We start from the raw sequence: 64,352 nt of genomic DNA, 5'->3' as shown, positions 1-64,352 counted from the left end.
ATCCCCCCATCGCATGATATGTGGATCCGAGAAATCTTTTGCTGTATAAAACTTGAGAAGTTAAGATTCTCGCTTTCAGGATCTCTCAAATCTTTTCATAAGACCTGGAAACCTTTTTTAGATCACATCAAAGGCTTACTCTGTTCTCCTGATACCAGCACTAATACACATTAATTAATTCTATTGGAAAGAGGGAAGATTGATTCTTGAGAGAGAAATTGTCATTTATTTTTATGTATTTGTTTATCTTTATTGGTTTAATATATTATTTAGTTTTTTTTATTTATTATTAATTTATTTTATTTTTTTAAATTTATTTATTTTAAAATTATTTTTGTTTTCTTTTTCTTGGCTTTATATTCTAATGTATTTTGGGTGGGAGGGTTCTAAGTGGGTTTGTATTGAGACGATCTGTAATTTCTTATTTTTCACTGAATACATTGTATGGTCTTGTTAAAATACCAATAAAAAAATAAAATAAAAAAAATGATAGCTGAGAAGTTTTTCATCATACTAATGTTATTTTTTATTTTTCTATATTTGACTAATTATGTGTTTTCTATGATTGGTCCATATATAATCCTACAAACGCTTGTGTATTTATAGATTTTATACAATATAAAAATAGCCAGGTGTTAAAAGCCACTCTTCTCACCTGTCACTGTGTGTCGTCCTGATTCTGCTAACAAACCTAGGCTGACTGTTTGTTGTTCATTCTTGACAACACATAAAAACGTCAAATTAGTGCAATAATGACAGAGCACCCCTAAATGAAGATCGGTCCTGTATCAGATCAGTGCTTGCATACTTGATTGAAATACATCATGTAGAATTGGCAGAGTGTCACAATCAGGGCCTGAAATTAACACCCGAACACGCGCCAAATGCGGGTGAATTTTGCAATTGGTGGGTAAAACTGTCAATCTACCTGCCACATTGGCGGGTAGCCAATGAGAATTGAGTGATTCATTAGTTGTTGTTTTTTTGCGTCTGTTTTTTTTTTTTTTTAAGTCTGCCATTTCGTTGGATTTTAGCTCAACATGTGGCGGCACATTACTGGGGTAAAGAGGCCAGCTGAAACGAACAGCCAACAAAAAGATGAGGATGAGTCAAAGAGAAGTAAAAGACGACGTTTTAATACATTAAAGTGGACAATTGGCGACAACGGCGAGGTTCGTGAGTGGCTGATTTATGACCGCAGTAGGCTACAGATTAAATGCAGTGACTGCCGTATGTATGGCTCAGAGAAAGCGAAGTCAAATCCTTTTGTAATCGGGACTAAAAACTTAAAATTAGAAGCAATTAAGGACCACGAGTCATCAAAAAGCCACCTACACACAATAAGTTGCAAAATATCAAAGACTGCGCTTCCGGAGGAGACCGCTGCGGTCAAGGCACTGACGTCCATGAAAGCAGCGCAGTTTGAGAAGATGCGACTTCTGTTTCGGAACGATCACGCGATCGGCAAGAACATGAGGCCCTTCTCTGACTACGTTTGTGTGTCACAGATGTGTGTGCCTGTATAGGGAGTTGGGAACCAGTGAGAAAATGTCCGGTACCCGGTAACTTTACCAGTAATATTCATTTAGTTCTGCTTAACGGTTCCTGAAGGCTGTAATTAACAGACTAAATCAGCCATCAACACAGCCGTGTGTGATTTGTTTACATACGAGCTGCGGTAACTTAGGTCCAACTTATATCTGTTGTGTTAGCACGGTGTGTGTGTGTATATGTGATTTTCTATCCCGCTGTGACTATGACATATGACTATGTCTGTGACACAGCAAATCATTGAATAAAAATATTTAAAAATATATAGTCTAAGAGTTATTATTACTTATAATGATTTCGTTAATAACTTGACAGCACTTAAATGTGTATTCTTACAAGTTAAAGAATAATGTTTGTGGGATTTCTATTTTTCACCTTTTATGAGGCAAAAAAAAAAAAACTGGCTGGTAAAAAGTTACAGTGGCTGGTGGTCAAAAAAGTTAACTTCAGGCCCTGGTCACAATGCTGCAAACGCTGTAAAATATCAGTTCAACATTATCTTTATTCTTATTTGAAGGGTTCTGATAACATACATACGTGTTAAAATAAAAGGCGTTACAAAAGAGTTACAGAAAAATGCACTGAAAATAAATAAGTGCATGTTTGTCCAGGCAGCTTTTTTTCTCCATATAATGAACATTAAAACTTAATTATTCAACAAGAGCAATAGGCAGAGTCACTCAACATTGTGCAACACTATTCGGATCCCACATGACAACTTACGCTGCTTGACTTCTTCGTAAAAAAGGAGTGAAGAGTTTCTTGCCGCTTTGAACTCATCTCGACCGCTAATGAATGATGGGCCGCGGGCGCGAGCCTGGGCATGTCGTGACGTCTCAAACTGAGTGCCTGATTGCCATGGAAACGTAAACGTCATGTATAAATTATCTTGTCTCTTTTAATTTTAAATCGTTCTGCATTTATATACATTGCTCCATTAAAACCTCAACATGTCGAGAACACAACTGTCCAATGAAAAAGTGCGGGGGACGAATTTACTTTTTATAAAAAAGTGCGTAATCTACGCCCCTGAACATATACATTTGTCCAAAGATTTGTTCTTCTTTTGCCATCTATAGAGTCTGTTCCTTAGAGATAAAGCTTACATTTGACATAATCTTGCACAACCTTTGGGGTGTATGTAGTGTGGTATGTAAGGACAACTTTCAATAAAACCCTGAACTTTTCCTAAATATTTAATAGTAGCTTCAAAGCTCAAGTATGATATTACCTCTAATTCATTCAAATGTTACTGTCAGTTTCTTCCTCCTTGTCTACAGGTTTACTTGTCTAGGCGCTGAGAATATACAGATACTGCTCTCACTTTACAAGGCCATAATAACAGTAGCTTTATGGACTTGTTCTGCATAATTATAGATGATCTTCTATTGAGTTTTGATGCTAGACCTGGGCTGCGTCAGAACTCTGTAGTCATCTTTATGGCTGTCTAACAGACACCAAGTCTTCCTGACACAGTAGATTGAGAAATAATCTCTAGGTCATGAACTATTGTTTTTGAGTGCATGGACCTCCTAAAAATTAACCAGTTCATTATTCATAATTCATATCAAAGACAGCTGGTCTGTCGCAGTGTGTTCTCATCAAATAGGTCAGGGCTCTCCCAAGGTATTCCAATTACCAATCTTCCATGGTATATCAATTACTCAATTGGACTTTAATTTTGCAGCGGCCGTGTGGATTAAGTCAAGATAAATGAAAAACTTCCTTGTTCCTGAATTTGGACTTTTATCTATTTTTCGGTGACCAACTTATGGATTTTGACCTCCTTAAAAGGACAAAGTCCTTTCATTTTACATTATCATCTAATTTACACAAAGCAATGTGCTATTTTCTGAATTATAACTTCTGGCAGGACATCAAGTTATGGCCTTAAAGGAAATATCAAGGAACAAGAGTGATACGAGTTATCTGAGATTCCAGTTTACGCCAGTGCAAATGAGTAATTATTTATTGAAATGTCTAACAATTTACTTAATTGGAGTAGTAAATATTAACAATTAGATTCTTTTAAGCTACTTTAAGATATGTTTAAAGTCACATTTTTACAGACAAGGTAACATTTCAGTTTATAGCTAATAAAATCAAATAATAATGACTGGTTATTGTTGATCTTATCCTAGTTTATTTATAAGCCTGTCTATCAGTGTCACGGTGCACACAGCAGGGAGGAACGAGGAACACGCAGACGAGGATGTAACTTCAAAATAACAGTCTTTACTTCAGACATCAAGACAAGGCAAGGCTAACACAGACAGGAACACCGGGGAGTAACGAGTAGACCCAACTAAATCAAACTGAACAGACAGGACTATAAATACAGGTTAATCATAGATAATGAGACGAACACGGCTGGACAAGAATTAACTAATGATCACATAAAACAAGGACAGGAAACAAACCAAATATGGACACAAGAGGCGGGAACACATGACAGAGGACTGACAATCAGTCTGTGCTTTCTAGAATCTGGGCTGCGTTTAGCCCCGAAAAAGTGGTGCAAAACGTTTATTAAACAGAAACGGTGGTGCGTTGAACAACCTCTTCTGATGGCGCAAGTGTTGCAATTATGGAAGTTGGGAAGGCCGGTCTTTGTGTTCTTTTTGAAGAATTTTCAGAGCCTGATGAAATCGGTATAAATACGTGTTTAATACTGCAAAATACGCTCAATGTTACAGTCACTGCCCTTGCCGTCCAGAATAAAAGAGAACATCCCTATATCGAGTGAAGGGATTTGTGGAAACTGTGGTTAATTATTGTGATCCAACATTTGCCTCGCATTTCAGGATGAAAAGACAACAAATTCAGGTGAAGGAGAATCCACTTCTTACCTCCGAGACTGTGTTATGATCTATATGACCTTATTATTTTTATTGTGAGTATTAGGCTTATCATTATCGCTGATCACTGTTGTTGTGCTATGATATTGTAATATTTACCATTATATAATCAGAGGAGCATAGAAAAGTTTATGAAAGTGTCACTCCACAATACAATAGCAAAATATATAAATATGTATAGTATTTTTATGTTACATTAATCAGTGTCTAGCACACCTTCCTAAGGAAAGGATATGGACCAGAAGACATTGCAATTACTACATGATATTTAGACAGACTTAAAGAAGTTCCAGATCTATGCTTGTGCTCTTATTATTTCAGTTATTTTGCCTTTAATGTAAATAAACGTGGAAACAATATACTTGCTCTTGTGAATTTATTTTGATTACATTTACTTACAAATTCATTATCATCATGTTGATATGCTATGTTACTATAAAACTCTTACGACAAACATGTCTTCTAATATCTTCAGTTGTTGTGCATACCGCGCTGCAGCGGACACATATTAAATGACTTCACTTGGACCCATTGTGCGATCTGTCTCTTTAATACGTGTGGTTTATATGCATGTTGCTGCTGATTGGGCTGACTTTTTTGACACACCCACCAAACAAGAGAAAACGTATCTCAAACCCTGTTGCACACCATTTCCAGGAAACATGTCGTTCAACCCGGAAACCGGAGCAAAACATTGGGCACCGGCGTGAGCCTGAACCTGCCCCTGGTCTACAAAAATGCAACATATAAATACAACATTTAAAGAAAAAAAGATTTATATATGTATTTTCTGTCTGCTCTTTCTTTTTATGCAAGAGTATCAAAATACAAATATTACAATAAAATTCAGCAAAATAATCTTTAGTTCCAAGATGCATTAAATTGTGTTCTCCCAGCCACTTCTCTTTCTCCTAATCCATTATTTTTCAGTTCATATAATTTGGAAATAAATTTAAGAAAGAATACATGTCATCACTGTCAGTTATGTTTTTAAACTATTTTGATATACAGTACTGTGCAAAAGTCTTAGGCCACAAGTATTTTCACCAACAAAAAATGGTAGGAAATCAGTTATTTCTATCTTTTTCTGTATTGTGTCAACAGGAAATATCAGTTTACATTTCCAGACATTATTTTTGCCATTAATTGTAATAAAATAAAAAAGTGCTCTACACAGAGATCTGATCTGATCATCATGCTTTCAGAAATAATGCCATAAATAGATTTTATTTATCAATTAACTTCTATTAACTAAATTAAATCAACATTTGGTGTGAGCACACTATGCATTTAAAATAGCTTTTGCCCAACAATGCGTATAGTTTTTCAGGTAGCTTTGCAGGTAGGTCTCTTGAAGCATCTTGGAGATGTTACCACAGTTCTTCTGGATTCAGTCTCAGTTTGTTCTGTTTCTTCATGACATTCCAGACAGACTGGATGATGGTGAGATCAGATCTCTGTGTGGAGCACTGGCTGTTGTCAGACTCTTTGTGCAAACAAAAATCTTACTGGATTATTACAATTAATGGCAAAAAAAATGTGTAATGTAAAATGTTATTTCCTACTGACACACTCCAGCAAAAGATACGAATAACTGACTTAAAACCATTTTTTGTTGGTGAAAATACTAGTGGCCTAAGACTTTTGCACAGTTGTGTATATTAATGCAAGACATCACAGGTGAATATGGTAAATATTTGAACTAATAGATATTATCATGCTTCCTCTATTGATTAGTCACAGCAGATTTAGACAATTGTTTTGTATTACAGCATTTCTGTGATGTTTTGTCTAAATATGCAAATGAGGCGTTATCTAATTAAATCTGCACTAATTTCCAGAACAGAAATCTGAACATTGGATAAAGCCAGGTTTACAATTCTTGTTTCATTTTGATGATATATTAGAGGTTTTTGCAGACAAGATTTTTAATACAAAATCAGAAAATACTGTCAACAGACAGAAAAAAACATTGCCATATTTTTAGAAATTAAATGCTAGATAAATCAGGAGAATGATGTGAAAAGCATATTTAATATACAGTATAATAAACAATATACAGTAGATAGGAATAAAATAGGTGCATGTTAGGACTACTGAAGTGGATATTTCTGGCTCAGTTGTTGAGAAAAAGGCCTTTAAAGAGACAGTTAGGTCCATATATATTTGGACACTGACACAATTTTCATAATTTTGGCTCTGTATGCCACCAGAATAGAATTAAAATGAAACAATCAAGATGAAATTGAAGTGTAGACTTAAAGCTTTAATCCAAGGGGTTGAACAAAAATATAACATAAAATGCTTAGCAATTACAACGATTTTTTTTTTTATGCACAGTATAATATTCAAATATTTCACTTTTTTACCTTCAAAAACTCCTGGGTTACTTTTACTATATGTTTTGGGTCATCGTCCGTTTGTACTATAAAACGCCACCCAATCAACTGCAACTTTTTTTCTCAGAATGTAGCAAACTGTTGATTTGGCCCCTCCTAAAGTTGCCGCTGTCTCTCTGATGGATTTGTTTTGTTTTTGAAGCCTAAAAAATTGTCTGTTTCACTTGCATGGAGAGCTCTCTTGACCGCATGATGTGGGTTCACAGCAACTGCTTCCAAATGCAAATGGAACACTTAGAATCAACTCCAGAACATTTACCTGCTTGTAAAAATAACTAAGGAATAGCCCACGCCTGTCCTTGAAACAGCTTTTGAGTCAACTGTCCAATTACTTATGGTCCCCTGAAAAAGGAGGGAGGACATATTAAAGAGCTGTAATTCCTTAACGTTTCCCCCAGTTGTGATGAGAATAGAAATTAGAAATTAAAGTGTGCACTTTAAGCCCATATTAATTATTTATTATATAACTGTAACTTGAATGTGTTTTGGTCAGCAGCTAATAATAAAAATTGCGCCTGTATCCAAATATATATGGACCTAGCTGTATATATTTTAACTGAAATCTACAGACAAAAATAGATAATGTTTAATAACATTGAAAACATGTTTTCTTTCCACTAGTCTAAAAAAGCAAAATAGCCCAAAATCTCAAAATTGATCTTGTTAAAAGACGATTAACAGGAGATTTTCAAACAAATCTTACATTTGTGTTATATACAGTACATTTTAACATAGGAAGTATAAAATTATAGAAATAGTTATAAAATGTAAAAAAAAATAAAAATGCATAACACACCCAAGACTGACATCCCAAAATAGAAAGTTCAAATGGATTCTGTACATTAAGTGGCACAGGCTAAATGTATGCTTTCACTGCTAATTTCAAAATAAAAGTTGCAAATGCAAATAAGACTGTTATTAGTATTGGTATTAAATATCAGTACAGTAAAGCAGCGCAAGCACAGTAAAACAAAGAATTTAAAAAAAGACAAATTCAACAAAAGAAATGATTTTGATACTTTATAAGTTTATAGTGTAGAGCAGATAATGGAATTATAGTGCTATTACCTCAAAATGATTTCAGCACCTTGGTCAGCACACCTGTCATATGACTCTTTTCCCACATCTTTTGATGTAAATACCTCTGTAGTGGGCTTGAAGACTTTCCTCAAACCAAGATTATAATTCAAGGCTTTTATATATAGAAATGTTTTAATAATAATGTCTAATTTGTCTCATTACAATGTTAAAGACTGAACAGCAGTCATTTCTATACAAACTGAGTTGAGCTGCTCAGACAGTGAAATCAATAGTAGCTCAATAGTTTATATAGGCCACTGACACAGTCCCACTTATTACAATTATATACACGATTACCGTATATATTTCCAGATCTATTTGCTTACATCCTTGTTAAACTTTCTTAACTTTAATTCAAATAGAAGGCCTTAATTGTAACATGGAAGATCAATGGTAACAGAACAACTTTGTAGTAATCATTGATTATTATTTTTTTGTTCAGACTAAACAAACAGGGGGAGGTTGACTTTGGAGCCATCGATCGGCACAGATGTCTAAGCTGTCCTCTGTCATTCTTTCACACTGGTGATTCTAGAGCATTTTAGGCACTCGCTGTTGACAGATGTGCCATTAAAAATGAAATTTGTTATTTTATTGTGCCTTGTTTTGGCGACTTGTTTCGCTGCAGAGGGTAAGTGTCCCACAGACTGCTTCATTATAATTAGATTGCTGGTTTGTTTTTATTGAGCTTTCAAAAAAATGCACATTTTTTGCAATTTCCACAGAAACATGCGTGGGACGCTGTCAGAGTGGCTTTGATCCGGCAAAGAAATGCCAGTGTGATAAAATGTGCAAATACTATGAAAGCTGCTGTGTGGATTTTGACACTGCTTGTCGAACAAAAAGTAAGAACTTTGTGTATATTCAAATAGTAACACGTCAAACTTTTATTTATGCACTTTTATATACTGTACACTATGGTAAGATTTTGTAATTTTTTTAAAAGAAGTCTCTTATTCTCACCACACTGTAAAAAAAAGAAAAGTTGAGCCAACTTCAGCAGATTTTTGAGTTCTGTCAACTAAATTTTGTATTTTTGTTGTATGAACTTAAAACAAGTTGAGAAAACTAAAAAATCTGCTGAAGCTGGTTGCCTTCAAATTTTAAGTTGGCTCAACTTTTTTATTTAATTATTTATTTTTATATCGCATTTATTTGATTAAAAAAATGTAGCAACAACAATAATATTACAAAATATTATTTAAAATAAGTCTTTTAATATATTTTCATTATTGTTTAATGAGTAAAAATACTTTATTTTTATTTGAAATATTATTTTTTTAACATTGTACAAGCCTATACTGTCACTTTAAATCAGTTATTGTATCATATATAAAAAAAAAACACTCGCTGACACCAAACATTTGAATGGCAGTGTATATTTGTATTTGAATGTACTGACTGTTCTATTAGCTAAAAGGTTTATTATTTATGTGTGTGTGTGTACAGTATGTATTTATTTATTTTATATTTTACTACATATAGTACTTTCTAATATCCTAGCTTATTATACAGAGAGAACTGTAAGTATGGGATGATTTCCAAGTGTAAACAGTGGTGCTCTCAAAACATCATTGTGTTTGTTTGAGCAGCTGGAACAGTTCTACATGGCAACACTAGCTCATCCAATGGTGTATGTTTGGGGAGGGGCTTTCTGTTTTGTCTGACCAATTGCAGCTGGAGGGAGGGTTTGGGACACCTGTTTACAATTAAGTTTTGCAACAGCTTTGGGCACTTTTGGCCCTGTGGACTTTACCCTGACTTGACTTCACTGTGCAAATAACTCTTAAAACACTATTAACATTCAAATATATAACATGTACACATACATATTGCATAAAGAAAGAAAGAAAGAAAGAAAGAAAGAAAGAAAGAAAGAAAGAAAGAAAGAAAGAAAGAAAGAAAGAAAGAAAGAAAGAAAGAAAGAAAACAAATTAAACAAAAAACACTGAAAAAATGACATCAGCAAAAAAAAAAAATAATATTGGCCTGAAGAATCTTGACGTTCCACCTGCATTTCTTGAGGCATTTTTTGCTCATTTACAACTTGGGGACGGGAAACGACGCAAATAACAATAAAAATATCCTGGTGATATATATTTGGATTTTGCTTTGTTTTGTTCAAATATCACATTTCTTATCTAATGCTTGCACTTCAGTGACACTAATTTCCCTCTTGATAAACAAGTACACTCAACTTAATTGTTTGTTGTGGGGAAAATCACAACTGTGGTACACTGAAATATCTGCGACAAAGGTAAAAGAATCATATCTATACAATGCTACATAAAATGTTTTAAGTAACAAAAATAAATGAAGTTACTTTTCATTAAAATCAACCCATAGGACAAAAAAAATTGTCTGAAATTCAGTTTGGTGACAAAAAGTACACGTTTCACGCTTAAAGGAATAGTTCACCCAAAAATATCAATTTTCAGAAAATTTACTCACGCTAAGGATGTAGATGAGTTTGTTACTTTATCAGAACAAATTTGGAGAAATTTAGCACCACATCACTTGCCCAGTGGATGCTCTGCAGTGAATGGGTGCCATGTTACTTACAAACCTACTGCTTTTCACTTTACAAGACTTTAATTGATGGACTGGAGTGGATTACTTGCGGATTATTGTGATGTTTTCATCAGCTGTTTGGACTCTCATTCTGACGGCACCCATTCACTGCAGAGCATTCATTGGTGAGCAAGTGATGTAATGTTAAATTTCTCCAAATCTGCTCTGATGAACAAACAAACTCATCTACATCTTGAATAGCCTGAGGGTGAGAAGCAAAAGGTGAGTTTCAACAGGTTTTCATTTTTTTGTGAATTATTCCTTTAATGTCTTATTAATGGAAAGAGAACCAGACATTGTGAAAATTCTGCACTATTTGAATGTTTTCATTTCTTCCTCAGTTGCCCGTGGTGACATGTTTGATGTGCCTGAGGATGATCTGACCTCTTCGGTGTCACCGACAGAAGAATCAAATGTGACAGCCACCACAAGTTCCCCTACTATGTCTTCTACAGTTCCACCTGATCCAGAAGCCGTCACCTGTAGCGGCCGCACCTTTGACACCTTCATGCAGCTGAAGAATGGTTCAATCTATGCATTCAGAGGTGAGTTTAAAGGCTGAATGCAATTACTATGCCTTTTTCTCACTTCAAGTTTAGGCTGACTACACAATGCTTTCTTCATTTGTGTTCTAGGGGACTATTTATTTGAGTTAGATGACAAATCTGTCATGCCTGGGTATCCCAAACTCATCAAGGATGTGTGGGGCATCTCCGGTCCCATTGATGCTGCTTTCACACGCATCAACTGCCAGGGAAAAACATATATATTCAAGGTCTGTTTACGTCAGGTTAAATATTTAATGGATAGTTCACCCAAAAATGAAATAATTACTCACTCTCCTGTTTTTCTAAACCCATAAGACCTTTGGTCATCTTTGGAACACAAATTAAGATATGTTTGATGAAATCCGAGAGCTTTCTGACCCATGCAAATAAAAAAAACACCTGCAAATTAAGAAAACATTTAAATCAGTTTGACAAGACACATGCTGCAAATACTCCCAACACAACCAAATATAGAAGCGCACTACAAATACGCACAGACCACATCAGAAGTCACATTTGTTAAAGGGAACCGCAACAAGTGACGAACCTGTCTGGGACAGGCTTATCAATGTCTGTTCTGAAAGGTGAGATTTTTCTTTATTTTAATATCCTGATCATATGATTCCTTAGCTTTTTTGGATATTATTAGCCTAAATAAGCTGACAATATTTACTATCAATATTATTATTAGCCTAAATTAGCTTATGTTAGCTGGCTAACATTTACAACTTCCCTTACAAAAATTAACTATAACTATAAAAAAATAAAAAAAATATATATATATATATATATATATATACATATATATATACACATACATATACAGTATATAACCACAAATTAACCATGGTTTTGCTACACTAACCATAGTTTAACCATGGTAATGCTACTTGTATAACTGTGGTTATACAAACGGTAATAAGTGTACCCCCCCACCCAAAGGTTTACTACACTTCTACTGTAATAAAACCATGATTAATTTCGGTAAGCATTGTTGTCCCCCGTTGTGGTCTGTGCTGCTTGCAGTGCGTTTCTGTATTTGGTTGTGTCGCTTATTTTTAAATCCAGATCTATTAATAATAATAAAAAATTTTTTTAAAAAAAATTTAAAAAAACAACTTACAGTATATATGTTCATGACTTGAATACACCTCATATATGATGAGTGCGTCTATCATTAAAATAATATTTTTGGGGTCAATTGTGTAATGCAACCAACATGCATGGAAAAAACAAAGCAGGAAAAAATATCATAGACAGGACCCCTGCAGACTCTCATAACTTTCAAGGTTTCAAGGTCAATTCTATAAAAATAGCAGATAATTTGACATTTTTATGACAAGGCAAAGTTAGTTCAGGATGTAAAATTACATGTGGTGTGACTTTATAAAAATGTAATCATAATTTTGAGTTAATAACTCGTATGATATTTGTAAAAAAATATTTTGTACCTCGAAAAAAAGTTTTTAAAAACTTATTTTGAAAATAATTAGGTGTTTACACGTGTTCAAACTGTAAGAGAAATATGTGGTTACACCACATTACATTATAGAGTTATTAAATGTAAACTTTTATTAGAAATTGTAGGTTTTTCCTAACACATGCTTTTTACATAACAAATGCTTTTTAAACTAGATAAAAAATATATATTCTTTTTCAAACCATATTTATTTATCATGGAAAGACTGACTTGTGAACTGGTTTGAACAAAACTAAATATTTAGAACACACTACTGATATCTCACTGCATGCTGAATCGCAGGGTAACAAGTACTGGCGTTTTGATGGTGATGTCCTGGATGAAGATTATCCAAGAGACATATCCGTGGGCTTCGAGAAGATTCCAGATGATATTGATGCTGCATTTTCAATCCCGGCTCCAGGCCATCATGGGAAGGAAAAAGTGTATTTTTTTAAAGGTATGGGAAAATTAAATAAAGGTCATAATAGATTTCTGCAAGGATGATGTATTTTTGTAGACCAAAACCAGAAACAAGTTAGCATTTTAGAGCTTCCGGTTCCATTGTCCAGAAGTAAATAGGTTTTTTTGCAGGGGGTTTTGGTTAAACGGCCAAAATAATGGGAGTGGTTAACACGAGCTCAAGATTTGGGGCAGTAGTGGCCTAATGGTTAGAGAGTTGGACTTATAACCCAAAGGTCATGGGTTCGAGTCTCAGGTCCGGCAGGGATTGTAGGTGGGGGGAGTGAATATCCAGCATTCTCTCCACCCTCAATACCACGACTGAGGTGAGACCCTTGAGCAAGGATCCGAACCCCCAACTGCTCCCTGGGCACTGCAGCAGAAATGGCTGCACACTGCTCCGGGTGTGTGTGTGTGTGTGTGTGTGTGTGTTTGTTCACTACTCACTGCTGTGTGTGTGCACTTGGATGGGTTAAATGCAGAGCACAAATTCCGAGTATGGGTCAGACATCACGTTCTATCCTTTCCTTTCATGTTCAAAACATCCTTTCACGTTCAAAACATGAAGTAAAATACATCAGTAATACATTTTTACTAACAAGTGGCTAAATGGGAGTACAGAGGTTGTCTCGTTTTTAAAGCCTCATTCTGTTTATTATCACAATCATGCAAGCTATTCTAACTCAAACTTTCAGGGAAAATGTTTTTAGATAAAGTCTGAAAGAGCTGACAAATTCTTAATGTTGATGACGCTAAAGTCAAGCGACTGTGGTGTGGTTTATTTATATCCTATGTTTAGCTTTTTTACTTCTGGCGATTATATTTAGGCTTCAAAATTCATAAATTATGTTAATGGTGAAGATAATCATTAAAACATGCAAATAAATTAAAACTTTTGCTAGTTACAGAGCTTTTTTGTCAGTAATCCAAAAGCCAATTAAAATCCCATTGGGTTTTTTTGTTGATGGAACTGGGGTGATACTACTTTTTGGGTTGGCCTACAAAAATATGTCTACAGCACTCCATAGGTCAAAAATACGGTTATACACCTTATGAAATAGATTTATTCAATATTTAATGTTTCTTTTGTTCCCACAGGGGACCAGTACTACCAATATGAGTTCAAACACCAGCCCTCCCATGAAGAATGTGCTCGCATGACCAAATCCTCACCCTCTGTTGCCTTCACACGTTATACAAACCTGTACTGTGACTTGGATAATGTGTTTGCAATGCTGTTTCAAGGCAGTAAGTCTGTGTGAATGCGTTATTTAAGCTGAGGTTTCAGTAAATGTCCGGTTTGCTGAATTATTCCCTGTCCATCCAGTTGACGGGCATCACAAAGGACCGCGTTTCATTTCCAAAGACTGGATTGGCATCAAACCTCCCATAGATGCAGCAATGGTTGGCCGACTGTACATCAGCCCTGGTCCCTCACCGTCTCCAGCCACCAGCCTGAGCAGGGGCCGAACCGGACGGAGAAAGAAGACCAGGGGTCGAGGAGCCAGAGTGAGCCGCTCGCTGTTCTGGGAAGACTTTGGATTGGACTATGATGAAAGGTTTGTCATTACTGAGGTTTGTTGAGAGGACATTTGGACAGTAGATGTATAGATTATATTTGTTTTATAGGTATTATGGAGCAGAGAAGCGTGGGAAAAAACAGAAAAAGAGCCGTGGAAGACGTCCATCTTTGTTTGACATGAGCTATGACCCAGATGAATACATAGATGTGGAGAGTGTCCAAGAGAAGGCCACACCTGTGCAGAATGTCTACTTCTTTAAGAAAGGTACTTCAAACAAAGATAAGGTACATCATTAAAAAATCGGTGTTCTTGTTCTACCCCGACTCACTGTGGTAAGTCTAGAATAATGATTTATATTTTGAGCAGTTGGGCCAGATTTGGCTGGAAATGTCAGGTTTACATTAAGAAAAACTTGCAAAAAATTTGACACTTTGTAAAAAAAAAAATATACAAGAAATTAATACTTTTTAAAACACTGTTTTAAATAAATGCTGTTCTTTTGAACTTTCTATTCATGAAAGAATCCTGAATAAAATTGATCAGTTTTCACAAAAAATATAAATGATAAAAACATTGATAATAATAAGAAATGTCTCTTGAGCACCAAGTCACCATATGTTACGGGGGTGACGAGACATGAGGGGCGGATCCATTTGCAAAGCTTTATTATAAGACATGGTCAAGACAGGCAGGGTCAAACAGGTATGGCAAAGGCAAGAGACAAGAATAATCCTAGGGCAAGCGTGGGTCGACGATCAGCGTACAATATCCAGACAGGGCAAGGCAGAGAGACTAATCCAGGAACACGGGCAGGAATCAAAACACAGTGAGCCAAACTAGGAAACCTATGACCAGAATACACTTCGTAGAGTAGCTAGGCTAGACAATACTCGGCGGTGAGCAAGAGCAAGTCCCAGGCTTAAATAGTGAGTGGTGGTGATTGTGAAATGATGATCAGGTGTGGGCGAGATAGTGAACAGCTGTGCATGTCGTCAGTGCAATGGATTGTGGGAAATGGAGTCCAATGTTTGTGAGTGAAAATAGTCACTGTGGTGAACGGGTGACCTCTAGTGGTGGTTAACCGGGAGAGCATGGACCAGATTCGTGACACCATATTAGAATGACTTTTGAAGTTATTTATTTTTAATTAACTATAACAATAATGTTTTAATGTATTTTGATCAGATAAATGCAGCCTTGGGTAAACATTCTTACTGACACCAAAGTTTAGTGTGTATGGTTTATGTACAATAAACATATTGTATTTGTATTTTTTTAAATATTCATATTAATATTGTGGTATTTCTCCTCTAGATAAATATTACAGGGTGGACCTACAGACCAAACGGATTGACTACGTAAACCCTCCTTACCCAAGATCCATTGGCAAATATTGGTTGGGATGTAAAGAGAAAGACATGTCAGAAAAAAGATAAGAAACAAGGTTTCCATATTTGAGTTGATAATGAAGATTTTAATGTTATTGCTTAATTAGATGCCATTTATGCAGATCTAATCTTTATGATCAATATTATAGTTCTCTAAGTATTCTTGATGTGTTACATTACAGTAATATCTGCCAATAGTTTTGCATGCATTAGGATAAAGCTTCTAATGACCTTATTGTATGATTCAATATGATATAACGATCTCACTGAACCTTTGAACTGTTCTTGTTATAAGTATGAAAATACTGACTAATAAACTGTGCAATCAGTATTGAGTTATTTCCTTAATTTGTCATGTTTTGATGTGCAAACTTTTTTATTTAGAAAAACAGAAAAATAATTGTTCTAATCCTCATTCAAAGATCTCACCTTATGCAGAATTTGTTGTTTAATCTACAATAAATTAATGTTTTTATTTACTTTGAAAGTATATCAGATGATCTAATGTATGAAACAAATTTGCAGAGATACAAACTACCAGAATATAAGCAGAAAGATGGTTATATTATATTATATTACAGGTTATTATTTAATGAGGAATCAACTTAAGGAACAAAATAAGAAAGTATTTGTTACCTGAACTCAAAAGAAAAATTCAAAGAATGATGCATGCCTCAAAGAAGGTAAACGTGCTCCTGTAGTATCTTGAAGTGTAATTCATTTTTCCTAAGAAACGGGATAAATAAATGTATGTTTATAATTTTTTTTTCATGAACCTATAAGAAATTATGAAAATACTCCGTCTACTATTAGTTATATCTGAAAACAAGCTGGTAGGTTAAGTGTAAGCTTAGCTATAAAGATATGGAAGAGGAAGTACCTCTGATTTCACATCCTTTAACTCCTATCTCTCCCGATGACAATAACATCCTCTAGTGGCACACATGAGTGTGACACTCATAGAGCAAAAAATATCATTGAGAATAGCCATTAATTTCCATAGTATTGTTTTCAATATCATGGAACATCATGGCAAGGAACTGTTCCCAATGCTGCCAAAAGCTGATTGTTGGTTTCAGGAAATGTCTGCACTTTTCTCATTTGCATAGTCACCTACTGTATTTTCAGAGTGATTTATCAACATAGTAGCATAGCGAGGAATTACTTGTAAGAACCAGCCATGTTTGTGGTTCACAGTGCCAGGTTTCAAGTATAAGCTAGAGAACAAGTAAGTGATATCCTCTAATAAAAGCGAACTTTTATTACAGGGTTGTTCTGAATGGGTAAAGTCTCTGTGATAACAAGACATCCTCTGCCGATAGCAGCAAGCCACATCAGGCTCAACACACTTTCTCATCAATATTAACTGACTTTAACAAGAGGGGTAAGATGCCCCCCTCACCTTAAGTTTGTTTCTCTTGTCAATAGACAGCACAAAATCTCATATCAACACTTTTGATGAATGATGATGCTAATTTTTCATTGTCGTTTTATCTAAGTATCAACATTTGTGAGATTTAGTCAGTTGAAATAGTTTTGAGGAATTGACTTAACTGAAATTAAAAATAGTGATCTATGAGATTGTATTATGTTATTTTGATGTTGTTTCCAGAACTGGGACAGAAGGTCCCAAGTGCCCAAGAATTATTATTTTAAAATGTAATACTTATTGTAATTAATGGGGTTATTATTTAATTTTAAAATACCTTTCAGACTTATTTGCTTTTCATGATAACCTATAGATTTATTGAGTGGATTCATTTAATTTGCATTTATATTGTTGCTATTATGACATCTTCAATTAAAATATGGACAATTAAATTTGTAAATATTGATATGCCTACATAAGTCATAGAATAGGTTTATCTTGGATGAATCTCTTTACTGGGATTCTGCTTCGTCTGTCATCGGTTATTCAATTATTTAACTAATTTGTCAAAATACAAATGAAGAAATGTTTCTATTTTTTCCTTAATAATATGTGACCTCGGACAACAAAAAGCTTTCCATTGGTCTATGGTTTGTTAGGACAGGACAATATTTGACCGGGATACAACTATTTGAAAATCTAGAATCTGAGGGTGCAAAAAAACTAAATATTGAGAAAATTTGCCTTTAAAGTTGTCCAAATTAAGTCCTTAGCAATGCATATTACTTATCAAAAATTAAGTTTTGACGTATTTAGTGTAGGAAATTTACAAAATATCTTCATGGAACATGATCTTTACTTAATATCCTAAGGATTTTTGGCATAAAAGAAAAATCGATCATTTTGACTCATACAATGTATTTTTGCCTATTACCCGTGCTACTTAAAACTGGTTTTGTGGTCCAGGGTCACATATATTGATTGATGCATAATCACCCTGCACATGCTAAACATATTACATTTCAAAGTAAATGTGCATTGTTCTTAAATGGATAGTTCACCCAGCAAAAATTCTGTCATCATTTACTCAACCACATGTTGTTCCCAACTTGCCAAACCTGTATGAGTTTCTTTCTTCTGCTGAACATAAAGTAAAACATATGGAAGAAGAATGCTGGTAACTAAACAGTTTGCAGAAGCCACTGACATTCACAATACAGAAAAAACACTATGGAAGTCAAAGGCTACCGGGCTACCATTCTTCCAAATATCTTCTTTTGTGTTCAGCAATTCATTTCTGAATTCTGATGCTTCCATAGGCTTAAAAACTGTAATAAACAACAAAATAATTTTTGTGTGTGTCTCTACTCATGTATGAGTGCATATATGTCTGGTATGTGGGAATGTGTGTGTTTGCATTCATACATTTTCTTTCCAATGGATCCTCTGTGTTTTCCCGCTCCCGGGCACAGTACTGTCACAATGGTGCTAATGACGTGTCATCGCAGCTGCGTTCCTCTCCATTCACAGTCTGCAAACACCTGAGGCCGTCTATTTGTTTGATTTGGAAACATCTACCATTTATTCTGCCAGTTTGGGGAAATATTTCAAGGAGTTCAGCCAGTTTTCATACTTTAGAGGTATAGTGCTACTGAGAAGAATTTTTGATACATAGCCAAAATTATGCCACAGAGCTCCACCTGAAAGAGAAGGAGCTATGATAGATTATGCATAGATGCCGATTAACTGTTTAATAAGTTTAATAAGTTAAATTCTACATGTACAAAAAAAAAAATCTCAGGTAATTTGAATTTTTTTGCTTCTCTTATTTGTACATTTGTGCACATTGTATGTTTGTCTGCCTGATCCTGTATGACAACAGTAATTCACTTAAAGTTTTCAATACCTCTTTCCTGTGCCATACATTTTTTAACACATCTGAAATTTTTATTAAAAATCTTAAAGAATTTCTATGACCATGTAACTCTTCTCAAATAGCCTACCACTTACAGACATTCAGAAAGTCTTCCAGTTTTGTGGCCATTCACGCTAAGGCCGGTCACTAATCAGGTGGCTATAATTACACAAGAGAATTGAGAGGCCACACAGAAATTGACTTACATAAATATACATAAGTTTTTTTTCAACATTTCAACATTGCATCAGCTACTGATGAACTCATTCGATTTTATTGGAATTATCATGCAGTGGTAATGTTATGTTTATTGCACTTCATGTTGTTAATAACAATGAATGGAATATTTTTTCATACTCTTTGTATTTTTAAAACAATATGCTAAAAGCTTATCCTATTTAAATCAATGTGATAAACGAGGTAGGTCAAAAGTAATTAAATTAGTCTGATTATTTCATCTAAAATGTGTCATGTAGTGGATTACATTACTAACTACTATTTTTGCTAGCTTACAACATTTATGATTGACACATTTAACCCTATTGGTTACATTTGTAACAGAAGTTACAACTTAACTTCAACTTGATCAGGCGGAAATGCATGATGATGAAGACCTGGCCAAAGAGCCTTTCATGTTTCGTTTCCAGTTCAAGGAGGACATGGAAGTTTTTCTTTATGAGTGTCTGGACAATAGGCACCTCAGGATTAACTCCATGTTTATGGAGTTTTGATTTATTTTAGTTTTATTTTGTCATTTAGAATTAGTTAAATGTAGCCTATGTCTGCTGTGCCAAATTTTTCACTTTATTTTTCTTGATTTTGGTTTTATTTTCTTTGGTTTGTGTGTTTATTTTCTTATTTATTCTTATTTGAAGCAGGTACAGCTAGTGTGTAATGGTTAAGGTAGATAAATGTAAATCATTTTTGTGTTTTGTTTTACTCAGTCTGATGTAGAATTGTTTTGTCTGTTCTGTGGGAAAAAATGGTCAGTTATTCAACTTTTTCCAATTAAATCAAATGTTCAAATGCCCAAGCTTTGTTTTATTTTATTTATTTTATTCAATATTCATTTTTTTTGTGATTTCAGTCTTGATTCAATATCAATTCATGTGTATATACTGTAAATATAAGTGAATAAAAAAAATGTTGAATGCTTTTTTAGCAACATTTTAAACTTTAAATTCAGAATTTGCTTGCATTCATTGTGTAATCAATTGAGTATTATTTTTTTAAACAAAGAAAGGATTGTAGCTATTCACTTTTTAAATTTCTCATTTAAAAATCTAGTGTTTAATAATAGTCATTTAAATGAAGAACTTAAAAATAAGTAAGCGGGTATGACTTGCAATATTCCAGATATGTTTAGTAAAGAGCCATACAAGTACCAAGTGGGTAAATCATGGTAAATTATTACGAATTATTATTTTTTCTGACCACAAAATAACTCGCGTCTTTGCAATGGAATTTAAAATCCTTTTCTCCTTTTTAACCTTAAATACTACACTAATTGTAATATAATTAATAGAAATATGACAAAAATTATTTTAAGTCATTAATGTACTATAAATATTGCACAAATAGTATTTAGCACCAAAAGATCTCAAAATATTAAATAAATATTATTGAGCTAAAATATAGAGTTTAAGTGAAAAGTAGTTCAACTGTATGGTCACATAAGTAAGCAATAACTGAGGGTTAAGAAAACCATATTAATGTTGCCTCTCCATCACTCTCCAGAATAAATTGATACCGTAAATGTCATCGACAATCAATGCATAATATGCTGTAATGTTTACCAAAAATTGGTGGAAATACCTGTATAATGAAACTGAGACTTTGTTTCATATCGCAACTTGCAAGCAGGGTTGCCAATTTGGCATGAGATTAACATGGGCTGGGCAAAGCAGAGCCTAAAAGCTTGCATCATGTCATCAATCAAATGCATGAGAGTTGGCTACCCTGTGTATATAACACACACACACACTTTCGATTAAATCGCTTTAATAAAAATCTTGATAACGTGGTTTTAAACTTTAAAACTGTCGGTTTAAACTGAAAACACGGAAGTAGAGTAAGACAACGCATGCTCCGCCCACTTCAGGCCTCAGACTGCTGTGACGTCATAGGGTTCTGCGGTTCTGCAGTTAGACCCTTCTCACAGAATTTGCGTTATAGTTTGCCATTTTCTGTTGGGTCAAATATTAACATTCCCATCGTTTGCAGTTCGCCAAGAATAAATCGCATGGAGTATTTATATGTTTTAAATGCACTTTAGACTATAAAAGAAGTAAAATACATGACATGTTCTCTCTAATTTAGCATTAAAAGAAGTATGATGAAAGTATTACACGTAATCTGCTGTAATCCTCTGTCAATGTAAATAAATACACTGCCTCGGGTGGCCCCGCCCACTGCCGAGACCCCGCCCCCTCCGCTTGCGTACTGTTAACGGAACAGTATTGTTTAATGTTTACGGTCGTTCAGCTTGACTACGCTGAATCTGATCTGGACGCTTCATCTAAACGCCTCACAACATATACAGCGAAAGGCGTGGACGCACTGTGAAATAACCAAAGGTAATGTACGGAACTAAGGCTTTTTTGTTGTCATTCTCTAAAGCGTATTAATCGATTTCCTAGTATTAGCCTCTGACAGCAGCGATGTCGTGCAACAATGTAATAAAAGGAAGAGTTGAACCCGTTTCATCCCACTTCTTCTGAGATTCCAGCCTGTTATAAACGTGTAATTGCAACTGCGCCAGACACTGAGAATCTTAACTAAACATAATCGTATTCAGCAGAGACCCTATAACCCGTGAGGACGGCTAATACAAATAATTGCATTGTGTTTCTGCATGCATGTATATGACTGCATGACTATGACAGTCTCAGTCCGCTATGTGTGCGTTGCATACTGTGCATTAGGCTACTGCCACACTGCATTCAAGGCTGCCACGTGACCACACTTTCACTACTGTTTTTATTTTATTATAAGTTATTTTATCATTTAATCACTTAATTAGCAACTATTAGTCACTGGATATTTATTATTAGATACTAGTAATTAGTATACTATGAGTGTATTTACTACTACAGTAGTAATGTAATAATTACATTATATTATTCTTATTAAATGTAATAATAAATAATAATTATTACTATTATATAAATTATTTATTTTGATCATTTGTTACACTGTAGAAAAAAAGTAACCCTCTAAACTAAAAAAAACAAAAACTAAAAAAAGTGTGTTTTTTTGTAAATAAGGTGGTGTCAAAGTTACAACCTGCTGCAATAAGATCATTGCTCATGATAATAAAAAAGCTGACATTCTGAAAGAGTATAAATGACAGAAATTCTATGTTAAATCAATAGAAACAGAGATGTGGTTATAACATGATGTTGAAAACATTTTTAAAGTGCAGAGAAAGCCATTTCGTAAACCTAAAGTTTTAGGTCATGAGCTGTCATATGATTTCTGATATTGTGAAACAGTATTGAAAAGATTTCTTTGTTCCATCATCCACTTTTGAAAGGCCTAGATGTCAGTCCATCATAGCTCTTATACTTGGATCTCACTTGCGTGAAGTTTACCTAAATGTGACAGAAGTATAACTGGAGTGAAATGAATGACTTCCCCTTTCACAGTATGTCTCGAGAGCAGAAAGCAGTGGATCATGCCAGGAAGGCCTTCCTCACCGGCCGGAGTAAATCACTGGAGTACCGCGTTACCCAGCTAAAAAACCTGCTGCGTTTTGTCGGAGAACGACAGAATGAAATCGCAGAGGGTCTCAAAAAGGATCTCAGAAGGGTTGGTGACCCATCAGCTTGTGTATTGTTCATTTCTAAACATTGTTTGCTTATGTAACTGATCTGTGTTTTTTATTTATCTGGTGACAGAGTGAGGGTGGAACTCCTTTGTATGAGACTCTGGGGCTGGAAAGTGAGATTAACCTGGCTGTGAAATATCTGAAAGAATGGGCAGCTCCTCGACCCGTGAGCAAGAGCATGATGACCATCTCAGACCAGGTCTACATCCAGCCTGAGCCTCTGGGAGTAGTGCTGGTCATTGGGGCCTGGAACTACCCCTGGGCAGTCACCATCGGGCCCCTCATAGGAGCTATAGCAGCAGGTATAGAGGTCTATTGAAGACCATCTAAAACAAGTTACATGAAATGTGCAAAATATTATGACTAAAGCTTATGAATTCTTTATGTAACCTATAAGCATATCTAGAGGCCTTATGTGGTCTTAAAGTCTGATACCACTGCTATGGCATTTTTCTAATTTAATGCTTTTTATATTCATATGTTAGTTTAACAACCATTTGCTTTCTTAATAGCAACACTCCACAAACTTCTGCAAAAGCTGATGATCATTTACGATAATTAAGAATTTTAAACATTTCTTAATTATTCACACCATAATTTTTAAAGTCAATATTTTTTGTTTATTTTCAAGTTTGAATAATTGATACTTAATGATGCTAGAATAACACTGCACTGTACTTTGTCCTACTTATGTGACACTGCCATGTGCTAACAGACCAAAGTACACTTGCAAAAAGAACTCCCAGAGATATTTTAGATTTTTGTAGTAAAGTTCAGGAAGGCATATAAATGACACAAGGCGTATAAAATCATATAAATTTGTTTGTTTATTTATTCATTTAACTTTATTTGCACATCCTGTATTAAAAAATGTAGTAAATATGCAGTAATTGAAACTCACTATCATTGTGCATAGATAGGCATAGATAGCTTGAGCTTTTATCCCTCTGTCTTTAAGAATGCTGTCACCATTTACTAATTAAAATGTCAGGTTTTGTATATTTCATATATAAGTTGCTCATATATTTCCAAGTGTATAAAATGAGATTATTCAGCACCAGAGATAAATTTGAAGTGTTGAAGTGTTTATAATATTGTCATATTACAAGGAATGCTGTGTTGGCAGGCAATGCAGCTGTAATCAAGCCATCTGAAGTCAGTCCTCACACTTCCAAAGTAATGGAGGATCTCTTACCGCTTTACCTGGACAAAGTAAGATTCCAATTATTCATAATTTTCTGAATGAACACAAAAGGGCTTTTCACCCTGTGCTCAACCTTGGGTTATTGTCATTCTAAACCCAATATTTAATCCCAAGTAAAGGTACATTTTACAGTGGTAATTTTGAAGCAGGGTTATCAGAATGACCCAGGGTTAACTATTTCAAGAGTGAAAAGCCCTAATATGGCTTATATATTAAATGGGTAATGAACTGCAATTAAAAAAATATATTTTATAATATTCTCTGAGGTCCACTTATAATGTTAACAAGATTTTTACATCAAAAACATCATGATGTAAAAATTATAGGATATTTTCTATAATGTTTTTGACCCTCTCTGCAGAACACTGTTTTAAAATGCGGGGCACATTCAAGACTCGGAAGTAAACGCCCACTGCTATGATTGGCTAACCGTTTGGCATATTACAATAATAGATGGATACTGCTGTGATATACTCTGAAAATAACATGGGTCATTTAGATTAAAAACATATAAATACTCCGCATATACCATACGATCTGGAAAAGACAATGCAATAGTGGTAAAAACTGTACTCACACTTGGATCCAATGTAGTCAGACTCAGCACTGCATCATATTTATTTCAGTCTCTCTGAAAGGCCTGCGCTGAACTGTCTTGTTTAAAAATGAATCCACAGTAGAGTAAAGTAAACAAACCGTGTGAGGCAATGTGGAGCGCTTTACTAATGTTACACCGTGTTTACAACACAACCCATTATAATAAGTGATTCTGTCAACACTGGATGTGGCACGGATTGATACAACAGTAAACTGATGTCCCGTTCTCCCATAGTTCTGACGTACTCCAAGCGTTCACGATGCTTCTGGCATGAAAGAGAAATGCAGGGATCTCAATGGTTTTGTTGATGGAGTAATTCTGTGTTTGCATCTCTTTAGTATTTCCTCTCATCCAAATACATGTGCCAATCAGTGGGCGGGGCTAAAGAGGCAATAATGTAGAAGTGGGCGTTGATCTTCTTCTGCAGAGGCGGTCTTTCGGTGCACTATGACATCATAATGTGACAAATTCCAAAACGAGTCGTTTTGGCAGCTTGGCTTCAATTAAAGTTGTTTTTGAAATAACAAGACATTTTTGAAAATGCATGTTTTTATAGTACATGTCTAAAGATCAAGGGAAATTTGATTTCTCAGTTCATGACCCCTTTAAATAAAAAGGACTAATAGTTTGGGTTGATCTCAGGAGCTGTATCCTGTTGTCACCGGTGGGGTGACAGAGACCCAAGAGTTGCTCAAGCAGCGGTTTGATCACATCTTCTACACTGGAAACGGCACAGTGGCTAAAATCATCATGGAGGCTGCTGCTAAACACTTAACCCCTACCACTCTGGAGCTGGGCGGAAAGAGCCCGTGCTACATCGACAACAACTGTGACCTCGCCATTGCCTGCCGGTCAGTCGATTCAGAACGAATCCTTCGTTTGTGAAGCTGTAAAATGATTTTGAATACATGTTCTCTGTGACTTTACAGGCGTATTGCGTGGGGGAAGTACTCAAACTGTGGTCAGACCTGCATTGCCCCGGACTATATACTGTGTGACCCCAGTATGCAAGACAGAGTGATTGAAGAGATCAAGAAGAATATTAAAGTACGTATGCTATTTGTGAATGACAGTTTGGGTCTGGTAACAACCTACAAAATAAAATGTCAAATGAGCTAATTCATACTTTCTTTTGTGATGATCAGGAGTTCTATACCGAAGACTCCAAAAAATGTCTGGATTACGGACGTATCATCAATCAGCGCCACTTCAAGAGACTGATGGCATTGTTGGAGGGCAGCACCATCGCTGTGGGTGGTGAAAACGACGAGTCGGAGTGCTACATTGGTATAAATTACTAAAACTAGCTGCATTGCTAATGCTACAAGTCATTACAAGCACCAGTTCAGAAGCTAATGAAACCGATTTATTTGTAATTCTATGTTGTATTCAAAATGTGTTTCCTCACAGGTCCAACAGTTTTAAGGGACGTGAAGCCGGATGCCAAGGTGATGCAGGAGGAGATCTTCGGGCCTCTGTTGCCCATCCTGACAGTTAGCAGTGCAGATGAAGCCATCAAATTCATCAACCAGAGAGAGAAACCCCTTGCCTTGTACATCTTCACTTCAGACAACAAGGTTTAAACTGATTATTTGTTTTCAATATATATTGAAAGATAACGTTTTACTTAAGACAACTGTACAAAACTGTCCTTTCATTATAGTTGATCAAGCGTATGATTGCGGAGACCTCTAGTGGTGGAGTGGTGGCCAATGACTGTTTGATGCACTTCTCAGTAAGCTCTTTGCCTTTTGGTGGAGTTGGTGAGTTCTTTTAATGAAACCGTTTTCTTTTACATAAATACAACAGTAATTTTGACCAGTCAAAGATATCAATGAGAGAAGCTGCTGAAGCATACATGTTGTGCTGTGTTGTGTGGACTGTACTGTACCTCACCTCTTTGGCTCCCCCTGCAGGTCACAGTGGGATGGGCCACTATCATGGCAAGTACGGCTTTGATAACTTGAGCCACTTGCGTGGCTGTCTAATCAAACAGTTGAAGATGGAGGGGGTGAATAAGATGCGTTACCCACCACATACAGCAGATAAGCTGGGCTGGGCACGCTTCTTCATCCTCAAACATGTCGACTTTGGCAGCCTGGGCCGCATGGCGCTGCTGGCTCTGATGGCCGTCTTTGTTGCAGTGATTTCACAGGTAACAGATTATTATACCTGGTGAAATAAGATTTTTGAAACTATCATACATCAGAGATTTTAATTTCAATAATTCATTCAATTATTGAGTGTTTCATGCATTTGTTTTGTGTTAAATACAGAAGTTTATAGAATATTTGTATATAATGTTCACATACACATTTTGTAATATTATAAAATGTAATGTAGATATAAATATAATATTTATATTTAACATAAATTATATTATTATACATTAAAATATATTGATACTGTTAAAAATTATATTATTATATTATTAATAAGAATCGAAATTCAAATCTAAATAAAAAACTACTAGATGGTTATTATGTATTATTATATAATAAAAATGATATATGAATAATATAAACATTGTTAAAATATTGTTATATTATTAGAATACATATATATATATGTGTGTGTGTGTGTTCAGTTGATAAACTGTATTAATATTAATAGTCAAAATAGTCAATTCTTCCTCCAAGTTTATTAGTTTATTAACATACTATATAAACATATAAACATGTAAAAATTATATATAAATATACTCTATAAACATGTATATTATATATATAAATATTAAAATATATATATATTTTTTATATTAGATATTATGTTATTTTGTATTATACATATAAACATTTTATGATATTTCAACTTTTTAAAAAATGAAATATTAAAAATAATTTGCAACTCAAATAAAATTCAATACAATATCGGAAAAGTGTACATGACTCATCCAATCAGATATAAAAAGCATATGAGCTTTTTGTATGACACAATCATTTTTTAAACAAATGTCTAATTCACGATTATTTTTTTTCTTTAACAGAGATACTTTACTGACTAAGAATGTGAATAATATGAAGAAACCTTACCTCCACCCTGAACACACAGCCACACAAGACCTTGGACAGAAGGTCGGCTAACTCCTACTGAAGTGCTGCTTACCTCATTTGCCTTAGTTTTATTATAATGGTTGTGATTAATTTCAATCATTATGACAATGCTGCATTTTTGTCATTTAAACCAACATACAATTTTAATACTAATTATTATGATATCTGGAGCACTTTAATCAGTGTCTATTTTAGAATACCTGCTTTTAATTAAGCTCAAAAACCCTTGCCATCCTGTCCATCGTGTCTGGGATGTTTTTTAATGAAGCAAATGAAGGTCTCTCAGAATAGAATGATTTTGTTTTCTTATGCAATAGAAAAACACTTAACTTATAATATTTGCTATTTTAAGAAGTCCAGCATTATGAAGAAATGCACATTTCAAACAGAGTCCAAGGGCCACTTTTACTAACAGCTTGCGTCAGCACAAACCGTCTTTTGGCATTAAAATTGTACTGTCAGCTTTTACTAAAGACGTGCAGTGAAGAATTAACGCTGAAAAGGCGTGGACACAGTTAATTTTGCGCCTGACCTTATTGAATATGAATTTGTAGGAGTTTCCCTTTCAGACGCGAAATTTATGGGAGGAGAGTATTCAAATGAATCGTTGGCGCTCGTCAAATTACTGGCATTTGCAGCATTATTTAACGCCCCAAAAAAGCATGTCTTAAACTATTTTGGGCTTGAAATGGCTGCAATTATTGTTGCTAGGAGGAGAGGGTTTTTTCCGCATGTATTAATTTATTTTGAATTGCAGAAGAAAACATTATCCGAACATAACGTTTGCCAAGCCATGTTTTTAATTTGCTTCAGGAAATAAAAGACTTGGAATACCAGGTCTATCAAAACTTCTAGCAAACCTTCATTTTCAACGCTATCTCACGGCAATTCGTACGTATTTTACGAGGTGGCTAATTCGTACGAATACGTACGACCTCACTCGTACGATTTAGTACAATTTGTCTAAACCCCAGTGACGGGTAGGTTTAGGGACGGGGTTAGGTGTAGGTCATTCGTACAAATTCATACAAATGGCCAACTCGTAAGATACGTACGATTAAGCAAAAATTGTATGAATTTGTACGAGTGAGGTCGTACGAATTCGTACGAATTAGCCACCTCGTCAAATATGTACAAATTGCCGTGAGATCGGGCTGTCATTTTTGGCCTCCGGTTCTTTTCGATGTACTGTGGCTTCTTTATTTCTTTAGATTCTTTATTCGCGACTACGCTAATTTGCGCTGCGCTTGGTATATTGAGTTGGTCGATATGTAAATGAGATGTTGCGTCTGTGTAGTTTATTTTGCACATTGTTAGTAAATCACCCGCAGATATTTCCACGCCCATCGGCGCTGTTTTGGAATTGCACCCTCGCGCAAATTTGCCCTGTTTAGTAAAACTGGCCCAAAATGTGAGTTTTGTGAACCGTTAACAGGTTTATGCTGCAGTAATATGGTTCATTCAGGTTTATGAAGAATTGTTTCATGTGAAAAAAATATTGTTGGAAATACAGAATTTGTAGTTATTTTAGCCTATATTTAAAGGAATAGTTTATTCAAAAAAGAAAATTCCGTCATCGTATTCATAACTTTCAGTCACGTGACCGGCTCAAAGACTTGGAGGGCAAAACATACATAGAACTGCAGCCCAAACGTGTCAATTTTTCATGTTTCCCAGCTGCAAATATTTAGATCACCTCTCAAAAGAATAAAACAAAGGTATTTCTGAACAAAATGCAAGTTTTGGCCATTTGCGATCCATGATTCAATTTTCAATCATAAACAGTCATCAATCATATTTCAATCATAAACAGTGCGACAAAACGTTGTAAAAACACTTAAAGTGCCGTAATATATTTAAAACGGTAATATTAAAAGATCAAATTCAGTATTCACCATATTAATGATACATAGTTTACATAGGCATGCAGATGAGGCCGGAATATGAACGCAATCCGCTTAACGGTTCAGTGTTTTCCTTCTAATGGTTTTCTATGGGAAGCCATTTAACTTGAAACTTTGCACATTGTGTTTATATTCTGGCTTCATCTTCTTGCCTGTACAAAATATACATCATCAATAAGGTGTTTACTGAATTTCTCCTTTTAATATATGCGTTTTACTACATTATTGCGTAAAAATAACTGGCGGTCAGTGGAGCAAAGCTTCGTTTTGCCCTCCAGGTGGGCGTTCCTATAATGGTGTGACGTCACGTGAAAACTATTAATAGACTACTTACCTTCATGATTTCTCAAACCCGTTTGTATTTCCTTTTTATGAGACAAGATGAAGAAATTTTGAAAGATAGTTATGCTGCTCTTTTTTCATACAATGCAAGTGAATGGGGTCTGCCATACAACAGGGTGAGTGCCAAAATGATGGTGAACTATTCATTGAAAAAAGCAGACCAACTACACTATATGTGACCCTGGACCACAAAACCAGTCATAAGTGTCAATTTTTCGAAATTGAGATTTCTACATCACCTGAATAAATAAGCTTTCCTTTGATTTGTTATGATAGGACAATATTTGGCTGAGATACAACTGTTGTAAAATCTGGAATCTGAGGGCGCAAAAAAAAATCAAAATATTGAGAAAATCACCTTTAAAGTTGTCCAAATGAAGTTCTTAGCTATGCATATTACTGATCAAAAATTAAGTTTTGATATATTTACGGTAGGAAATTCACTAAATATCTTCATGGAACATGATCTTTAATTAATGTCCTAATGACTTTTCGCTTTTCGCTTAAAATACACACAATGTATTTTTGGCTATTGCTAGAAATATACCCCAGTGACTAAAGACTGTTTTTTTGGTCCAGGGTCACATATATGTAATATGTTTCTGCAAATATTCCTGCAATACACATAACAACATTTCAGTCTATATATGCAGAAATTAGTTTGCTCTGTATCTGAAGGGTCTATGCATCTGTTTCCACATTTCTATTAGTCCTAACATACTGTATGTGTCTTATAATAATTCCATAGATACAGAAAGATTTTTATGACATACAGAAATAATTTGTAATGCAACAATAAACTTGTTTTTACACAGCTGCATATGGTTTTTCTCTTTTAATTGTGTAGCTTCTGGCATCTCACTGACGGAAGAATGTTTGTCATGTTTGTTATTGCTTCTCTTTGAGTTTTATTATTCTTTTCTTTATCTGGGTCTTTGTTGCCCTCCAAATACACAAAAGCTCACGTGTACTCCTTCTCATGGTTGACACCAATTAAATGCACTGCTTTTCTTCGGCACACTGACTAAAATGAATCATTTTTAAAAGCAAACAAAAGCCCCTTTCAATTACTCATCACAGAATAGAAGGGTTATTTGAGTGGCAATAGTTGAGCATTAACACATCTTTCACATGCTCCAAACAGTAAGAAGCATGGAGTTTAACGCAGCTGTGCCGAACAAGCTCTGTGCTTGTTTACTGCTGATACAAGGAGTCTAAGGTCAACCTGAATATTCCTTTGTGGAACGAGGAAGTAAAACTGGTTCTACAGCTTGAAACCGGTTTCGATGAAACTGTCTAAAATGTCTACATTTACACACTCTTGTAAGACAAGAATCAGTACTTATGATGTAATGTAAATAACCCAATATAAGGGTGTTTATAGCAAATCAACAGCGAATGTGGTAAATTAATACGTCTCAGACACGTTTTTCAGACCTTTTGAGCCATTGGGAGGTGCAGCGGTATCAAATTTCAACATTAACACAGAGCACCGGTGCTATGCTATCACTGTAAAACAGGTGGATGGGGGAGGAGGAGGAAAGAGACACTAAATACCTTGTATTCAGCATTGTTTAACTTAAATGTTGACTAAATATTCAGGGTTATAGACCATAAAAACATGTTTGTGATTTAAAATAAACATGAAGTCAAATAAAAATCAGCTTGTTGGCAATATTTCTTAGTTTCATTTAGTTTAACTTGATGTACTAAAATAACTAAAACCACAATAAAAAAATAATAATAATAATTTAATGTACTAAAATAACTACAGGCTAACAAAACAACGAAATATTTACATTTTACTCCAAATTAAAATTTAAAAATATTAATGAAAACTGACTTATCCTAAAATAACACTGCCCATATGCGATATTAAGCTGGTGGCTCCTCCTCTCGCTCCTGTGGGCGGCCTTGAGTGCAGACGTACAGTTGGCATGAGTAAACATTTCCCTGTCCTGCTGTACCTTACTGAAGACGGAAATGTCATGAGAGATCGATTGGTGTTTAGTGTTGGATCGATAAACGAGCGATTAACCTACTAATAAGGGTTCTTTGTCTTTGCGTTAAGGTTGTTTGTAAAGTTTTATTCCAGCAGTTTCTCAGTTTGCAGTCTGAAGCTGATAGACACTAAGGTAGGCTATTATGCCAGGGTTAGATTTAAAGTTTCTGGAGAGACCGAGGAGGAGTTTTTATTGTCCTCTGTGTGAGAAGCCGATGCGGGACCCCGTGCAGGTGTCCACCTGCGGACACAGATTCTGCGACACCTGCCTGCAGGAGTACCTCAGGTAAAGCTGGTTCTTAACCGTGATGATCAAAGCCAAGTCGAACTGTGGCGGCTTGCATTTTAATGGAAATGTATGCAAAGTGTTTTTTTTTTTTTTTAACTTGCACACCGTAGTTCTTAACGCGAGACTTCTCTCTCTCTAAAAAATAAATAAAATAAAGACATAATAGATTATTATAGTAGGCTATCTGGGACAAATTATGAAAGTGAAAGACATCAGAGACATTAAAACACACGTTCAAAGTTCTAAATGTATTCTAATTATTTAATATTAATATGAATATTTGAAAATGTCAAGAGGTGTAGCCTAACCATAGAAAGCAACACAATGTATTTCTTACTTTAATACTTGAGTGTTGGATGTAAATCATTGTTCAAGTGAGTAAAAAAATAAGTATAATTCTAATAACTTTTCAAACATTTTTCTAAGTATATACTACGTTTAAAAAATTAAAAAATGAATACTTTTATTCAGCAAGGACAACAATATTTCATTCAGCACTGATAATAAGTTTCTTGAGCAGCAAATCAGCATGTTACAATGATTTCTGATGGGTCATGTGACACTGAGTCTGGAGTAGGCTAATGATGCTGAAAATTCAGCTTTGTTGTCACAAGAAAGTTTTAAAATGTATTTAGAATAGAATATTTAATAGAAAATAATATTTATTTATAAACGATATTACTGTTCTTCATTCTTGACAAAATAAATAAACATAAGAGACATAAACATTTATAAACCTACGAGTGACAAAAACATTTATAAACTTTAATGACCCAACATCACTGAAAAAAATTCACTGAATTTACTAAAAACTATTTAAGGTAAGCGGTTGCAATCGGTTTATTTTAGCTACATTTAAATAAACAATTTTGTTTAGTCAACTAAATTTGTTTATTTAAATGTAGCTAAAATAAATTGATTGCAACCACTTACCTTAAAAAAAAAATCGGAGTGTCTATTTACACTAAGAGCAAAAAGCCTAACTTGTTGGCAGAGGCCATTGACTCCGCCCACCAACGTGTGATTGGGACAGTCAACACTGAAAAAAAGACACTCATTAAATATCGGTTTCAGTGGTGATGATGGTAAGGCGCGTGCTTTTTGACACGATCGACCGAGTTCGAACCCTCCTTTTGCAAACGTTTTTCTCCTTTTTCAAATCTCATATCGCATCGAAAAGGCATTTATTTTCAATAAAAATGAAGGAAATAATCAAAAAGTTGAAAATAGAGTATGGGGTAGGGTTAGGGTAGATGTAGGGAGGGCTTTATTGTCCCAATAAGGTGGCATCCATTTAATAATTTGAATTAAAATGATAATTTACACTTAAGTTATTACTGTGTATTGTTTTATAATGTACTACAATATTGAGGTGCAGATAATTGTCACTATTTGCAATAAGTAGTATAATTAGCAGAAAATCTTACTATTTTAATAGTAAAAATAGATTAAATAGATCATAGTTTAAATAGAATCAATTTCTATTTGCACTTAGTGTAAAGCATCCATCGCTATTTGCACTTAATGCAAATAGCTGCTGCCTAAAAAAATTTAGTGAATTCAATGAATCATTTTTTTCAGTGATCATTTGAACATTAGTATAAATTATATATCTATATTATTGAATCATGAACATCATGAAGTTTTCTCCGGGTTATTCCATTTAAAATCTAACAAACCTTCTAAATAAAAAAATATATATTACAAAAATGTAGTATGCATGTATTAAATATTGTGAGTAGGGGTGAAGAGGACTTGCTGACGCACAGTCTTAAGGGTTTACAAAGGTAACATTTATGGTTTTACACTGAGTTTCATTTTTAAAAATTCAGTCTTTAGACACATCACAAATCATTTTAGTTCAAAATATTTTAATCATAAAAGAGGTGTATTCACCATTTGCATTTTTTTATTTATTTTTAAATAATTAAAAACTTAGCTTTGATCATTGTCTATGTGGAAAGTAGGCTATCACTTCTATGACAGAGTTGTAATAAACAAACAAGATGTCAGAGTGACACAAAATGCTTCTGTATCTACAGTTGGGCAAAAAAGTATTTAGTCAGCCACCAATTGTGCAAGTTCTCCCACTTAAAAAGATGAGAGAGGCCTGTAATTTTCATCATAGGTACACTTCAACTATGAGAGACAGAATGGGGGGAAAGAATCCAGGAAAATCACATTGTAGGATTTTTAAAGAATTTATTTGCTAATTATGGTGGCAAATAAGTATTTGGTCAATAACAAAAAGTATATACTTTGTTATATACCCTTTGTTGGCAATGACAGAGGTCAAACGTTTTCTGTAGGTCTTCACAAGGTTTTCACACACTGTTGCTGGTATTTTGGCCCATTCCTCCATGCAGATCTCCTCTAGAGCAGTGATGTTTTGGGGCTGTCGCTGGGCAACACGGACTTTCAACTCCCTCCAAAGATTTTCTATGGTGTTGAGATCTGGAGACTGGCTAGGCCACTCCAGGACCTTGAAATGCTTCTTACGAAGCCACTCCTTCGTTGCCCAGCCGGTGTGTTAGGGATCATTGTCATGCTGAAAGACCCAGCCACGTTTCATCTTCAATGCCCTTGCTGATGGAAGGAGGTTTTCACTCAAAATCTCACGATACATGGCCCCACTCATTCTTTCCTTTACACGGATCAATCGTCCTGTTCCCTTTGAAGAAAAACAGCCCCAAAGCATGATGTTTCCACCCCCATGCTTCACAGTAGGTATGGTGTTCTTTGGATGCAACTCAGCATTCTTTCTCCTCCAAACACGACGAGTTGAGTTTTTACCAAAAAGTTCTATTTTGGTTTCATCTGACCATATGACATTCTCCCAAACCTTTTCTGGATCATCCAAATGCTCTCTAGCAAACTTCAGACGGTCCCGGACATGTACTGGCTTAAGCAGGGGGACACGTCTGGCACTGCAGGATTTGAGTCCCTGGCGGCGTAGTGTGTTACTGATGGTAGCCTTTGTTACTTTGGTCCCAGCTCCCTGCAGGTCATTCACTTGGTCCCCCGGTGTGGTTCTGGGATTTTTGCTCACCGTTCTTGTGATCATTTTGACCCCACGGGGTGAGATCTTGCGTGGAGCCCCAGATCGAGGGAGATTATCAGTGGTCTTGTATGTCTTCCATTTTCTAATAATTGCTCCCACAGATGATTTCTTCACACCAAGCTGCTTGCCTATTGCAGATTCAGTCTTCCCAGCCTGGTGCAGGTCTACAATTTTGTTTCTGGTATCCTTCAACAGCTCTTTGGTCTTGGCCATAGTGGCGTTTGGAGTGTGACTGTTTGAGGTTGTGGACAGGTGTCTTTTATACTGATAACGAGTTCAAACAGGTGCCATTAATACAGGTAACGAGTGGAGGACAGAGGAGCCTCTTAAAGAAGAAGTTACAGGTCTGTGAGAGCCAGAAATCTTGCTTGTTTGTAAGTGACCAAATATTTATTTTACTGAGGAATTTACCAATTAATTCATTAAAAATCCTACAATGTGATTTCCTGGATTCCTTCCCCCCCATTCTGTCTCTCATAGTTGAAGTGTACCTATGATGAAAATTACAGGCCTCTCTCATCTTTTTAAGTGACTAAATACTTTTTTGCCCAACTGTATACGTTTTACATAGCAATGTTTCCATAAAATAACATGTTTTTTTCTTTTACATTTTAAAAGATAATTACATAATCAAAATACTACAGAATTCTTATGAATGTTTTTAGAAGTGTTACAGCCTAAAGGAATTAATGTGAAAAGAAAGTATGCAGTGAGTCAGTTTATTTGGTAGTATTACTCAACTGCAGAGTTTTGGGTTATGACCCATTCTTAGCATTCCATGCCTTGTCTTCTCAGTCTCATAGTCATAACACAGAGTTATATAGCGCAAAGGTGTAATGAGTGAAACAATTACATTCATTGTCCTGTGTTATCCTGTGGATTTTATCATAATGATTGATAGTCATGTCCATTCACATTCTATTAGACTAGCACATGCTTTTCAATTAGACTATTAATTTAAATGCATTACTAATTCACATGTAAATCTGTGGATTGGATTGCTGTAAGGTAATGCATGCAGTGATTTAAAATGTAACCATTAGCAAGTATTCAGAGCAAGTATGATACAGTACATATGCGCTCTCTGTCACCTTAAAATAATATTGTTAGAAACATACAATCGCACAGGATTTGTGATTTTATATAGCAGCATTTTTAACATGATAAAGCATGTATCTGCCTGAAGGGCATGATGCACTATTTTTCAGGGGCGTCATTTGCAGTTCCAACGTATTCATTGATCTAGACAAGCTAAGACAGGACCAACTGGAGAAAAAAATAAAATACATTCAATGCATTCAAAATCCACTCGGTTGAAAACCTCGAGATGGCACGTGCACGAAATTTCTGATCTGCCTCAAAAATGTAGCAATCACATTTTCCATCTTATGAAGCTCCCTGGGACTTTTGGGAAAATTCCCCATAGGATTTTGAAATGACGATGTGCTTCTGTGTCGCACGTAATGGAAAGATCACAGCTCTATTAATATGTGTTGTGTTGGTCGCACTGCTTCTCTTCCATATAATGTATGCTGGGGGACGTCACCATGCCAGATGGATGATTCACTCATATTCTCCTGAAAGCCCTTCATCAGTTTGTGGTGTGGGAGGTGATTCTGAAGTTCCTGTCAAATCAGTTCGGCTGTGATTCATTTCGGCTTTATAACATCTTATAGGCATCAATTGGTGGCAGTTATGAACTGCTTTTTAACCCACTACATACTGTATAATGTAAAAATGAATCAAATGTAAATGATATTCTAACACATTCATGTGTAAGTGTCACTATCCGTTATGTAGGAGAGCAAAAAATACATAGATTGTTCATTTAAAAAAAATTAAACCAGCTTTTATTTGTTGACACTGTAATTTGAACACATATTAAACAACACATTTTCCATGGGGATTTTTTCCCAAAATATACAACATACATTCTGAAAGCTATGTGAATCATTAACTTTCAGGAATCTGACTTTGTCACAATTTTTCTCTGCTAAATTTTAATAGTGAAGGTGTGTTCAAGTGCCCAGAGGACCATCTGCCGCTGGATTATGCCAAAGTAAGTGCACCCTCATAACACTACAGTTTCAAATGTCTTCTGAGTTCATCCAAAGGACGATCATTCTCCAGATGTCCATTAACTGAACTTAGTGCCTGCATCCACAATCTTAGGCAGCTGATTTGTTGCATTTCTGCCCTATCAGGTAATGATTTTGCAGGCAGTGTAACTCCCAAAACTGATTTCGGACAGGTTATTGATGCAGCATAATAGTTTAGTGATCTGTGACAGAATAGAGCTTTGGTGATAACTAAGTGAATATTTAATTACTACAGTACTAATTGGGAAAGATTGGTCAAAAACATACATTCCCTGTTGAAAAAAACAGCATACGGTGGTTAGGTATGTTTTGAAGCATGGCAGCTGGTTTGAGCTGGTCATGTGCTGGTCCTGGGCAGGAGCTATAGTTGCTTAGGACCAGCACATGACCAGCTAAGGACAAGCTTAAACCAGCTCAAACCAGTAGCCATGCTTTAAAACATACCTAACCAGCATGCTGGTTCTTTCAAGAGGGTTTACACACAAACTGACCACCAACTGCAATATTTAGCTCAACTGTTATAGAACTGAACACACAAGAGTGAGAAATCATAGGCAGTGAATGATACATGCTATGCTGTCTTCAAAAATCAATCAAGTGAAGGTATCTCAGCAAACAGGATGTGATGTGATCATTGGATTCAGACGTGGCTTGTTGACTTCCTACCTCTGTATGCTGCCTGCAGAGGCAGCATTTTTCAACTTTTGGATGTAGCCAGTATGTCAGATAAGACAGAGGTATAAAATATGCATATAGCACTGGGTCCGACCGCAGCTGAGAATCACTGCAATTAACATCCAAAAAATGCATGCTTAAACTTAAACTAAACATATAAATTTTACTTATTTTTAATTCTTACACAAGCCTGTCCTGAATATATTAAACTTGCATACAACAGTTAGTTTCTTTTTTCAAATTTGATTGGCTAAGCAATGTTTGCAAGAGTGCTGACACACAGTCCAACAACATTGAAATTTACATTGTTTGACTGTTACACCACTAGTAACATGAGTGAGTCATTGACTATGCTTACATGTGCACCAATAATGCAATTATTTCCAATTATCTGAGTAAAGACTCAATTGCAGTATGACACGAGCAAACCTCTTCACTCCCATTTACATGCAATTTTCATTCTTACGATTGTTTGCTAAGAAATGTGTTTTTTCCCTGCCATTCTTCACAAACCCCAATGCACAGCACAAATGATGAGCACAAATGGTTTTAATCTACTTAATTCAAAAGCTAAACACATGCATTATTGGATGGTTATTCAGCACTGTGATGACCATTAAAATGTTACAGCAATGCTGCTGCAACTGTGGTTGCCTATGCTGCTATTATCTTCTACACACCATCTCTGAATGAAGATAAGAAGCAGAGACTGGTGGCAGTGGAAGCATACCTGTGTTCACATGGTCCTACAGTATGTTTCCCAGATTTGCATGGTACATAAGGTACACATAAAAAGGGTCCTATATGTTCCCCAGTTCAATGCTTTGTTAACACACATTAAGTAAATTTTAAAAGTCAGGACTCATTTTCCCTAATCCTAACCTAACACAGGATAAAAAAAAAGTGAAAGTGAAATTTCATATCAATTCAATAGAAAAACTCATATCGAGACCCCTTAATTGATTTACTGAACTTGACTTTGTGGAGGACTGTACATGTTCAGTGCAGCTGGTTAAATTATCAAAGACCACTGATATAATCTTTCAGTGATTAGAACATATTTTATAGTCTGGTAACATAGGCATGTGGTCCTTATGTGCCATATAAACCTGTGGAACATAGTACCCTGGGAAGATAGAAATGACCCTGTGGTAGTGAGTTATATTGAGTCTTCTGAATTCTGAATGTCACACATTCATGAAGCTGTGTGAAAAACACGTGATCCGTGTACGTCAGTGTCAGAGCACAAATAATGCAATTAAGGTGTTCTACATGCCCATTTATTGTGATTGAAATTGGCATACACCACATATTATGGTTACTACAATGTAAGCTTTATCACATCAGTTTGAGTGTTTACATGAGGTGAAGTTTAATCGCCATATTGCCTATATCTCATTATAATCGCATTATTCGTTCAAGTGATTTGTTGAACAACCCTAATTCATTCAGAAACACCGCTGTTGTGTGCGACTTCATTTGGAAATATTTTCTTCAGCAGAGCAAAAATAGACCTCACTGACAATTTTGTGTCTAAAATACAAGTAACTGATTTTTGATATCTTGTTTATTGAATTGTATAAAAGCAATATATCATGCCCAGCTTGTAATCACAGCTGTGCTGAACAACAGCAATCTTGCTCATGTTTTATTTATTGCTTAACTTCCATGCTTGTCAAATGTTCTCATATGTTCTACTCTAATAAATTTGTCATTCTGACTTGCAGATTTTTCCAGATGTGGAGCTGGAACAGCAGATTCTTTCCCTGCCTATCCGCTGCATCCACAGTGAGGAGGGCTGCCGCTGGACCGCACAGAACAAGCTCCTACAGGTGAACAAATGGCATACAAACACAAATCTCAGTCTTTTTTGTACATTTTTCTTCATACATCTTTGTAGGATTGAATACATTTGTTTATGGCTCCTGAAGTCCCTTAAAAGTGTTTGCATTTTAGATGCTGTCCATATGTTAGTAGGCTATAGTATATTGCTGTATCTTTTCAAATATATAAAAATGTATGAGTACACTCCAATATGTACAAATACATACATACCAGCTGTGAATTGCAATAATATTTAAACAATATTTTCACTGTATTTCTGTATTCACAAAACATTTTATCTTACCACTAAGAGTTCTCCTAAAGAGCAGTCACAAAGCTGCTGAGACACATTTTACTAAGGGAAATAGAGAAATCTTAAGGTAAGAGTAAGGGGGCGGGGTTAACCTTGTGTATGCTTCTCACAAACAATTAGTGAATATGCATATAAACAGCCTTTTAATTAACAGAGTAGATAGTAAGACATGCAAATGAAAACGAAAATAAAACTGGATGCAAGAACAGCGGTTACTTTTTGTCCAACTGGTTAATGAAACCAAAGATATTATAAAAAGAAAATTTGAGTTGAGATAACTTCTAAAACCAAAGGCAATACCTTTTTAAAACTCATTATCGTCAAATGTTTCTAAAATGTTTACGTTCCAAGACAGATTGTTGGCCACAGGCATTTTAGGAGTCCTCTTCACTACGTTTCACAGATTTAGGAACTAGTTTTAGTGCTAAAAAGCAAGCAAAAATGTAGGAGTCCTAAATTTAGGACTGACATGCCTATTATTTTGAAGATTTTCTCCTAAATTGGCAGAATATGAGGTACTTTTAGCCTTAAGATGTTTTGTGAATATGGGCCCATAATGCAGCCTTGGTGAACATCATCTTTCAAAAACATGAAACACCCTAATCTCACTCTCACACTGGGTTTCTCGCTGCTCCTCCAGGCCCATTTGTCCATGTGTGAGTTTAACGTGGTGTCATGTCCAAACCGCTGCTCTGTGAAGCTGCTGCGACGTGAACTTCCGGAGCACCTGCAGCATGACTGTACGAAGAGAAAACTACACTGTGACCACTGCGGTGACGAGTTCACTGGGGAGGCATATGAGGTCGGACACATGCATCCATCATCTGAGACTTTATCATACAAATACATCATTTAAATGTAATAATATTTGTAATTTAGTAATGGTAATATATTAACATGAACCATTTTTAAAAATCAGGCTTCTCTTAATTTCTACAATTAAATGTAGTTAAATTACATTTAACCTTATTTCAATACTGCACCACAGCTCTGGCACATGCAAGCATGTATAATATTTGATGTCCCTCTGTGTCTTCATTCAGAATCACCAGGATGCTTGTCCAGAAGAGAGTGTGTACTGTGAGAATAAATGTGGTGCTCGTATGGTGCGGAGACTCTTGGACCAGCACTCTGTGTCCGAGTGTCCCAAACGCAAACTGCCCTGCAGATACTGCAAAAAAGAGTTCCTCTATGACACTATTCAGGTCAGTGGACTATATGCTGGCATCCTACATTTATTTATTTATTCATTTGGTAAAGGGAGTGTATTCATAGGTGTTTTATGTTCACAGAATCATCAGCAGCAGTGCCCACGTTTCCCTATGCAGTGCCCTAACAGATGCGGCACACCAGGAATCACTCGAGAGACTTTAATGGCACATGTAAAGGAAGGATGCAGCACTGCGATGGTGCTTTGCCCGTTTAAGGAGGCTGGCTGCAAACATAGGGTATGATCTACTGCCGATAACCACCTGCCGATAACCGATAAATTTAAATTCAATACTATTTTGTAGTGGTGTAACAATATATTGTGTCACAATATATCGCAATACAAAAATGCAGAAATGGGCATTGTGGATGGTGACAAAATATATCATATATAGTTCAACCAAAATGAAATTATGACTAATTTAATTTAACATCAAATATGGTAATGGCACATCAAATATGGTAAATTCAAATGGTCACACGTTTGATTTTCCATGTTTATTAATTATTATTTAGTTAATAAATTTCAATATTTACTAAATAGAATAATAAATATTTCTGTTCTGATATCATCATTGCCCTGTGCATTGAAGTACCAAGTCCAAGCCTATTAAAGTTAACCTCTGATGGAATACCCAAATTAGCAAGTTAATGAACAGTACATTTTATTAACTGGTTATCATATGTCTTAAAAGTCTTTTTTTTTTTAAATCCCATTTTAACTATATTTTGCCTTTTTTTAAAGTATTGCGAGAATATTGTATCATGAGAATTGGTATAGTGTATCGAACCAAATCATGTCATGAGTATATTGCTGCACCCAAACTATTTTGTCTAGATAAAAATAAAGCACTAATAACTATAAAAACTGTTAAATGTTTATATATATATATATATATATATATATATATATATATTCTTAAAGTAATAATTGAAGCAATTTTAATTGCTATACTTATATATTTAAATATTTTTTATTTGTAAAACATTTTTGTAATTGCATTATTAATATGACCAGATAACATATCACACTGATATTCTGTCACATTGTAAGCTTTGTATGTCATGATTTCTGGTAGTGGTACCTAGTGGCCATGTTTGGTACGCCCTGCCAATTATTACATTTTTTAAACTTTATTAAGAGGTTTCAATTAACAAAAAATATGGTACAGTATCTTGCATATGAAATCAACAAATATATTACATGTTAAATAAAGTTATATTTGCATATGTAATGTACATATTATTCAGACTTCAGACGTTGTTCCAAGTTGCAAAATTTGTATAAAAGAAAGAAAAATGCTAATTGATAACTAGCAAGTAATTTGGAAAAATGACTGAAAAATTGTTTCTGGAACCAAGGCCACTAAAATAATTAAGCAAGTGCCGTTGCATTCTATAGAGACAAAATATACCCAAAAAATCCCAAGATTTTTTAAAAGTAGGACATAAATATCATAATGTATCATGTATCATGACCTCTTGTGTCATGACATCTCTCTATCTGTTCCACTCATAGTGCCCTAAGACTGCAGTGGGACGACACCTTGAGGAGGCCACACACACCCACCTCTCTCTTCTCGGTGGTCTGGTGAATCGCCAGAGGCTGGAGCTCAGGGAACTCCGTCGAGCAGTGGAGGAACTCTCTGGAAGTCAAGAAGGCGCGCTGCTCTGGAAGCTCAAAGACTTCAGTCAACGGCTACAGGAAGCTAAGAGCAGGACTTCAGGGAGTTTGGAGTTGTTTAGTCCCGCCTTCTATTCCCATAACTATGGTTACCGCCTACAAGTGTCCGCCTTTCCCAATGGGAACGGTAGTGGCGAGGGCTCTCATCTGTCAATCTACATTCGCATTCTGCCAGGAGAGTACGATGGGCTGCTGGAGTGGCCTTTCCCTTACCGCGTTTCCTTCTCGCTCTTGGATCAGAGCGACCCGGCGCTCTCTAAACCTCAGCACATCACAGAGACCTTCAGCCCAGATCCCACCTGGAAGAACTTCCAGAGGCCACGGCCTGGAGCTCTGGGAAGTGTTCGTGGGGGTTGTCTGGATGAGAGCATGCTGGGCTTTGGCTACCCAAAGTTTCTCTCCCATGAGGAGATGAGGAAAAGGAACTATATCAGAGACAACGCTATTTTCATTAAAGCCTCCGTAGATGTTGTCCAGAAGATACTGAACTCTTGAGTTCTGAAATAAATGTTAAATAATGTGAAAAATGAGCACTTGTTTTGCTTATATTCAAAGTAAGGATGTATGATTTTTTTGTTTAAACATAATCAGGGCTTTAACGCAAATTAAGGATATTTAGATACTGAGAAGGATAAGAAATGCAAATTCCATATCATTTGCCTGTATTTTTCTGTAATATGTTTTTTTTTCTTCAAATAAATAAACATGACATTAAAAATGACTAATGGGTCTATTTTTATGAAACTATGTGAATTTTACATGTTCTGTGTGTATAGTGCTTGGCCCTATAAATATAAATATAAAGCTACATTAGCTTTAACATTAGTGGTCTATTAATGTATTTATGTATTTATTAGAATTATTTTATATGATTTATAGAATTTTTATATAACCCTTTTTCTCTTGCTGTGTAAATGTATTTAAATTCTTATTTTTCAATAATTTAATCTTTAGCAATGAATCACACTGACTCTCTTGCGAGAAGTGAATCACAGTTTCAAGGCATGTGATTGGCTGTTCCCATAAGCTCAGGATCAAAGTTGACATAGAAAGTTGATGAGCAGCATCATGGTACCAACAAAGCCGGATTGGATTGGTTGGGTTTTTGTTCAGTCACCTTCATGGTACAAGCCCCTGGTTGCTTGATCAGATAAATAAAGTGACTAGCGATCTAGTGACTCTTGTGATCCCAGAATTGTTTAACTAGAGGCTTAGTAATGTCTACCTGGGTGTCATACACTTAGGTTAATTTAACTAATGACCTAAACAAGCTATGTGTGCCTAAGCCAATACCTTAGAAATGTGGTTCAACGAGGAGTCGCTCACAGACTGACAACAGGGGATTGAACATCTGAAGGAGCAAGGTTAGAGGGTGTAGACAGCGGTGGTCCTGTGTGCATCGGAGCTTTGAATTTGATGCATGAAAATTCTTAGTGCAAGGAGCACCAACTTTTCTTCTAAGAGAAAAGTTGGTGTTTCCCCTTACAATTACAGAGAAGATCCTAGTAAAGATACAAGTTTCTCACAAAGCATCTTAACCCTCAAAAGAGCTGGTCAAAATGTGTTAGGTATGGAGGAGGACGTTTACAACCCAGTGTAAGGTTTGTGTCACAGTATTGATGATTATCAAAATAATATTTCATGCTTCTGTATTGGTTATTCCACACCAGTATGTGTAAGCTATTTAATAGTTTTTGAGTTGCTGAAATCGCGTTTGGTCTCGTACTGTATCGTGTATCTTGTCAGTGTGTGCACTTGCTTGGCCATTTGTAGTTGATAAACAGGAAAGTGGGTTCAAGCGCCAGCAGAAGGCAGTGTAATGGAAGTGGTCTTTAAGAGAAGCAGTCTATCAGCGGAAGTTTAAAATCAGCTCGTAAGTGTATTTACTTGTCTCAGTGTTTAGCGCATTTGCCGTTGCTAGGAAACGCTTATTTTGTTTACTAGGATGAGAGTTGCTGAAATCGCGTTTGGTCTCGTACTGTATCGTGTATCTTGTCAGTGTGTGCACTTGCTTGGCCAATTGTAGTTGATAAACAGGAAAGTGGGTCCAGCTGAATTGAAATGATCATTTGTTAGATTGGTATAATAAAGGTTATTATACCGCGGCAGCGGTCGCGGCAGTCGTCGTGTGAAGCCCTCTTAGTGTAAAGACCATCGACTCTACCGTGCGACTCCACCGGGCAGGGACACCGGCAAGGGATAGTAGTAGCTTTTTATTTAATTTTTTCATTGATATGTTTATTATTGAAATGTTGTTGTTATATGCATGTGTTAATTTTATTTAATTTCTTTATTTTCTTAAATATGTGGGTAGATAGTATTTATAGAGTTGTAACTTTTTAGTTTTAGTTACTTTTTCTTATTTGTAAGTCGCTTTGGACAAAAGCGTCTGCTAAATGACAAAAGTAAAAAAGTAAAGAGTGTAAAGACCATCGACTCTACCGTGCGACTCCACCGGGCAGGGACACCGGCAAGGGATAGTAGCTTTTTATTTAATTTTTTCATTGATATGTTTATTATTGAAATGTTGTTGTTATATGCATGTGTTAATTTTATTTAATTTCTTTATTTTCTTAAATATGTGGGTAGATAGTATTTATAGAGTTGTAACTTTTTAGTTTTAGTTACTTTTTCTTATTTGTAAGTCGCTTTGGACAAAAGCGTCTGCTAAATGACAAAAGTAAAAGTAAGTAAAGTAAGTAATAGAATTGCTAATGCTAAAATATAATTATTGTTGGGATTTAATGGATTCAAAGATATATCACACAAAAGTTGAATCAAAAGCAAGTCTTTGGGAACAACTAGAAACTATATGGAAGTTTATAACAACAGAGACAAGAAAGAGAAAAGTACAAACAATGACAGCAAGAAGGCAAGCTGTTATCACAGCCAAAAGAGGGAAGGCCTTGAGGAGGACATTTTTGGTTAAAAAAAGATTCTTAAAATATTTATTTTCTCTCTTTATTATGACAGGTAGTCTATTAAATGTATATATTTAAAAGTGCTCTTTTTTATTCTTGGACAACCAATCACAGTCTTCAAAAGAAAGTGTCATACCTAGCAAAAATGTCAACCCCGCCTCCTCACTAAGATGAAGTTTTTGTCTTTTTCTCGCTCAGAGTAGCTCTCAGATTGGTCCTGAATCACTCTTAAACTAAAATTCCTAGTTAGAAATTATGAAGCTAAATTAGGAGCTCTCTGAGAGGATTCGGGCCCAGATGTGTTGTGTGCTTCTGTGAAGGTTTGATGGTGCTCGATGGAAGCCTATAAGTACTGCTGTGTGTTTGTGTGTGAGATCTAGTCATGACAACAGACCAAACCAACCAACTGCTCTTTGTAATTTTTAATAATTCAACATTTTATGGCATTTTCATGACCAAATTATGCAGAAAACAAAGACAGAATCTTGTTAATATGATTTTTATGTTCAAAATATCCCTGAATGGGGATAACTGATGCTGGATCTGCAGAGATCTACTGCTGTTTACATTGACCTTCTAGGACAGTAGATGTTGTCGATGGGAAAGGCTTCCGTGTCAAACAGCACTATTCCATCTTGACCCTCAGGGTTCTCCTTACATTGGACGGAAATCTGAAATATTCATACAGGCATTTGTAGAGATTGTGCATTATTCATATTCCTAAATAAATTGTGTCTGTATAATGATACCTGAGCTTGACTAGATGAGATCTCATCAGCTACAGCCTCTTGCGTCAAGGAGTCTTTCTCCACCGGGTGTTCTTGAGCAAATTTGCAGCAAATCTGACCCTTATTTAATAAGAAACATTATTTTATTACTATCTTAACAGAACTTTCAAATTTAGAGTATATAAAATATGGAATGTTGTAACGCAAATTTTCTTTTAAAACACTTCGAAGTCTTCACGCAATGATAGTTTTACCTTACCATTGTGTTGACAATCTGTTCCAAGCTGTTTAATAATATTTAATTATTAAATATTATTATGAACACTGTTGTTGGAAAATGGCTTGGTGTGTTTTTTTTAGTTTTTTGTTTGTGGTGGATCGTAGCCAATTGTAACAGAAAAAACAATATTACCCTTCCGGGTCAAAAAAAGTTCCAAGCTGCGCTTACGGAAACTTCAGAGTCAGACCGTATTACACACAGCACATTTATTTCACACTACATATAAATTATAAAATATCATACCAGCTAAGAGCAACAAGTTAAATATCCTTATGATTACTGTAAAATTATTGTACAGTCATTTGATGGAATATTTTAAAAATAATTTCCAAGGATATAGATATCCACAGGGCTTGGTTTTTTTAGGAACTTAAGGCTTTGTTCATCCCTTTTCAAATTTATGCAAAACAAATAAACCAAAAGTCCCTTCTTGAGAATTTCTCAAATTTCTGTGGATTTTAATCTTATGCGTTATGTTGTTTTCTAAAGAAGCTCAAGGTTTTTTTTTTCACAGCATTAAATTGTTGTAAAATCACCTATGTTTGATTGACAATTTAATGCTAATTCTAATTCTATTCATTTAATGATTCTTCTGTATAGGCCTAAAACGGGTTAATCAAATCTGATATTTAATTTTCAGTCATTTATGTTCATTCATTTTTCTCTAAAAGATCAGGAGCGAAAATGCATTATATCTGCTTGAACTTACCTCCAAAATTCACAGGTTGTATGTTCCAGATGTCTTCTCTGGGTTCAAAATAGTAGTCCATTTATTTATTTTCAATCCAGTCCAAATCCATAATAGAAATTTGTGAAATACAAAATATGGAAAATGATAGACATTAAGATTTTAGCTTCTCATTTTCAAGTCATCAAGTCTCATTTTACAGTTCTCCCTCGTTCTTGTAACCTCTGAACGATAATGACTTGATATGATTTGAAGGTAGGCGGGAACATTATAACAATACTGCATTGCTTCTGTTATGCACATGACTGGTGAACCACACGTACAACAACAGTGTTCTCGGTGCTTTCTTATCAAGTGCTGATTCATTAAAGATTAAATGATTAAAGATTTTCAAAAACATGATTGGAGCAGAGAAAACTGCAGACATGACAGTCATACAGTAAACACAAAACTCAAAAATATAGAAAATAACAAGGGTACTGGAAATTTCCAAAAATGTGGTATTGCCAATAGCAACTAAACATTCATCAATTCTCAGTTCTTCCAGGATTAGGGTTAATAAACTGAATAAATTGAACAATTTACAAATAAACTAATCTAGGTCTCATGGTCTCATATTGCTCTATAAAGCATCTTTTCTTTTCTTTTAAAGAAAAAAACACATTTTAAGGTAATCAAGGTAAAGTACTTGATTAAAATCCTGAGAATTGTTTTATTTTGAATTTTTTTCAACAAATTGTAAAATTCGTGATTAATTTCATGAACTCTCACAGAAGGCTGGAGTGATTGTTAAGATTTGCAGTGAACAATGACTTAAATCTAGATATTGTATGACTTCACAAGACTTGGAACGAGTCATGTATGCCATTTTACGGTACTTTTATGATGCTTTTTGAAGTTGAAAAAAGCCTATGTTTTTGTGTTCACAGAAAGGAAATTTTTTGATGGTGCTGCTGTGTAATATATTTGTATAGCGCTTTTAACAATGCAAATTGTGTCATATAATTGATAATATATCAGGATATATAATCAAATGTGTGGATTTGATTATTTTGGTGATTCCTTTGAGGACAAATATTAATGCTTTAGCATTACACGGACATTCTAGAGAATTGTGCAGAAGTTGTCATGTCACCTTTATTTATATAGCGCTTTATACAATAAAGATTGTGTCAAGGCAACTTTACAGTGTTAATCAGAAAAATAGTGTCAATAATTGAAAAAATTCAATTATGCTGTAAAGCAGCTCTAAAAAAAGGACATCGTTCATCGCTCATTCAGTGCTCATTTATTCAGTCATCTTTTAGCAGTAAACTCACATTAATAGCATCAGACAAAGCTAGCATTATAACAATTGAGGGAATTAGTAATTAAGGGAAACCCATACCCTTATCATTTCCACAATTCTGTTTGGGTGCAAAATTTACATATTTCATGTTTAACTGTGCAAAAAATCTAATTAGGTAAACTTCAATTATAACTTGTGATTTTAGAGGACATCCTTCCTTTATTCCTTCATTTTAAATTGTTCATATTACTTCAAACAAAAGTGCTTGTTAAATATTTTTGATTCCACACTACTGAACATGGATTTCTGTCTGGACCGCTATTGTCAAAGATGATTGACAGTTTGGCAGTATGGTTCTATTCTGAACTCCCTGCACATCCATGCTGCCTAGCATGGATAAGAGCAGAGAGCGCAGCAATAAACAGGGTAAACCTAACAGAGCCAACATAAATGTATTACAGATATCATTATTGTTCAATAATTTAATGTACACATTTTAGAATTAGTCTGATTCAGTGGAGAATCAGAAGGCCGAATCCTGTCTGAATAAGAGGAGGATAGAGGATAGAGGAGGGTAATTAGCTATTGAGCAACACGAAAGCTGCTGATAATACTGAGCTAGGCATTGTATTACTATAGCTGAGATTCAACTGATGCAAGCTTGGCTGATTTGACCTGCCAGAACTAACGCTACGCTTGATAATTGAGTCCCCAGAAATAATTTCGTCCTCATCTCATTCCATGTTAACTAAACCTTTCTTAAAGGGGTCATCGAATGCCCATTTTACACAAGTTGATATGATTCTTTATGGTCTTAATGAAAAGTCTATAACATACTTTGGTTAAAATTTCTAAATGGTAGTGTAAAAAACACCTTCTTTACCCTGTCAAAATAAGCTATGTTTTCAGCACGCTGTTCTAGTCCATGTTGCTTTAAATGCTAGTGAGCTCTGCTGACTCCGCCCCTCTCTTCTGTGGAGTGATAAGCAGACCATAGACACTGTATGTGTAGATTCCCTATTCGACTGATCTAGATTCGTTGATGTGGCAGTCATCTCGCATTCACCATAATAATCAATGAATATTCAAAGATATACAAGCGTATAACTTGCTGTTGTAGACGCACACAGTCATTGCGCTCAAGATTCGCAGACCGTTCCAAAAATGGAGTATGGCTTACGTATCATGGTCCATAGAAACAGTCAATAATGAGGCATCTAGATATATATCTATGGACTGGAGCATACTACACTTCAGCTGCGAAACTGGCTAACTAGCACATTATAAGGAAAGGCGATTTGCAAAGATCACGAATGATTCGCGTGAACATAGACGCATTTATTTAGATCGGGGATTGCCGCATTCCCTGCAAAATGAAAGTAACGTTAATCCTCTGCGTCTTCAGCGGCTCAGATGTCGGGAGTAAATTACTACTGCTATGTTCATTATTACATCCAACTAAACACTTCAGTCGCTTAATCGGAGACATCTTGTCTTCCCCTGCACCGGAGTCAACACAATGGCAGACAGCTCTCAGCTCACTCAGGGCGGGTCTAAGGTAAGACGGTCTTGTCAATCAACTATCGTGGGAGGGGCCTGTACAGAACTATGTCATTCTGACAGGAACCTCAGAACAGCTAGATTTGAGAAAGGGGATTTTTTTTTTAAAAACACTGGTGGATTTTATCATTATAGGATGGATGTGAACACACACTTCCAACACACATTTATATTCAAACAACTTGTAAAGTGAATTTTGCATCCAATGACCCCTTTAATGTGAAAAGACCTTCAAGATATAATCACCCGACCTTCCATGTGATGCAGTTCACATTAAATGCACATCAGAATCAGAATCAGAATGAGCTTTATTGGCCAGGTATGTTTACACATACAAGGAATTTGTTGTAGTGACAGAAGCTCCACAGTGCAACAGAAAGACAGCAACAGGACAGGACACAGATAATGAAAGAATAATATACAAATATCCAAATAGGCAATGTACAAAACAGCAAAAACGCAATATATAATATAGACAACTATGTATGTACAGGTCAAGTATGTGCAAATTAGAAATGAGAAATAAAAATAAAATACGTGAGTGTGGTGAATGGATAATATATTATAGTTGTGTGTTCCACATTTATTGTTGAGTGTTCATGTGAACTGTAATGAGTTACAGATTTAAATTACGGTAAAAAGTTATAGAGTTAAACTGATTATCTTTATCACGACTGACAAATTAGATGATGACAGTAATATTTTCCAAAATATACATACCATGGCTTCGGTGACAGAGACGTCGCAGAGCAACTAAAACTGCCGTCGATCAGTTAATGGTGTGTTTGGGTTTCAAAAATGAATGTATCGGACTCTTGTCCTTGGAAATACACATCTATTCAACTTTTAGCCATCTGTAGCCTCTCTTGGCCCACGTCACTGCATGTGTGAAATGGCGCCAATTTTATATGTGACGTTCTTGCATGTTTACGCCATGTCTTCTATGTCATGTAGATATGCTACTTGCTTGTTCAGGCGATATATTATGATATGTGTCTTGGCTTCCTTGGTATAGCTAGTCAATTCCATTTGATATATTATCAGAAAAATGTCCAAACATGTTACCTTTAACTAGTCACTGGGGCAGCATACACATAGAGACAACTTTGCAACTTATTAACCCTTAAGGCAGGCCTTTGAGGGCACTGCCATATTGAAAACCTAAAGCCTAAAGCGTGCATTTTTGTCTTTGTACATGCGGCAAAGATTTTCTTCTCAGTGTTTTAGTAACATGGATCATCTGTATCTTCACCACTGTCAATGAATGTCCAGCATGTCCAGACAAACCAGTTTAAGTCTGTATTACCTTTCATGTCCTCATAGACTTTGGTTAACCTTGTAGACATCAGTCAACCCGAACCTTCATTTGCAATGCTCAGCAATATGATGACATTGCCAAAAATATCCATAAATCCAATACAGAAATGAATATGGTATGGTAGAAAAATACAAATAAAGTAAAGAAGAAAAATGATTTGTGAAGATGATTCCTGGGTCACTGCCTGGAAAAGACTGATAGGTTTCAGATATATCTCAGTGATCTGGAAGTGCACAGGACTCCCAAATGGGCAGAAATTCATTGGTATGAACTTTATACATGCTTCAACAAGTCAACCATTTATAAGAACCAAGAAATTGGACAGCATTAGTTCATATGTCCTAGTTTCAAGTCATTATGAAGTTTTTTTGTTGTCAAACTCCCTCTTTTCACAAATTTGCAAGACAACAAAACGTCCTGAGCAACAAACAAAAAGTTACATTTCCCTTTTTTTAGTAAACTATTTTGGGAATGGCACATTTGGGAAATATTTTTTTTTGTAGCTAACCTGGGTGAAACTGCCCTCCTGCTTGGTTGAATGAAAATCTCAAAAATACAGTAGTCTCTGTTTCACAATAAAGTGGCAAACAGACATGCTAACAAAACACAGCAATATAAAAGTATGCAAATATCGTGAACAGAGATCTAGCCCTTGTAAAAAAGAACTTCGCTTGATTGTTGTGAATCTGCACTTGTAGTTTACTTCAAATGTTGTATATAAAATTATTGCAAATAACATGTTATTATTAAAATAAAAAGACACATAAGTGTATTGAAAAAGTACACATTCATGACTTAAGTTATATAAAATTGAAAGTTTTACTTTAAAATACATTTTAATTGTTTCAAATCATTTTGTCACACTTGATTGAAGTGCACATATTTTCCTACTCAAAAACGGACTTGCATTTATCCAATTGCATTTAATATAAATTTTAACTACAATGCATTTTATTTTCATTGGAATTAACGTGATTATGTGTTTTAAAAAAGGTATATGATTTCTGTAATAACTACTCTTCAAAAAAAAAAAGGATGCTAAAGTATACTTCTTTTATGGTAGGGAGGACTGCTAATCTTTAAATGTAAAGCTCGTAGGCCTATTTAGTATCATCCTTGCAGCTAGTTATGCATTTTTCATGGATGACTATCTAAAAAATGAGTGAACTAGCATGTCTGTATTAGCATTAGCATCTGTAAAGTGAAGTGAAGTTACATACTGCCAAGTATAGTGACCCATACTCGGAATTCGTGCTCTGCATTTAACCCATCCAACGTGCACACACACAGCAGTGAACACACACACACAGCAGTGAACACACACACACACAGCAGTGAACACACACACACAGCAGTGAACACACACACACACACCGTGAACACACACCCGGAGCAGTGGGCAGCCATTTATGCTGCGGCGCCTGGGGAGCAGTTGGGGGTTCGGTGCCTTGCTCGGTCGTGGTATTGCACCTCAGTCGTGGTATTGAGGGTGGAGAGAGCACTGAACATTCACTCCCCCCACCTACAATTCCTGCCGGCCCGAGACTCGAACCCGCAACCTTTGGATTACGAGTCCGACTCTCTAACCATTAGGCCACGACTTCCACAAAAGTGAGTATATCTCTGCTTTTTGTAGCCCTGTATTTTGACTCACTTCATTTTTGTGTGAATTGGACACTAGTGTACTACTGAAGGTCTAGTTTTGTGTTGGATGTTTCATTTTTATGGATTTCCTGCTCCTCTATTCAGGAGGGGACATATTGACAAGTTGCTACATAGACCTCTTGAAAGACATGAAGACACAGATGATGGTAAAATGATTTTATTTGAAGTATAAAGGGTGAGATGTTAAGGTCTTGAGAGACATTTTTCTCTCTCGTCTTCACTTTCCATTACAACAGAACTAGTCTGACAGAGTTTTTCATCTCTAGAGAGAACAACTGCCACCTGCAGAAAACAAAACCAGACTTTTAATAAGACGCTAGTCATTCAGTTTTGGAGTGGAAGCAGTAAAGCATGTAAACCTACCAGGTGTTGTTTGTTGATGGTGAATGTCTCCTGGTCATTTATTATCACTGCACCCGATCCTTTAGGGTTTTCCACACACTGGACAGGGATCTAAATATACCACTGCATTTGTTAATGTCATGAATTACTTTTAAGAATTTACAAAAATATATATTAATGTCATTATTGATTCTATTGGTAATCAGTAATTAATCTATTGAACATTTTCATCAACTAATCTGATGTATGTGACGTAAAGATTGTAGTTTCTTTTACAAAAATCAACTTTAATGCTACTTTTAAAACATACATTTGAACAATCCGTTGCTCATTAGCCGTTGCACACAATGCTAGAACTGTCAAATATAAGCATTATTTTAAGCTGTTAACTGCATTATTAAAAATTATGAGTCAGCCATTTTTCTGACTTCATACAGAAATGCAAACCATTTCATTAACACAAATACCTTAATTTGACCCACTGAGGGTTGATGAGGGAGGCAGTATAATGTACCCTGAAAACAAATGCAAATAAAACAGTAAGAAGGACCTCAATCCAGAGTGTGACTTATAGGGAAGTTTGACCCTCGTAAGGAAGATCTGAACTCCTCAAAAGAAGTCATATAGGTTTAAACTGCTTGTTTTATTATGATCCTGCCCTGAAGTTACTGAAAACCAAATTTTCAACTGAACAAAAAATTAATTATTCAGTTTATCAGGACGGTAACTCATGGATCGGGTCTTGTAGGTTTACAACCTTCGGTTTCCAAACCAGAACTTTAACCACTACACCACAAGTTGTACATAAAGCATGTTTAAAAGCTACAAAGTAATATTCACAACTGTTATATTCAAAAGGGATCATTATAAATGGTTAAGCACTTTGATGATCTTGACAGATGAACAATTGCCTAAAACAAGGAGCCAACGTAGTACTGCTGACATACAATAAAAGCTTCAATGGTTACTCAATATTATCATATCTTTAATAGTAATGATAGAGTAATAAAGGTTTTGATGGAAATATTAACAATTTCATGATTAATATTTATACATATCCTACCATAACAACTGCTTTCACACAAGTGACGACAAAACAGTGCGCCGTATAACGGAAGTCCAAAAAAGACTAGAAGTAAAACATTCATACGAATAAAAAAAATAGATGGCTAACAAATAAAATTGTAACAAATAATTACACCACTTTATAAATAAAGCATATGTTGTTTAACTATATATTATATATATATATATATATATATATATATATATATATATATATATATATATATATGATAATTTTTGGATAGATCCAGTAGGAGTCTTTTATTTTACTTTTATTTTAACAACTAATATTGTCTAATATTGTAACAGCACATTTATTACATGCCTATTACAGGCTTTATAAATAAATAAAAAGCCATGAAAGCAGATCACGCAATTTGTTTCATTTAAACAAACTTATCTGTCACTTCCCTGTCTGTCACCTCCAGTCACAACCACATTTTGCTGCTGTCCATCCTTTAGTTGCTCTTCTGAAGGTTCTTCCATGAGCTTTGGTCTCATAATCAACATGACAAATGTGAACACAGTTTTAAAAAAACCCTGATTAATTGCTCTATAAAATGATGCGTGTGATGTGGTGGTTTTCTAGCTACAAAGGAAACTATTATAAGCAAACAGGATGCAGTAGCAAAAACCAAAACCCCAACCCACTTAGAACGAGCACGCAAATAACATGTGAACAGTTTCTTCTGATTAGTTCCCATAAAATAATATTAAATGTGCTTTTGATCCTTATAACAACATTAACTGAAGTGTTAATTACTATAATGTTATAATTATTCAATTGCATATCTAAACCATTTTGAACAGTCAAACATCACGTTTCAAAGCTAAAACTTAAAATTTTGTATAATTTTCTTGAATACGATTTTTCATTCCTGTATTGTCTTACATGGGAAACATTTAATCTAAACATGTCAAAATGCTTTTTTAACTTTAAGAAGACTTCATATACATATTTTGTATTTTATATATATTTGTACATGATTGCTTGAGTGTTTCTTTCCTGAAAATGTGTGCCTGCATGGAAGTTCAACACAGAACTGATACTTCTGGTGGTTCTGCCTCAAGACTCAAGAGCTGATGAATCAAGCTATATTGGATTTGAGTTAACACATATTCTAACACAATACATTTAGCTGTAACCTTTGAATGTAAAGGCTATAGAGTATACAATAGAGTATGTGGTTTTAAGACAAGACAGAGCATTATGTCACAGAACTGGCATACTATACTCTCTTGCTGCTAGACAGTAGGTACCTGAGCAGAAGAACACCCTCTCCATGGTCCAACACATAGGAGGATCAGTCTTGTTATGAGGATGCTTTGCTGTTGCAGGAAGTGGAAATCTTGACTGTGTAACTCTATATACTCTTTTAACCTGTGTTTTGTCAGTCATTTCAGTGCAGTCCAGAGCCGGCGCTAGCTATATTTATTATTTATTAATAATATGACAATATCATAGTTAATATTGGATAAATGGGAGGGAGAGATCCTGCCTATACTAACAACAACAACAACAAAAAACTAAATGATAAAAGCACTGATGTTCCTTTACTGAAGTGGTATTCAGGAACTGTGACTAAATTACTAAAAATTACTGCAAAATAATAATAATAATTTTAGCACGGCTATAATAACATCCTCAACAAACAAAAAATAGATTATCTTAGATAAAATTTTATTAATATGCATGTACAGTACCGGTAAAAAGTTTGGACGCATTACAGTTTTTAATGTTTTTGAATGAAGTCTCTTATGCTCATCATTTTCATCAAAAATACAGAAAAAACAATAATATTGTGAAACAGAAAAGTTGAAAAATAAATAAATAAATAAATAAAATAGCAGCATTTATTTAAAATAGAAATCTTTTGTAACAATACCGGTCAGTATTTTTTATAAAGAAATTAGTACTTTTATTCACAAGGATGTGACTCACAGAAATAGATATTTTAAAGTATGGTAAAAATAGAACACCATTATTTAAAGTTTCACAATATTATAGTTTTTTCTGTATTTCTGATCAAATTAATTGCAGACTTGATGACTTCTTTGGAAAACATTAAAAATAATAATGTGTCCAAACTTTTGACTAAGTAAAAATATACAAATTTAAAATTAAATGTTGTATAAATAAAAAGGTTAGGAATCCGAAAAAAAAATTTCAAGTGCTTTTTATTGGGGGTGGGGGGCCTCCAACATGAATTTTGCCTAAGGCCTCTTAATGTCTAGAACCGGCCCTGGTGCAGTCTTAGGAGGTCTTTATTAATCTTAATGCCAACCAAGGTTTGTTTTTCTCCTTTCGTCATTGTTTGTTCGGAAAGGCACGGATAATGGCTTCAAAACGAATAACAGAAAGATATTTATGGAGTGAATTTTGTGCCAATATTCATCAAACAAATCCAGTGTTTTGCAAATAAACACAATCTGCTTTGCAACGAAAAACTCGACTTTCAAACAAACGCAAAGTGATTTGCAAATACAAAACTCTATTTGAGAGAAAATGCAGAGGTATGGACAAATATATGTATTGTGTCTTACAACTGTGAGACTCATTTGCCTTTTTATGAGGAAATGTGGCTTGATTTTCTCTCAAATGGTGTTGGCAGATTTTGTCACAAATGCATGCGGGCTGATTTTCTCACACGTGCAATTGAGCAACTTTCTTTTCCAAAAACAGCAGATGGCGCTGTTGGTCAATTTATGCTAGTCTTCCGAGACCTGAAACACATCTTTACCTTTTCAGACCAATATGAGTGGGGAACAGGTGAGTCTTACTATATCTATAATTAACCATTTAGATATTTTCACAAAGCGACCCTACTACAGTGTCAGTGAAATTCACAACAAGTGCTGTAAAGTTGTTAACATGATTGATTAGTTCAAAAATCAGTAGTGACATGGCTAAATATTTAACTAGGCAGTCTTTCCCTATAAAAAATGATCCATTCTCCATACCTCTTATCCTCTGTTGGATCGCGGGATATAGAATATACATATATATATATTGATACAATTGTTCAACATTCAAAACAATGCATGTGGCCAGCCTAAGGCACACCTGTGCAATAATCATGCTATCTAATCAGCATCTTGATATGCCACACCTGTGAGGTGGATGGATTATCTCGGCAAAGGAGAAGTGCTCACTAACACAGATTTAGACAGATTTGTGAACAATATTTGAGAGAAATATTGTGTTTGTTAATTTTTTTATTTCACTAGTAGCCTATATCGTGCGCGTCTTTATACAGTGTGTTTGATCGCATTTTTTATTTTGATTGGCGTGTAACGAAAGGGGGTTACACGCCAATCTCTGTTATGGCTCCTAAACTTTGGAACTCATTGCCCCTGTGTCTTCGGTCAATAACCACACTGCACTAATTTAAGACTAAACTCAAAAGCTGTCTGTTCAACCAATATTATCAGTCATTATCTGTTTCTTCTTAAACTGTTATGATTTAATGCTGTATCTGACTATTTGCTGTATTTGACTGTCTGTATTATTTCTATGGTTTGCAACTGCAACCACATGTCTTGGACTTGGTAAATGTCTACTGTCCATCTATTTATGTATTGATTGCTTATATTGCTTTTGTCATTGTGAAGCATCCTTGAGCTTGGGAAAGGCGCTATACAAATTAAACATTATTATTATATACAGTCCAAAGAAAGTGATAATCCAAGATGTGTGAGATACTGGAATGGTAAGTGCATAAAACAACTCCTCAATCCAACGTGTTCAGTTTTTGGTCAATGACCCTGTTTGTTTGTCGTGCTGCTTGCTTTATATTGGGGCACGTTCAAGCTCAGACCGGTGCCCAACGTTTTGCTACAGTTTCCGGGTTGAACGACATGTTTCCTGGAAATGGTGTGCAACGGTGTGCAACGTGGTTTGAGATACGTTTTCTCTTGTTTGGTGGGTGTGTCAAAAATGTCAGCCCAATCAGCAGCAACATGCATATAAACCACGCGGTATTAAGGAGACAGCTCGCACAATGCATCCAAGTAAAGCCGTTTACAAATTTCCATAAGCGTTTTATAGTAACAATATAGCATATCAACATGATGATGTACAATGTACAGTGGGAATTTGTAAGTAAATGTAATTAACATCACAATAAATTCACAAGAGCAAGTATATTGTTTGCACATGTTTATTTACATTAAAGGCAAAATAACTGAAATAATAAGAGCACAAGCATAGATCTGGAACTTCTTTAAGTCTGTAAAATTGCAATGTCTTCTGGTCCATATCCTTTCCTTAGGAAAGTGTGCTAGACACTGATTAATGTAACATATAAATACTATACATATTTTGCTATTGTATGTTTTGCACTGTTTTGTCGGGGATGAATGCAGCCCTGGTCTACTTCCTGGCTGACCCATGAACATGACAACCACATATTAAAATGATTGTAGCATTTGGACCAATCAGACACACGATTTTTCATTAGATTTAACAAATGAATTAGTCATTAGTTTAACAAATAGTCACAGACCCCTCACCCAATACACATACTGGGTGCCAGTATGTCTGTGAATGACTCCAGGCCCCCGGTTACCATGACAACCAGAACATTTCAGCCAGACCAGATAAACTTTATGACCTAATGGCAGGGAGCTCTCCCTCTCACCATCTTTGAACCTTAGGAAAGACATTATGCCATAAAAATGGACTCTTCTCTAATTAATTCATAGAAAAACCTTTCTTTGAATGAACACACATATCCTTCAGGTCATTGTGTATATCAATAATGTTCTTGTATATGTTCTTGTGTATTGTATACTATTTTATGCATGCTTATGATAGATCACTAGTTAATATCACCTCACTTATACCATGTTTGGTCTGTATCAATTCGTCTTCGGATGATCTAATTGAGAGTGAATATTACATGTTGATACCTATGCAACATATTAGTGTCCTAAGAATCTTTAGTATTTTGTGTATTAACCCCAGGCGAATTACATATGCAAATGGCCATGTTCAGAGACAAAGAGTCATAAACTTTCCCTCAAAAAGTTCAAGACACCATTGGCTCTTTGACACCCCAGAGGTGTGATCTCTATATCAGATAAAGCTCTCACATCAGTGACCCGCTAGCCAGTCTGTGGATCTTTTAGATTTTGAGATGAGAATGTGAGCTAGAAGTCTTCTGGACCTTAAGTTTTTGTGCCAAGCCTTGCGGCTTTGTCTTTCCATTCAACCATGAGGGGTGGTGATGGCGCAGTGGATAAGACACATGCCTTTGGTGTGAGAGACCCGGGTTCGGATCCACTGTGAGACACCAATGTGTCCCTGAGCAAGACACTTAACCGCTAGTTGCTCCAGAGGCGTGCGACCTCTGACATATATAGCAATTGTAAGTCGCTTTGGATAAAAGCGTCAGCTAAATGAATAAATGTAAATGTAACCAAAGATCCTCGGATCTCAGCTTATGTCTCTTAACTCTTCTTCACTTTTCACCTGAGAAAAAATCTCCCAATCACCATCGAGTCAGAACATTTTTGGAATTCATCACTCTTCAAACAAGGAAGAACAATGATCGCAAGTCCAAAACCTTGAACCCATCAAGACTTTCATCCGAGACTGCATCCGGACACTCGTCAACGACCAAGGCAATGCAAGTATAGTACATTTAACTAAACGAAACATAGGTTTAGTATAAGAAATAGACCCCGTTATAAACGGTGCTGATGGTTTTACTCAGGTGGTTAACTGACTCTTTTCATGACTTCATTCTCTGGTTTCCTGATGGTTTCATCCATCAACTCTCATTTGCCCTTTCCCCATGTATAAGTGATTGTATGTTTGTTTGTTTGACTAGTTTGTGTTAGTGTTCAGTTAATAAAACTCTTGTGCACAAATTACATGAGTTTCAGATGCTTCTGATTATTTCATTTCAGTGGCATGCACAGACCTCTGGAGGGGCAGGGGCAAAATGGTGTTACATGGGCACAATCGCGGACTGGGGTTGGGGTGTTGTTCCCCCTCGGCTAGGGGCATCACGATTCATGATTTTATCACGATTCTTTGTCATGCTGGTTTTTCTATTTTGCAAGCTATTTGAGCAGTACAGCCAAACTAATTATTCTCTTTGTGTTTGGTGTTTTATTAACATTAAAGGAATAATTCACCCAAGAATTAAAATAGGCTAGTGTTTTAGTTTTATACCTTGATTTACTCACTCAAAAGTTGTTTTAAACCCGAGTTTCCTTCTTCTGCTGAACATAAACGCTATTTTGAAGAAGGTAGAAAACCAAACAGTTACTGGTCCACAGTGTTCCCTACTGTCAAAGTCAATGTGGACCAGCAACTGTTTGGTTACCCACATTCCTCAAAATATGGGGGAATTAAGCAATTTTACTACGAAAACCATGGTTAATTTTTGTAAGGGTTGTGATGTCCACATGTTTTTTGTTGAAGAAATTATAGAGGCTGTGCCATCTATAGCAAAAAGGTGGCCAAAAAATAAAGATTAAGTGGATATTTTAATTAAATGTTTGGTCAATAGCCTATTAAACAAGAATTTGATCGTCCTGTAAGTGTAACAGTAGCAATTATCAGGCCTTTGGCTCCCTTTGCAGGCATTTATAACATGTAATGTTGAAAATGACAACAGACACCACCATCACAAAATTAGTAATGGTTTTATTGGTTATGATGGGACTTGTATTGGTATTAATGGAAACTGTAATGCTTCCTGTTGGTCTCTACTGGTAATTGGTCACCTTCTATTGGTGGCTTGTAAAAACCAATAAATCCTAATGGAATATGTCCCAAAAACACACTACAGAAAACCATTTTTTTATGGTTTTAATGGTTAAAAGTTGATGGCTTGTAATGGCATTTGTGATTTATTTGTGATGGTGTTAGAATTTTCTGTGATGGGTCTATTGTTTGTTTTTTCAGCAGGGTTGCCTCATTGTTTTTATATAATGCATTTTAAGTCATTTTAAAGGCTGTTGTTGGCTTAGGTCTGTTTTTATAACCACAATATATATATATCTATATATAATCTTAATACTTCTTTGATTATGAATGTGGCCTACCTGAGAGTGACATGCGGGCTTCGTTTTCATCTCTTTTCACAGGCATAGTTGGCCATCAATTATGATCATCTGCATTCAGCCGCAAACATGAGGTGTGAGAGTTTGTTATTAATTTTTTTTTTTTTTACAACTCTCCGCGTCCTACGCAAACTCTGCATATAGGTACCGGCGGTAGTGATTTTTATCGTCCACGATATTACTGCCTAATTATAATTAGAGGTCTGGATTCTTTCTAGTAGGGCTGCCCTCTACTAAAGATTTTCTAAAGACTGTTTTTTGTTGATGTTTTTTTTTTCACATTTTATTGACAGCCCCCATTTTTAACAATTTAACTACCCCAGTAGGATGATGCTGGAGAAAATTAACAAAGCATCAGGGAATATCTGCGTGTAATGGAGGAAACAGATAAGTTTAGACCAAACGTAGAGCTCCTCTAAGAAAGGATTGACTACAGTGTGTGTGAAACACAATCTAATCAAAGCACTACACTTATTGCACATTTTGTTATTCAGATGACTTCAATGCAAACATTAATTTTTTTGTTTGTTGGTCTACACCAGGGGGTGCCCAACCCTGTTCCTAGCGATCGACTGTCCGGTAAAGTTCAGCTCCAACTCTAATCAAACACACCTGAAGCAACTAATTAAGGTCTTCAGGATCGCGTGAAAATTAAAGGCAGGTGTGTTTGATTAGAGTTGGAGCTAAACTTTGCAGGACAGCTGATCGCCAGGAACAGGGTTGAGCACCCCTGGTCTACACAAACTATGCTATCAAATTGAAGAGAAAATTTTGTTAATTTTCAGTTCATGGCCAAAAGTATTTGAGCAGTTGTATGACAGTAGTTAAAATGAATTAAACTCATAAGGTTTGCCTTGCAAATAAATATGAGAAGGTGGTTAATGCTATTATCCCCTCTCCCCCAGGGCCATTCTCAGACCAGCCCATCCCAACACCTAAGATGAAGCTTAAAGGCTGTAGGGAGGGTCATCTCATGCAGTATGACTACATTGTGCTCACGTTGGATGGACAGTTAATCACAGAGGAGAGCGAGAACATCTCGACAGCACTGGGACTCCTCCTGTAGCAGCAGTTCTCAATTCCATTCCTGGCGACCTGCCCCCACATGTAGTACATGTCTCACTTATTTAACACACCTGATTCAGATCATGAGCTCATCAGAAAAGAGCTCCATGAATGAACTCCGCTCTGACTGACATGGTCCCTACACGGAACATTAATACACAGATTTACACTACTTCCTGTCACTATAAGTCAATATTCTCTATTTCTTGGCCTCTTCCAAGTCTAGTTGTAGTTTCTATTGTTTTTTTAAATCCTGAAGGACTTACAAAAATGTTAGTACGCTGTTGACTGAAAAAGTGAAAGATACTGCAGTATTTCAGAGTGTACAATTTAGTTTGCAAGTGGTTGTGTATTATTAATTTTCAGTAATTACACTCACTCACTATTAATGTTAAAAAGACTAGGTTTTCCAAAGAAAGTAAAGAACTAATGTAGACCTAAGACCGTAGGTGAAAAAGTTACCTAATTACAGGGCTACAGTGTATATATGTAAACCAGGACTCTCTCTTCTTCAAAAATGTACATATTTCAAACTTGTTGCATTATTTTGTATGTGTATAAAACAACAACTCCCCGTGTATTGTGTATATTCCCTGGCTTGTCAGCACTCATTTTATTTGCTGCTGAAAGAAATAAATTAAAAGGTTTTGAAAGTGGCATGTATTTTGTTTCTCGGTAAGCATTTAGTACATGAATTTGAATCTTTAAACCTGAAATTTGGTAAGAAATGATTAGTTATCATTCATCTTAAGTAAAAGTGTCATTTAGAAACATATTGGCTCAGCTATGGTAGTTATATATGGCACCTCTAATGATTCTGTGGAACACATTTTGACAAATGTTCTATTAAGCTTCTTATCTTTAAGAATATGTTCCATATAGTACCAAACGAGGTGTCCCTATGATTAAAAGTCAAAGAATTACTATTGAACACCATTTTTGTGAAAAAGTGCTATTTGGCGCCTTTAAGAATAGGTGCTATATAGGACCAAAAGTGGTTCCCCTATGATTACGAGCCAAAGAACCACTTTTGGTGCCTGGCCTGGTTCTCTCTCGTCTTGCGCTGTCGTCACTCCTCCTTCCGGAGCTCCTCGAGGGTCTCGAGACCGGTGAGTGATGCAGGTGTCGCTCATTATCATTAACTCC

At 35.5% G+C, this 64,352-nt stretch overlaps 3 protein-coding genes across 3 annotated transcripts; all 3 read left to right on the top strand.

Moving 5' to 3' along the window:
- Positions 1-8,377: 8,377 nt before the first annotated feature.
- On the top strand, positions 8,378-16,170 carry vtnb (vitronectin b). Its single transcript, XM_079405913.1, has 9 exons — positions 8,378-8,519; positions 8,614-8,733; positions 10,801-11,004; positions 11,095-11,234; positions 12,770-12,926; positions 14,027-14,176; positions 14,256-14,487; positions 14,558-14,715; positions 15,766-16,170. The coding sequence occupies exons 1-9, from the start codon at positions 8,465-8,467 to the stop codon at positions 15,885-15,887; spliced, it is 1,338 nt and encodes a 445-aa protein (XP_079262039.1). The 5' UTR covers positions 8,378-8,464; the 3' UTR covers positions 15,888-16,170.
- A 5,379-nt stretch (positions 16,171-21,549) lies between these two features.
- LOC306862570 (aldehyde dehydrogenase family 3 member A2-like) lies at positions 21,550-30,872 on the top strand. The gene is made up of 11 exons (XM_079405457.1): positions 21,550-21,699; positions 22,771-22,933; positions 23,023-23,254; positions 24,079-24,164; positions 25,397-25,605; positions 25,684-25,801; positions 25,900-26,041; positions 26,165-26,331; positions 26,418-26,517; positions 26,671-26,909; positions 27,741-30,872. Exons 2-11 carry the CDS (start codon positions 22,772-22,774, stop codon positions 27,756-27,758), a joined length of 1,473 nt encoding a protein of 490 aa, XP_079261583.1. The 5' UTR covers positions 21,550-21,699; position 22,771; the 3' UTR covers positions 27,759-30,872.
- Positions 30,873-31,963: 1,091 nt separating this feature from the next.
- On the top strand, positions 31,964-43,922 carry LOC306862350 (TNF receptor-associated factor 4-like). The gene is made up of 7 exons (XM_079405114.1): positions 31,964-32,341; positions 37,413-37,464; positions 39,907-40,011; positions 40,957-41,118; positions 41,360-41,521; positions 41,609-41,764; positions 43,045-43,922. The coding sequence occupies exons 1-7, from the start codon at positions 32,199-32,201 to the stop codon at positions 43,702-43,704; spliced, it is 1,440 nt and encodes a 479-aa protein (XP_079261240.1). The 5' UTR covers positions 31,964-32,198; the 3' UTR covers positions 43,705-43,922.
- The last annotated feature ends 20,430 nt before the right edge of the window (positions 43,923-64,352 follow it).

The sequence above is a fragment of the Barbus barbus genome (genome assembly GCF_936440315.1).
Source record: "Barbus barbus genome assembly, chromosome: 43".
In the NCBI taxonomy this organism is placed as follows: Eukaryota; Metazoa; Chordata; class Actinopteri; order Cypriniformes; family Cyprinidae; genus Barbus; species Barbus barbus.
The sequence above is the reverse complement of the archived record's forward strand: the minus strand, read 5'-3'. Positions and strand labels throughout refer to the sequence as shown.

Excerpts from the sequence above, each read along its gene's own strand:
- LOC306862350 (XM_079405114.1), top strand. The coding sequence starts at position 32,199 with ATGCCAGGGTTAGATTTAAAGTTTCTGGAGAGACCGAGGAGGAGTTTT. Across the intron at positions 32,342-37,412 it reads TGCCTGCAGGAGTACCTCAG|TGAAGGTGTGTTCAAGTGCC; the intron begins GTAAAGCTGGTT and ends AAATTTTAATAG. Across the intron at positions 37,465-39,906 it reads TGCCGCTGGATTATGCCAAA|ATTTTTCCAGATGTGGAGCT; the intron begins GTAAGTGCACCC and ends TCTGACTTGCAG.
- LOC306862570 (XM_079405457.1), top strand. The coding sequence starts at position 22,772 with ATGTCTCGAGAGCAGAAAGCAGTGGATCATGCCAGGAAGGCCTTCCTC. Across the intron at positions 23,255-24,078 it reads CATAGGAGCTATAGCAGCAG|GCAATGCAGCTGTAATCAAG; the intron begins GTATAGAGGTCT and ends CTGTGTTGGCAG. Across the intron at positions 26,332-26,417 it reads TCTTCACTTCAGACAACAAG|TTGATCAAGCGTATGATTGC; the intron begins GTTTAAACTGAT and ends CTTTCATTATAG.
- vtnb (XM_079405913.1), top strand. The coding sequence starts at position 8,465 with ATGAAATTTGTTATTTTATTGTGCCTTGTTTTGGCGACTTGTTTCGCT. Across the intron at positions 11,005-11,094 it reads TTCAATCTATGCATTCAGAG|GGGACTATTTATTTGAGTTA; the intron begins GTGAGTTTAAAG and ends TTTGTGTTCTAG. Across the intron at positions 11,235-12,769 it reads GAAAAACATATATATTCAAG|GGTAACAAGTACTGGCGTTT; the intron begins GTCTGTTTACGT and ends GCTGAATCGCAG.